At 36.6% G+C, this 70,185-nt stretch overlaps 11 protein-coding genes across 13 annotated transcripts; 7 read left to right on the top strand and 4 right to left on the bottom strand.

The window, feature by feature from the left end:
* Window positions 1-8,749: 8,749 nt before the first annotated feature.
* Window positions 8,750-9,566, top strand: BDCG_17479 (uncharacterized protein; the record flags this gene model as incomplete). Its single annotated transcript, XM_045426597.1, has 3 exons — window positions 8,750-9,078; window positions 9,230-9,266; window positions 9,501-9,566. Coding segments are annotated over 3 exons (431 nt in total), but the record flags the coding sequence as incomplete, so codon positions are not given.
* A 17,971-nt stretch (window positions 9,567-27,537) lies between these two features.
* On the bottom strand, window positions 27,538-28,218 carry BDCG_17478 (uncharacterized protein; the record flags this gene model as incomplete). The annotated part of the gene is made up of 2 exons (XM_045426596.1): window positions 28,188-28,218; window positions 27,538-28,032 (listed from the first exon to the last, which is right to left on the bottom strand). The coding sequence occupies exon 2, from the start codon at window positions 28,003-28,005 to the stop codon at window positions 27,538-27,540; it is 468 nt and encodes a 155-aa protein (XP_045282005.1). The 5' UTR covers window positions 28,006-28,032; window positions 28,188-28,218.
* An 8,027-nt stretch (window positions 28,219-36,245) lies between these two features.
* Window positions 36,246-39,123, top strand: BDCG_07142 (CMGC/CDK protein kinase). Its single transcript, XM_045422913.1, has 3 exons — window positions 36,246-36,924; window positions 37,027-37,441; window positions 37,522-39,123. The coding sequence occupies exons 1-3, from the start codon at window positions 36,356-36,358 to the stop codon at window positions 37,981-37,983; spliced, it is 1,446 nt and encodes a 481-aa protein (XP_045278439.1). The 5' UTR covers window positions 36,246-36,355; the 3' UTR covers window positions 37,984-39,123.
* A 3,969-nt stretch (window positions 39,124-43,092) lies between these two features.
* BDCG_17477 (uncharacterized protein) lies at window positions 43,093-44,706 on the bottom strand. Its single transcript, XM_045426595.1, has one exon. The coding sequence runs from the start codon at window positions 43,497-43,499 to the stop codon at window positions 43,131-43,133; it is 369 nt and encodes a 122-aa protein (XP_045282004.1). The 5' UTR covers window positions 43,500-44,706; the 3' UTR covers window positions 43,093-43,130.
* Window positions 44,707-44,989: 283 nt separating this feature from the next.
* Window positions 44,990-47,707, top strand: BDCG_07140 (uncharacterized protein). Its single transcript, XM_045422912.1, has one exon. It carries the CDS (start codon window positions 45,862-45,864, stop codon window positions 46,777-46,779), a length of 918 nt encoding a protein of 305 aa, XP_045278438.1. The 5' UTR covers window positions 44,990-45,861; the 3' UTR covers window positions 46,780-47,707.
* A 592-nt stretch (window positions 47,708-48,299) lies between these two features.
* On the top strand, window positions 48,300-52,300 carry BDCG_07138. Of its 2 annotated transcripts, XM_045422910.1 has the most exons (4): window positions 48,931-49,582; window positions 49,770-50,361; window positions 50,751-51,138; window positions 51,199-52,300. In XM_045422910.1, exons 2-4 carry the CDS (start codon window positions 50,087-50,089, stop codon window positions 51,952-51,954), a joined length of 1,419 nt encoding a protein of 472 aa, XP_045282003.1. In that variant the 5' UTR covers window positions 48,931-49,582; window positions 49,770-50,086; the 3' UTR covers window positions 51,955-52,300. The 2 variants fall into 2 exon arrangements, with proteins under 2 accessions (XP_045278437.1, XP_045282003.1); XM_045422911.1 differs by having other exon boundaries at window positions 48,300-49,582; window positions 49,770-51,138.
* Window positions 52,301-52,672: 372 nt separating this feature from the next.
* On the top strand, window positions 52,673-53,398 carry BDCG_17476 (uncharacterized protein). Its single transcript, XM_045426594.1, has one exon. The coding sequence runs from the start codon at window positions 52,750-52,752 to the stop codon at window positions 53,302-53,304; it is 555 nt and encodes a 184-aa protein (XP_045282002.1). The 5' UTR covers window positions 52,673-52,749; the 3' UTR covers window positions 53,305-53,398.
* A 1,209-nt stretch (window positions 53,399-54,607) lies between these two features.
* BDCG_07137 (uncharacterized protein) lies at window positions 54,608-57,073 on the top strand. The gene is made up of 2 exons (XM_045422909.1): window positions 54,608-54,959; window positions 55,103-57,073. The coding sequence occupies exon 2, from the start codon at window positions 55,743-55,745 to the stop codon at window positions 56,388-56,390; it is 648 nt and encodes a 215-aa protein (XP_045278436.1). The 5' UTR covers window positions 54,608-54,959; window positions 55,103-55,742; the 3' UTR covers window positions 56,391-57,073.
* A 503-nt stretch (window positions 57,074-57,576) lies between these two features.
* On the top strand, window positions 57,577-60,511 carry BDCG_07136. 2 transcript variants are annotated; one of them, XM_045422908.1, is made up of 4 exons: window positions 57,600-58,242; window positions 58,328-58,400; window positions 58,509-58,978; window positions 59,098-60,454. In XM_045422908.1, the coding sequence occupies exons 1-4, from the start codon at window positions 58,039-58,041 to the stop codon at window positions 59,263-59,265; spliced, it is 915 nt and encodes a 304-aa protein (XP_045282001.1). In that variant the 5' UTR covers window positions 57,600-58,038; the 3' UTR covers window positions 59,266-60,454. The 2 variants fall into 2 exon arrangements, with proteins under 2 accessions (XP_045278435.1, XP_045282001.1); XM_045422907.1 differs by having other exon boundaries at window positions 57,577-58,242; window positions 58,328-58,978; window positions 59,098-60,511.
* On the bottom strand, window positions 60,030-62,644 carry BDCG_07135 (uncharacterized protein). The gene is made up of 3 exons (XM_045422906.1): window positions 61,800-62,644; window positions 61,153-61,719; window positions 60,030-61,045 (listed from the first exon to the last, which is right to left on the bottom strand). The coding sequence occupies exons 1-3, from the start codon at window positions 61,927-61,929 to the stop codon at window positions 60,912-60,914; spliced, it is 831 nt and encodes a 276-aa protein (XP_045278434.1). The 5' UTR covers window positions 61,930-62,644; the 3' UTR covers window positions 60,030-60,911.
* Window positions 62,645-62,672: 28 nt separating this feature from the next.
* On the bottom strand, window positions 62,673-67,346 carry BDCG_07134 (DNA excision repair protein ERCC-6). The gene is made up of 3 exons (XM_045422905.1): window positions 66,870-67,346; window positions 66,707-66,780; window positions 62,673-66,642 (listed from the first exon to the last, which is right to left on the bottom strand). The coding sequence occupies exons 1-3, from the start codon at window positions 67,077-67,079 to the stop codon at window positions 63,144-63,146; spliced, it is 3,783 nt and encodes a 1,260-aa protein (XP_045278433.1). The 5' UTR covers window positions 67,080-67,346; the 3' UTR covers window positions 62,673-63,143.
* Window positions 67,347-70,185: the final 2,839 nt, after the last annotated feature.

Below are 70,185 nucleotides of genomic sequence, written 5' to 3'. Positions count from 1 at the left end.
TTTACAGTTGTTATGAAGACCTCTGCTCAATTACAGATATTTTAGAGCTTTGTTACTATATTATCAGTAATCTGAATCAGACTGCAGAGGTCTGATATAAACTGTGTGATCTCTAGAAGATTCAACACCTTTATATAATAACTGTGTATAAGAAAGAACAGGCTTATATCTGTTAAAATAGTATCTTATTCATTAATAGTGATCTCTGCATGTAGAAGCAGATCATATTAATCATCTTATAAGTGATTGTAGAACTTATAGAGATAGTTCTTTATAATCTGAATTATCTGTTCTGATGCATTATTAGTCTCAGAGTGATAGATAGTTAATAGACAGTATATAACCTTGAAAACTTGACAGATTCTTATTCAGAGAGTACTTATAAATTAACAGCTCTGATTCAATACTATTAATCTCAGTAACTCATATATTTAATAGAATGAACTCTGTAAGAAGACTTCAGTGACTTATTCAGTATTCATCTTATAACCTGATGATGTAGTGATTAACTATGCTATCATAGAGTCTCAATTAGCGGCCTTTTCTCTGAGAAATGAATGTCAAGAGAGAGCAGATTTGAACTCTGTAAGAGCTATCTTAATCACAGCTTTCACTGTTAAGTTATAAAACAGTATCAGAGATCTCTGTGTACACTATAGTGAATCATTGTTAAGCTTAAAATATTCATCTCAGAGGTTTCTGAGTGCTAATTCTCACTGATCTTAGAATTAACAGCTCTTCAGACACTTTAAGTTAGATCAGTACTAGAGTGATTAAGATCTAGAGTATCTGCAGAATAGTAAATTATTATCAAGCTTAACTAGTCAGATCTTATCTCTCTCACTCTAGACATTTACTTCTGAGAAATAGATTTAAAAACTATCTGATTAGAATACTCTGAGTCTAGTAAGAATTTAGATGAGATAAGATCTAGATATTTTTAATAGATAATTAGTGTAAGCAAGACTATAACAGTAAATTGATAGACTGAAATACTGAGATTGACAGCTGAAAGATTAGAGACTTAACTAGAATTAAGTAGCTCTGATATTATTCTTAGTGAGAATCTCACTTATGAGTAAGCTAGTTATAGAAGCTAGTTGAGTGACAGCTCTTTAGAGAAAATGATAATCTCTGAAACAGGCCTGAGAGAACAGAGACAGCAGTCAGTTATATAGAGTATTAAAATATATATATAGCTTAAGATGTAAACTGCAGAGATCTTATTCTGTAGAATTTTATTTTATTATAGTCTCTCTTTACTGTACTTATTTCTTTCTGTTCTTTTCTATCTATCTATTTAATGTGTCTATCTTTAAGACTATGTTCTGTTCTCTTTTTCTTTGTCATGATATTTTCAAATGATTTCAAAGTATCAGAAGATGTTGAAATACTGTAATTTATAAACAGTTTTTATATTCTGAGCTGGAATTTTCTGATTTTGCATATCTGAAATTGATAAGTGTATAATAGTTGACTCTATAGATATAGGAAAAACTCTGAGAACTAAAGATTCTCAGATAGATATCATAGTCTCTAACTATATACATCTATAATTGAAGAATAATAATAATAATAATAGTATTCATCTTATTATAAGATTTCAATATTATATCTTTACTTAGTCAGTTAATAATGATCAGAATGTTTCTATAACTCTTACTTTTAAATAGATTAATAGTAAAGTCAATTACTACATCTTATCAGATTCTATTAGAAATATTAAGTAATTTCAGTAAATCTTTTCTACAGTTCTTTTATAAAATAATAGAAGAATAGTAGTTACAGTTTTGAATGAAGTATCTAATACTGTTTAATATCTCAGGTTAATAGAACTCTTAGAAGACTATTCTATACAGTTATTCACAGTCTGAATAATCAGTTATATATAAATTATGCATCTCTTATATTATCTGAGTATGTAAGAGTTTAAAGTAGAAGACTCAACATTGCTTACAGAACTATAGAGTATTATTATCATTAATTGAGCATTCTGAGATATTAGTTCTTATATATAGTTCTGAAGAGAATCAGAGTGCTTCTTAATATACTGCTTCAGTGAGTGCTTAAAGAAGTTTATCAGTTTAAGCTGTTACATGTCATAATTCATTCAGTGTAGATTTGAGAGAAGTTAAGATATCAGTATCAGTGTCAGTGACAGTTCAGAGAGAGAGTATTCTAATCAGAGAAGTATGTATAGTGTCATAAGTCATTTTATCTTAATTAACTAATATCTTCAGATCTAGAAGTCAGTGTTCTCAGTTTATTCAATAAGTATCTATTATATTAGAAGACATATCTTACTCTTATTATAAGAGAGTATCTATCATCAAGTTCTGACTGTCAGAATGATAGTGTATTGTAAAATGAAAGCAGTTTAAGAACTCACATTATCATATCTATTATTCAGTGAGTTTACAGATAGTTATGAAGTATTTGAGATTCTTATAATCTATGACTATCTCAAATTCAGAGATACTTCAGAGTTCGGAGTCTTATTCTTCTAAACAGTGTATAATTGTGAGAAGTTTCTTATCATAGATCTTATAATTGCATTCAGCAGAACTCAGTTTCTTAGATATGAAAACATATAATTATAGAATATTTTTATCATCATATTATAATATCACTTCTTCTATTACATAGTTAGAGAAATCAGCTTTAATAACTATCTTACAATCAGAATTAAATATTATCAGTAGAGAGATATTAATAAATATTTTCTTTATCTATGTAAATACAGCTTCAGTATCTGCTGATTATTGAAATACTGAGTCTTTCTTAGTGAGTTCTGTAAGTGATTTTATAATATCTGAGAAGTTTTGTATAAATCACTGATAGAAGTTAGTAAATTCAATGAAGCTTTATACATCTTTACAGTCCACAGAATCTCTTATTCAAGAATAGCAGAGATCTTTTCAGAATTCATTCAGATTTTCTTATCAGCTTCTATGATGAAATCTAAGTATTTAGTACTCTTGACTTTGAAATCACACTTGTTAATATTAATTAATAGTCTTACTTCTTATAGTTATTATAATATTCTTTATACATACTCTTGATATTTCTTTCTGAATTCATCAGTGAAGATGAGAATGTCATCAAAACTGTCATATTATCTGATTTACTATCAATTGATATCATACTTTTCCTCACTGTATCCCAAGAAAGAGATTGTAAAGATTTTATTGATTTATCTTAAAAATCAATTTTAGTTTATTAGATTCTCTTCAAAAATCTAACCTAGTTACTGAACTAGTGTGAAAAAAATCAGGTGTTTTATACACAAAAGTCTGCTATTCTTCTTTTGAAATAGTCTGACCAACTTTTCAATTGAAAACAGACTTAGAAACCTCTTAATTGAAACAGTCTGACCAACTTTTCAATTCAAAAGAGTTTAATAAATATCTTAATTGAATTAGTCTGATCAACTTTTCATTGAGTAAGAATAATGAGTTCAAAAGTACACTCAGTTGATGTGAAAAAAGATGCTTTCTCAAATGCTATTCCTGAGATTGAAATTCTGAAGAGAAGAAAGAAAGAAGAAATAGAGAAACAACAAGTTCTTGAAATACAGGAACTTGAAAAAGCAAGTAAAATTCTTGAAAAGCAGTGTCTGAGTGAGATGAATGAAGAAGTTCTGTTAATTCTTCATGCTCAGACTAGACAACTACAGAAAGTGATCAAGTTCAAACTTGAAATTTCAAACACAGTTCAAAAAACTTTGAAAATTTTTAATACAATCACTGACTCTTCAGTTTACTCTTCTTTCTTTTCTACTTCTTCTTCTTCTTCTTCTTTAAATCAGAAGAAAACATATGCTCAAGCAGCTGAATCTGCTGCCTCTAAACCTGCTGTCTCTAAATCTGCTATCTCAAAATCTGCTCAAAATTCTGAGAAAACTGAGAAGAATACTGCTCATACTTCTAGTGATAGAAGAGTGGAGAAAAAAATGCAAAAAGAGAAAAATCTTCAAATCTTCAGAAATAGAAGACTTATTCTCAAAGTCTCAAATCAGGACATATTGCAGAGAAATAAGCTAAACTCAAACCTCATTTTCAGAATTAGAAATGAAATCAATCAGCAGTTCTTTTCTCAGTTAATAACTGATATTGAAGTTCAAAAACCAGTTATAGCTTCAATTGAGTCATTCTTCTTTGAAAACTTCATCATTCTGACTACAATGTCTGAATTCAGTGCTGAATTCCTTATTCAGAATGAGAATCTCTGAAAATCAGCAGTAGAATCTTTGTTAAACATAATAATTCTATCTGAGAGAGATGAAAAGTGAGATAAATTCATTCTTCATGATATTTCAGTTGAAATTTTTGACTGTGAAGAAGGAATGCTACTTCTCAAAAATGAATTAGAAGAATACAACTCTATTCAACTGAGAAAGAAGCCTGTATGACTAAATTCAATTGAGTTCAGACAAAGCAGAAGAAATGCCTCTGTTCTAGTATATACAAAGACAATGAAACAGTCAAAGATCTCTGAAGTAAGAGTAGCAGGTTTGAAAATAAGAGTTTATAAATACAAAGACTCAAGAATGAATCTCAAAGCTTAAACACAGTGTTCAAACTGTCAAAGATATAAACACTTTGTAATCTCCTGTTTCAGAGACTCAAAATGTGCATTCTATGCCAGAGATTATAAAACTAGTGAGCATAAATATGAAACATGCTCAAAAAGAGATGAAATATGTCAACACACTCTGCTTAAATGCTCTAATTGCAAAGAAAAACATGCATCTAGCTCAAAAGAATGTATATTTACTTCAAGAACTCAAAAGAACTGAAGAAAAGATGAAGCTCAGAGTAAATCTAGAACTGAAGAGAATAGTCAAGTCAGTAAACTCACAACTGTAAGCTTAAAAAGAAGAAACTCTCAACTGTCTAAGTCTTTAAACTTCAATTCTCCAGCTAAATGTAAACAGAATTTGAATTCTCAAACTTCTGTTAAGATTAGAGAATTGAGAAATGACTCTGATGATAAACTAGATATAATGCAAGCAGTTAAGATTTCTACTTTTCAGAACAGTTATAATCTACTATCTAATAATAGTGATTAGATTCTACTCTACTCTCTTTTAGTATGAATATACAACAAAAACAACAAAAAAAGTTTAAAAACTCTTCAAAAATCATATTTATTCAAAATAATGAATAGAAACTCAAATTGCATTTATTCTTATCTTCAAATTGCATTTGAATAAAAAGTTGATTTTGTACTGCTTCAGGAGCTGAATTTTAATACTGAGCAAAAATATGTCATTTCTCATTCAAGCTACTACTGCTTTTTATCTCAAAAGTCTGAGATAAAGTCAAGAGTAGTGATCTATGAAAGAAAGAGATCAAGATATTAATTTAATCTAAGATTTGATATCATGTCTGACCCTGATATTCTGATGAGTGACATTATAGATAGAGAAAATGAGTTTGATACTATACAGCTCATAAATATCTATAATGAAAAGTCATTGAAGAAATATAACAATATCTGGACAATTGATAGAGAATTTCTGAATATAACTTCATCAAGAAACTCTATAATTGCAGGAGACTTCAATGCACATCATCTCTGATGAAATTCAGAATGCAAGAGAGTAGTGAGAGCTGATAATCTGATTGAATGAATCTTTGAGCATTCAATAGATTTGATTAATAAGTCTGATCAACAAACATTCTTTAGAAAAGGCATGAAACAGAAGTCTATTATAGATCTAATCTTCATATCACAAAATCTAATAGAAAGAAGACTTATAAACTGATTTATTAATTCAAATGAGACATCAGAATCAGATCATGAGATTATTCAATTTGATATTAAACTGAGTGAAAAACAAATGAGTGAAAATCCTCTTCTCTCTAATCAGTATAACTTTGAAAAAGCTGATTGAAAAGCAGTTGAAGAAAGCATAAAACTGTTAAAATCTGAAAGACAGAATGAGCTATATTGAAATTCTGATCAAGATATCTCAAATGAAATGCTTGAGAATAGAGTGAAGCTTATTACATCTATTATTCTAACAAGTGTTAGAGATAATATTTCAAAGAGAAAATCTTCTGAGTATTCAAAACCTTGATGAAATGAGAATATCTCATCTAAAAGAAAAGAATTAGCTACTGCTAGAAGAGATTGAAAGAATGATATAATATCTGATGAAGAGTTCAAAGCTATCAGAAATGAATATTTTTCAGATATTAAAAGAGCTAAAACAGACTGCTGAAATAAATTTCTTGAAGAAGCACAAGAGAAGAAAGTTTTTAAAGCTTTTAACTATACTAAAACAAGAAGTGTAGCAAAACTTCCAGTCTTAGAATATGAGTTTCAGAATGAATCATATACAGCAAACTCTTTTGAGAAAAAATGTCAAGCTTTCATGAGAATTCTTTTTCAGAACTCACCAGATTCAGATTCAGATTCAGAGAAAGAGAATATATTACTTCTCAATTACATTGATGAAAATGACTGAAAATGACCTGATCTTACACAAGATAAATTAGAGTCAGCTATCTTCTCAAGTTCTGTTAAAACTGCTGCAGATTCTGATTCAATTAAGTACTTAATTATTCAAAATACATATTTCTACTTAAAGAATGAATATTTTGAGCTCTTTTTCAATCTCTTGAAAAATAGATATCATTCTGAATGCTGGAGAGAAGCCACTGAAGTGATTCTTATAAAACTTAATAGAAAAACTTCAATTTCTAAGTTATATGAAGTAATATCTCTATTGAACTGCCTAGGAAAGGTTTTAGAAAAGATAATAGCTACTTAACTATCTTTTATAAGCTCTATAGATGATTCTCTTTTATTCAGTGAATAAATGAGAGATAGAAAACAGTGTTCTGCAATTGACACTGTTCTCTCAGTTGTTCATGATATTCAAATAGCAAAGCATGAGAGTCTGGTCTCAACTGCAGTTTTTATTGATATAAAAGAAGCATTTGATCATGTTTCAAAGTCAAAGTTAATTCAGATATTGAAGATATTAAAACTGCCACTTTCTCTAATAAAATGAGTTAACTGTTTTATATTTAAAAGAAGTATACAACTCTTCTTTGATGAAATGAAATAAGACAAGACTGAGATAAAAATAGAAGTATCACAGAGATCTTCAATCTCATTCATTTTATTTGCAATATACACTGCATATCTATTTAAAAATAGAAATATGAGAATAGTACAATCTCTGAGTTATATGAATGATATTGGTCTAGTCTACAGCTCAAAAACTATCAAAGAGAATTTGAAAGTAATTGACGAAGCTGTAAAGAAAATCTTTGTTAGAGCAGATATCAATCAAATTCAATTTGATATGAATAAAACTGAGTTAATTCACTTCTTTCTGAGATTCAATGAGAAAGAACTATCTCTAACTCTTTTAAATAGACAGATTAAACCCAGTGTAAATGTTAAATGATTAGAAGTATGATTAAACTTCAAGTTGAATTTTAAATATCACATTCAACAAAGAACTGTCAAGACAGAAAGACTATTGAATAACATAATCAGACTATTAAATACAGAGAGAGGTCTATTCTTCCAGGCTATCAGACAGTTATATATAGCCTGTATTACATCAGTAGCTGATTATGAAGTTCAAGTTTGATGAAATAATCAAGGGAATTTCACTGAACTCTTTCAAAGTCTGTAAAACAGAGTCTTGAGAAGAATTCTGAGAGCATTCAAATCATCTTCTATTAAAGCAATGGAAATTGAAGCTTCAATTTCTTCTTCTACTATTAGATTTGAAAAGGCCTGTATAAACTATGCTCTGAGAGTTGTAAAGATAAGCTTAAATCATATAATCAGAGAAAGAGTCTCTTCTTCATTTTCATTAATTAACTCTGGAAATGAACTGGATTGAAATAGATTTCTTGATTGAAATGAAAATAATTCTTCAAAGAAAATGCCTTCTCAACTGTACAGACTATGCTCTCTGATTAAAAATCAATTTTCTTCTTTATGTGATTCAAAGGTTGCTTAAGCCAGCGTATGATTACAGGCGTACACCGGCTTCTTATATATTGAATCTTGTACGCTAAATTAATTAGCGGCCGCTATGGCCCCTTTACATTCATACGCGTACACTAGTAGTTCGGAAGCAGCTGTGTTATTATTCAACAGTTGTATGTTCTTCTGAATCACATTCTCTCTCATCAGATTCAGTTACACTCATGTGATCATATCATACACCCTAGCTTCATGTGGATTAGCTCGCTACTAGTGTTTCACAATCATGTAACCTATTTCTGATTCAGCTAGCATTCTGTATACACTCTCACAAAGAAACTTTCACTATATTACATCACTCATTCACTAACTTTTCTCATTCTTCAATCATCTTCTTCATCATTATCATCATTAAACACTACTATCTCATTCAAGATTTCTGTCTCTTCTTCTGTTTAACTCTTTTCATCTGTTCATCTATCACATCATACGCGTTTCTGACAATGACTTCTCATTCTCATAACAAGCATTATCATAGTGCTCACACTGAGCAGTTCATTAGCAGTAAGTGTAATACATTGTGAAACATACATAGTCAGGACTTATTTATCTTCTAACAATTGTCAGAACATACTATCATGAATGACATATCTTCTTCATCTTCTTATACACTCTCTTCATCTTCTTATACATTCTTGACTGTTTCTCTTCTCAGTGAGTTTCTGATCATGTTTTCTGACACAATTTTATATGAACACAGATGCTGATATGTTTGTTTTTATTTGTATAGAATCTTCACATGTTGACAGATCTGCATTCACTAATAATAGTGAACTCAATGTTGAATCATTGATTGAGAACTTGAAGAATACAATAATGAAGAAATTGCTTATATCATGTGTGATCAGATCTCTTACATCTCTCTCTATCTTCTCTGTTTCTTTCTCTGCTGCTCTCTCTCAATCTTCTACATCTGTCTCTGTGTCTGATTCCTCTCTCACTACCTCTGTTCCCGCGACCCTCACTTCTGCTACTTCTGATTTTACTATCTCTGCTTTCATTACCAGCTCTCCCCATTTCAGAAAGATATTGTATAGACTTAATAAATCACCTCTCTCAGTGTATACACTCTCACTCTTCTTACTGACTCTCAGAATAATTTATTGTATGAAGACTGCATATAACATAACTATCTGAAGCTCAGTCATGAACACTGATTATTACATTCATTTTAAATATTTATGATAAAGCAATTGTTCATTTATATCAGAGAGTCATTCTCTCTCTCAACAGTGTCAAGATTATAAGTCTTTTTCTTTTTCATCTTTTCTTTCTAACACTGATTTTTCTGTTCTTAGGAAAAATTATTATAAGTTTTACTATGCATAAAGTTGTGATGTTCACAGATATCAAGAAACTTTTTACAACTGTAAAGTTCAATATTACAGAGACATCTGCTCTGATGAATTTCTTCAAGATAATAAATCTATATCAGCCTATTCTCTGACATCTGTCATCTGACTTTGTAATGCAGATGAAAGATATCTGTGTTTTCAGAAACAGAAACACAGATGTTGTACTCTTTTATACTCACAGATGTGAGACTTGTACATCTTATCTGAAATGTTGTCATGAAAATGAGTTATTTATATACTGTGTTCTACTTTCTGTATTCTCTCATGTTTCTCTCTCTCTTTCTGAGAAGCCTTGTGTGTGTTGTAATTATGTATACAACTCTAAGATCAGTGATTGTTTATTCAGTAACTGTTTTCATCTCTGATTTTTTGATTTTCATATGCTAACAATAGTTCTTAGTTGTTTCAGTGTCAGAGATCATTCTAATTGAAGATGATAACACTGCAGAAACTACTCTCTCTCACTCTCAAGCTTCTTCTGTTGCTTTCTCTCCCTTCTCTGTGAGAAAGGTTGTGCACATATCAAGTCATAAGCATTCAGTTCTGAGTGACTCTCACTGTTATTCATCTGATTCTGCATCTTCTTCTTCTTCTATTTCTTTCATCTTCATTCTCTCTGTTCTGACTTCTGGTTCTGCAGATCCCGCACTCTTCTTCAATTTCTCTACACATACACATGCATATTTCTATATTAGCATTTCAGTCAATCTTGCAATAAATGACATTAATATTGTACACAGAGCAGTAGAGAAATCAGAGATATATACAGCATTATTGCAAGAGTAGCTTGCAGCCCTCAAATCTCTTACAGATCTTGAGTTTTGAGATTTTCTTTGTTTTTGATATTTTTTCAGATGATGTGATGTTGGAAATAGATTAAATATATGATGTATGAAAATGAATGAAGTGTGTATAATAACATTTGTCTTTTGCAGCTGATTCTTACAGTTAATGATTAATTCATTATCTCTTTTCTTACACTTTTTCTTTATCTGCTAGTCATTACTCTTACACAATCTCTATATAATACAGTGTTCAGTGACTAGATTCAGTAGCTTTCATCTTTTATAATTCTGTCTCATGCATTATACTGTCTCTCTTCACTCACTCAGACTACTACAGTGAACAGCTCATTAAAACTAATCTCATCTGATCTCTGAGCATTCTCAGAAATTGAGATGACTTAGTCTCACATATCTGTGAATGTTTCAGATAGTTCATTCTCTGTGATCTTCATAATTGAACTGATATAAACAGTTGAATTCAACTCTGAATTCCTTTTTCTTCTGCAATCTGATTCATATGCAAGTCTGTCACTTTGAGACTGCTCTTTACTGTGTTGCACTCACTGTCTGCAGCATATTATCATATGATCAGCTACAGTCTCATCACTTATTAAAGTGTGATATTTATCTGATTTCTTCATTTCTTCTTATTCTTTTCTTATAATCATGAAAAGATCAGAATAAGTGAGATCATCTGATTCATAAGTGTCTATGATTTCTCTTACTTCATGAGACTTTTCAATTATAAGTCTCTTCTTTTTCAACACTGATGATAGTGCTATGAATGACTATAATTCACTCAGATCATACATCTTTGCTTTCATAAGTTATGAATTATTGATTAAGTTGTGTAAGATCTGTCTCTCTGATTCTTTCAATGTGTACATTCTCAGAGAATGTGATTTGAGTATTTTATATGACTCAAACCATCTAAATTGAAACTTCTTAGAACTCTCATTGCATACAAGAACTCATGTTCTCATCTTGAGACTTGATTTCTTAACAAGTGAGTCTCATATTCTTTTCAATTGAATTGCTTGATTCAGAAGTAACTCATTAGCTTTTGCATATGTGTGGCTGATCTCTTTCAATCTTGATTCTGCATTCATAACTGTTGCATCTGCAACTGCTACTGCTGTGTTCATAACTGCTGTTTCTACTGCATCTGCAACTGCTGTTTCTGCTGCATCTGCAACTGCTCTCTCTCTCACCTTTTCCAAAGCATTCTCCAGGATGCGCGGATGCAATCCATACAACAGGTAGAATGATGAATACTTGATGACTGCATACTGTCAAATCTGCATGGCTAACAGCACCTGCCCGAGATATTCATTCCATAGTCTCATAGACTTGCTCACTAGATATTTCATCAGCATGTTGCTCAAGATTTCATTCAAGTGTTCCATCTTTTCATTTGTCTGTGAATAATATGATGTTGTTCTACAATGTCTTGTCTGTAACTGACTCATGAAATGCCTCACTGCTTCTTCTACAAGATTCACACTGTTATCAGTTAGAATCTTGTGCGGTATTCCATAGTTGATATAGATCTTATCATGTAGGAACTTCGCTATCATCTTCTCTGTCATCTCTGAAACTGCTTTTATAACTGGCCAGTCAGTAGCATAATCAATAGCAGTGATTATTCATCAATTTCCATTTGATGTTCATGACAATATGTCTATGAGATTCACCTCTCATTATTCAAATGATTGTATTATACACTTCATCTAATGTTGCACTTTCTCATATTCTAACCCTTTCTTAGATTCTTTTGCAATCTGACAATTCAGGCACTCATGAGTATACATCTGAATGTCCTCAGCCATGCTTGGCCAGTATACTCTTGATTTGAGTATACTCATGAGTTCAGAGCTTTCTAAGTGACTGAATTCCTTGTGCATGTGAGTCACTAAGTCATGTCTAAATAAAGGTTTTAGATAGAGAGCTTCTGCATATTCTAGATCATAGTAAAGCATAACATCATTTTCATTTCTCAATTTCCTCAGCTTGAAGTTCAGAAGCATCTCTTCTACTACTCTTATGAGATACTTATCATCTGACATCTTGTCATTCTTCAAGTGAGAGATTATAATATTCACTCATTCTGATTCCTTGCATTTTCTCAGCATATTTAACATAAATGTCTCTTATACCTGATTCATAGAACTCTCACTCATGAAATCAGATCTGTGATTGATTGTATCTGACATCACTGCATCTGATCTCTTTCAGTATTTGATATGAAGATTGTATACTTAGAACTCTGAGATTCAACATACTAAATGTTTGAAAGATTTTATCATTGATTGTAGATAGACAAGACTTTTATAATCTGTGATCACTGTTGTTATATACTCATTGTCAATATATCTATCTCACAACACCAGTGCATGCTTAATTACTAGCAATTTCTTTTCATACACTGAGTAATTGAGCTCAATGCCTGATAGTTTTCTATCATTGTATGCTATCAGATGCAGCTTGTCATTCTTACTCATCTGTAGAAGAGCATCTCTGATAGCTTATTCAGATGTGTCTATCTCAATGTAGAAAGGTTTATTACAATCTGATTGAATAAGTACTGAGAATATTATTACATATTCTCTCAGTGTGAGAAAAGCCTCTTCACATGCAGTATTTCAGATGATTGAATAAAACTTCTTCTTTCACAGATTTGTATTCATTTCTCTTAAGAGATCTGAGAGTGATGCAGATATTCATGTGAAATTCTTGATGAATCTGCAGTAGTATGAGATCAACTCAAGAAACTGTCATATATGATGTATGTTTCTCAGCCATGATCAATTCACTATAACATTCAATTTCTTCAGAATGAGATGTATACAGTCATCATTCACTATATGTTCTATGAACTTCAACTCTTCTGTTTCAAACACACACTTGATTGATTTGACATAGAGCTTATACTCTGTCAGAGTTATAAGCACTTTATCAAGATGCTTCAGATATTCATTGTATAAGTTTGAAAAGACTAAAATGTCATTGAGATATACAAGGCATGAGATTTCATTCTGTTTATAAAGAATTGTATTCATTATCATTTGAAAGATGACAGATGCATTTATCAGACTGAATGACATTATCAGAAATTCAAACTTTTCTCATTATGTATTAAATGCAGTTCACAGAACTGACAGTTTGTCTACACAGATCTGTCAGTATTCTGAGAGAAGATTGATCTTTGATAGATATCAGGTGTTTCTGACTGTATTCAACTATTATTGAATTCATGGCAGTGAATATTCATTCTTGATTGTAAGCTTGTTAAGTGCTTGATAATCAATACACATTCATCACTTCTCATCTGCCTTTTTCATGAATAGAACTGAAAAGCCTCACACACTTGATGAGAGTTGTATAAGATCACATTCTAGAAGGTTGATAATCTGACACTTCTGTTCTTCAAGATGCATTTGTGACAGAGAGTATGCATTCTGATTGACTGGTTTTGCATTCTCTGTGTCAATCTCATATACAAATCCTTGTTTCAGCAGTAATTTCAGTGAAAGATCTGTTTGAAAGATCTTTTCATACTTCTTCAGAAGCTTCTTCATACACTTATTCTTCTGTATATTCTTTATCTTGGTTTTCTCTGCTTCTGAGTCCTGTATGATATACAGAATGCTTTTGAATGAGATCTTGCAAATCATTCTCTTTACTTATTGATATATAAGCAGATTTAACTCTTCTATATCAGAGATATGAAATGTCCTTCTCATATCAGTTGATAGAATCATATGAACTATTTTCTTTCTATCAGTCAACTGCATATGACATGTACATCATTGAATCTGCAGATTGAACCTTTGAAATCAGTTGAGTCTGAGAATAAGATCATATTTCATGTTCTGCAGCTCTCATGCTCAAATATAGCAAGATTATTCTCTGAAGTGCAAGGAAACTCTTACTCTTGCAGATAATATCAAATATCAGTTATCAGATAATCTTATATATCAGAGATTCTTCACTCAGCAGATCTCTTTCAATCTTCAGATTATATAATTATTAATATATTGTATAGAAGCTTCTGTATCTGCTAACACTTTTGCAGCCATCTCTCAATTCTTACTCAAGTGCTCTCTATACATTAATATTTCAGGTCTCAAGACATTGAGATGAGTGTTCACTTCATCATTCTCATCTGTATCTTATTCAGAAGCCTGCTTCTTCTTTACATTCACAGAATTCAGAGAGTCATTCAACACAGGCATCTCTTTCACTTTGAAGACTTTTTATAGAATATCAGTGAGTGTCTCTGAGCTCACTGATTCTGCTAGTTTTTTAACTCTCTTGCTTCTCTTAACTGTACACACTGAGTGCAATCTTTTACATCATGATTTTAACATTCACAGTTGAAGCAAGCTCAATGCTCATAATATCAAGATTTTCACTCAGAGAATCTCTTTTTCAGAGAATTCAGCACTTTAATAATAGCATTCAGATCTAGATTTATCATGTTCAAGTGTGTGACTTATATTATAGAAGTCTGATTATCTGTTCTTCACTAAGATATACTCAATTGCAGTATTTTCTATTATAATTAACTTACTTATTCTCATATAATGAGAATGTTATATGCTTTCTTCACTGTATCTGATTATGAGGTTAAGTATTTTCATTTCACTCTCAACTCAGATGTAAGATCATGAATGAAGATCTGTAAATAGAAAGATATTGAAAGCTCTTCATTCAATGTGAGATAGTATAAGCTGAAGTGTGTGAAGTATAATATAAGATTATTCACTTGTCTACACTCAGTAAAGCATTCATAATACTTATCTTATATATTCACTTTCTCAAAGTTATACAAGATTCACTTGAAAAACTTATTTCATATTTATGAAAATGAATATCACTTCAGATCTGTAAGATTCATCTTTTTATTAATTATTTATAATAACTTCACTTTTCTGTGTAGAAATGTGACAGATCTTAAGACTTGTTAAAATTCTGTTAACTGTCTGTCTATGAGTTCATGTTCAATTCAATAATATAATCATATCTAACTTAGTCAGCTGATTGCAGCATTATTTTTTCAGTTATTATTAAAGCTTAGTAACTCTGACAGATCTCTCAGCTTGATGTATTTCATACTCAGATTCTTATTCTGCACAGTGATCTCTGATGATGTGTACACTTCTGAAGAGATTATGAATAATTGTAGTGAGATCTTCAGATTCAGTGTAGTTATCTATCTGTATAAATGTTCAATCTTCTGCTGCAGATCTAAGATCTGGTTTTCTCTATTTTTATTAATGATGACAATTGTGTTGATGAAGCTCTTCATAGTGAATGCTTGATCTGCAGTGAATGTCAATTATTGTTTGACTTTTATCTCAGTCTGTCACTGTGTACACAAGATCTCAATCTTGTTTAGAATTCTCATATATATACAGAGCTTCAATTCTGATTCAGCAGTCTCAGTCACTTTTCTTACTACTTTGAGTAAACTCTCTGAGAGGTTCTACATATCTTTCAGTTCAGATAGCAGAGAAGAGTATTGTTCATATCAGCTAGAGAAGATATTCATTTCAGTGATTGATTTCTGATTGATTGTATAATATCTATCATTATATCACTATATCACTGTATCATTATATCACTATATCATTCTATCACTATATTATTATATGATTTCTGTTATCATCATACAACTCCGGTGGTGATCACTCTCTCTTTTATTCTTCTTTTGAGTAGAGAGCAGACTTCTTTGAATCTGGTTCACTGCTCTCATTTCCTTTCTCACATCTCATCTATTCGCATACATGGCATTCGCCTGGGTGTGAAGTTTTCCCTCAATAAGTGAAGCAGTATCAATCAGATGCTCTTTCACTCACTACTCTTTATACACTATCTTTTGAGACATTCTAGAATCACACTGGCATGATAACTATGAATCACTTCATAGATAGAATTATCACACCCTGGAGGAGTCTGCACTTCTCACTGGTTTTTAGACATGCTATCAGATGTGATTCAAAGGTTGCTTAAGCCAGTGTATGATTACAGGCATACGCCGGCTTCTTATATATTGAATCTCATATGCTAAATTAATTAGCGGCCGCTATGGCCCCTTTACATTTGTACGCGTACGCTAGTAGTTCGGAAGCGGCCGCGTTATTATCCGACGGTCGTACGTTCTTCCGAACCACATTTAAATGTTGAAAAAGTTGATTATGAGAAGTTATCTCTCTGAAGAGAAAAGCTTGAATCTCTTATAGACTTATAAATAAGTGAACTATTAAAAGAGAAAGAATATGAACAGCATTTGAAGAGAATTTCTACAATCAATATAAAAGACTCTATTCTGATTTATTCAGATGACTTAAAAAATGAGAACTTGAATAGATTAGGCACAGGCATTGCTTATACTGAAGATAATATCAATTTTATCTTAGATTTCTGAAATCTAGACTCTGAATGTGAAGTCTTTGATGCTGAACTATTTACAATAGTGAAAGCTTTCAAACTCATTAAAATAAAATCTTATAAAAGAGAAAATTGTTTGAAAGAGATATGAATATTCTCTGATAGTCAAGCTGCTTTAAAAAGACTTAGAAATAGTTAGATTCATAATGATCAAATGAATCTTGAACTGATCTTAAACTCTATTTTGAAAATTCAAAAGAGAAGAATATCAAAGCTGATAATTCATCTGCACTGAGTTCCTGCTCATATGAATATTCATGGCAATGAATTGACTGATTCAGCTGTAAAAAAGAGTGCAGAATTAAGCAGATCTATTCAAAAAATTATGTTCTGATCTTTTATAAAGAGAAAAATAAAAGAATCTTGTTTAGACAAGTGAAATGAAAGCTGGCAGAAACAAAAGAAGAGTATACATTATTCAAGATTTGAAACAAAACCCAAGTGAAAATCTTGTTTAATTAAATGTAAAAAGAAAATATTCTCATCTATAATACAGCTGAAACTAGGACATGACTATTTCAAATCTTATATACAAAGATTTGATGATAGATTTAACTCAATAGAATGCTCATTCTGTAATACAAATGAGAATTCTGAGCATATTGTAATGCACTGTGTATTATACAATAGTCTCAGAGCCAGATTGAAAGAGAAGTATGATCTAAATCAATTAAATATGAGATTCTTATTCTCAACTGAGACAGGAATTAAATACTTAATAGACTTTCTATCAGAAACTCAAGCAGCTACAAGAAAATGACTAAATTCAGAATTATCTGAATATGAAGAGAAGGAAATCAACCAGATATAGTCTGTTCAAACAGCTATATACTATCTTTTAATAATTTGTTTTGTTACAGTCTTTCTTTATTTTATCTTTTTCTTTCAATTTCTTTCTGTCTATCTATTTAATGTGTTTATCTTTAAGACTGTGTTCTCTTTTCCTTTGTCATGACATTGTCAAATGGTTTCAAAGTATGAGATGATGTTAAAACACTGTAATTTGTAAACAGTTTTTGTATTCTGAGCTGAAATTTTCTGATTTTGCATATCTGAAATTGATGAATGTATAATAGTTAACTTTACAGATATAGGAAAAACCCTGAGAACTAAAAGTTCTCAGGTAGATGTCATAGTCTCTGACTGCATACATCTATAATTGAAGAATAATAATAATAATAATAATAATGAGAATGTCATCTAAATAAACAGATATAAATTTATCAAGAAAGTCTCAGAGTGCTTAATTAATATACTTCTGAAATATACTGAGAATATTGATCAGTTCAAAGAGTGTGACTACTCATTCAAAGAGATTATATCATATTCAGAATGCTGTAAGTCACTCATCTTCTTCAGTAATGTGAATCTTATGAAATGCAGTGATAACATCTAACTTTATAAATTATTAAGCTTATTCAATATAAGCTAGAGTTTTATTAATAAGAGATAAAGAATAATAATCTTTCTTTATTATTATTATTATTATTCTTCAATTATAGATGTATGCAGTCAGAGACTATGACATCTACCTGAGAACTTTTAGTTCTCAGGGTTTTTTCTATGTCTGTAAAGTTAACTATTATACATTCATCAATTTCAGATATGCAAAATCAGAAAATTCCAGCTCAGAATATAAAAACTGTTTACAAATTACAGTGTTTTAACATCTTTTAATACTTTGAAATCATTTGACAATATCATGACAAAGGAAAAGAGAAAAAGAACACAGTCTCAAAGATAGACACATTAAATAGATAGATAGAAAGAAATTGAAAGGAAAAGATAAAGAAAAAGATAAAGTAAAGAGAGACTATAATAAAACAAATTATTAAATAATCTTTCTTTATTAATCTGTTCAATTCTTGATAATTCACATAAAATCAGAGTTCTTTATCTGATTTCTTTGCAAAGAGAATAGAGGCTGCAGTAAAAGAGTTACTAATATATATAAATTCTTTATTCAACAGATCATTAAGTGTCTTTTAAAGAAGAAGAAGTTTATCTTGAAACATGTTATAAAAAGAGTCTTATAATGATTCAGAGTTCTTATCATTCTTTTTCTCTAACTTGATACTGTGATTCACTTCAGAATCTTATAAGAAGAGTATATTTATAATATTATCTTATCAGAAGACATCTAGATATTTATAATATTATTAAAAGAGTTTTGTACAAGAATCTATTATTGTAACACAGAATAACTTTTCTAGAGTCTTTTTAATATTAATCAGACTGATGAAATAGATTGATATATAATTCTGCTATCAGTGAACTTGTTAATAACTCTGTTAGTAATTTTAATAATGACTTCTTTTTCAGAGTATTTTATAAGCATTGACAGAAATCTGTGTAAGATTCATAGTCTTGTAAATATCATCTTCATGAATTCTATTATTGTTAGAGAATATCAAGCTTCTGTTTCAAGTATTTAATAAGATGTCTTATTCAGATAGTCAGATAAGTTCTAATATAAGATTGTAATCAAGATTATTAACTTTATATATATAGATATCTTAATATTGATATTCTTTCACATCTATAGTCAGCTTTATTATATAATAGATACAAATGTCTTTTGAATCATCAAATTCTGTGAGAAGTTGAGATTTTGATAAGAAAATATACTGAAGATTTTATTATTATATAGTGATATAGATCACTGTCTATCATGACTTTCATATTATATATGTTATTAATTATAGTAGATATAAGAATCACATTCATTATTATTTTCTCTTTAAATTATTGTTATCTGACCTCTTCAAGCTTCTGTTTGTGAATTTGAACAGAAGCTAATCTTTTTTCTATTTCATTGAAGTATTTTTATAGTTATCTTCTGAATCTTTCTTCACTGTAATGTGATTGATGCAGACAGATACTAATTCATTCTTTAAATGAGAAGACACTGATCTTTCTCTTGATTGAGAAGATGTCAGTCTTTCTCTTAAGTGTGAAGATATATAGATTAATTAACAGTTGAAAGTAATATGTTCTAATCAGTTACAGTTAATGTATACTTCATATTAACATTGATCAGTGACTTTCTCAGAAGTGATCTCAGAGACTCAGAAGTCTGTTCAAACAGTGAAAACTCTTACTTATATATAGACATTTGAATCTATTCAGTTTATAACATCTACATTATTGCTGTTCTTCAGTGTGAGTGTATAAATCACTGAGATGTAATATCTTCTATCACTGTTCTGTATACTCTTGAGCTGAATAAGACAGTTATTCAATATTCAGAGCTGTGTGCAGAAGTCTTTATAAGTCTGATCTTCATCTATACTTATAAGAATCTGTAAGAGTTCAAAAGTTAATATCTTCTTAAGTATACTAATCTTTATTTGATTCTCTCAAGATTAATCACCTGCTTCTAGAATCTTGATGTTGAAGTCAGAGATAAATGTTATAAGAGAAGTGTTTCTCTGTTAAGTACTCTATAATTAATCTAATACTTTCTGTTGTATGACAGTGTCTCAGAACAGAATATTAAAATGTTTGATAATATTATCAGATGTTTGTAATACTGATTCACATGCTTTCATTTATGAGTGAAACTTCTATTTCATATAATTCTTCAATTGTCTATTGATATACTAATCTTGATTAATTAATGAATCAATAACATCTTCATCTACACTCAGTTTTATAAGCACTTTCATTCTCTATGATGAGTAAAGAGTAGACTGACTATCAGAATTATGAATTTCATATTTAATCTTATTTGATCTGATCTCATACATTTCTTGACATGAATTCTGCTGAAACTAATCATTAAAAAAACATGCAAAGTAACTATATATCAGATCTCAAAATGAGACTATAACTTAGAAAAAATAAGAAAGTAATTTCATTTAATTTCATTTAGTCTCATTCTTGACATAAAGTTACTATTTTTAGACATTTTAAGGTTTTTTTTAGACTATTTTTAATTTTTTAAAAAGTAACACTTTTTGATAACACTCAAATGAGATTTAAAGTCATTTAAAGCAATAAAAATAATTTAAATTGAGAAGTGAAAATCATGATCTCATTTGAAAAATATGATAAGAGTAGACAGTAAGTCTCACAGAGACAGTATAAAACTACTATCTAATGTTAAAACAGTGTAATGAGATCAGTTGAATTAATAATGAAATCATTAAATATTCTGATTCTAATCTCAGACACGGTTACACAGTCAGTCTAGTAGAGAGTGAGATCAGAAGTATTAAAATATGTGAGAGTATCTAAGTGTTCTTTCATCACTTTTATATTCAATTCTATAGATGTTGAAATTGCATGAGTTAGTTGTTAAATCTCTTTATATTGAAGTTGTTGAGTTGCATGCATGTCAGCTATTTATTACTGTTATAATTTCAACATTGCTCAGAGTCACTGTGACATTGTATCTATGCTTACATTCAAGAGTTTCATATTATTATTAGACATGATTGTATCAATCATTGAATGTGTAATTATATGAATATCTTATACATCTGAGTGTCAGAACTCTTAAGTTTTTCACTAACATTCTCTTGTAAAATCTTATTACAGAGTCAGAATAACTGATAAGTAAGCTTTTATCTGAGAACTCAGTATCTGCTTAACTGTTTAACTGTTTCTCTACTTCTTATATATTATTATGTGTTCAGATATCTCTTGATAGATAATTATTTCTGATAAGAAGATAATATGTGAATAATTATTTTCTAATAAGAAAATAATGAATATTTTTTTAGTGTAAGAGGCCTACACTGAATAGATCAGTATAATATTGATAGGTCTTATATAATAAAGAGAAAAATGTTAGAGAAGAAAAGAAAGAGAAAGTGTAGAAATCAGTGATTGAAGTGAATATTTATACATATATATAGTAATGTATATAATGAAGCTTCAGAGTGAAAGAATCTATACATGTTTGTAGCAGCTGAGAATCAGTGATTGAGAATGACTGAGAATCAGAGTGTATGTATTTAAAAGTGAAGTGAAAGAATCTATGAAGTGAAGTGAAAGAATCTATAGAGTGTAACAGAATAGTCTATATAATTAATCAAACACAGCCTATCACAGTTGAATATATATATATATATTATTTCTGACATTGATAATTGATTACAACTTGTATAATAATTTTTAAAAACTCAAAATTAATTTCAATTATTAACTAATAGTTATGAACTTATAATTAACTAATATAAAAAGAAAAAAACTTTTTCTACTTATTATCTTTCTTCTCTTTCTCATTCTTCTCATTATTCTTTATAATTCACTTCTTATTCTTATTCTTCTTCTTCTTCTTCTCATCTGAGATGATAATTATCTTAAAATCTCTCTCTGCTATTTTCTTAGAGAAGAGTTCTCACTGCTCTCTTTCAGTCAGATTAATCTATATCTTAAAATCCTGCATTTTCTGATCTACTGTCTTGAGTTTCATCTCAGTGATAAGCAGATTGACATACTCAGAGAGTAGAGCTGTCTTCTTAATATTCTGAATTATGAAGTGTATTCAAGATCTGAATAAGATCTTAATTCTCTTCTTCTTTATCAGCTTCTGCTAATTAATTAGAGAATAGAAGTGTTATCAAAAATCATTATCTTTTAATAAAAAACTTATCAGTTTTAACTTCTTTATCTTCTACTCTAATATCTTCTTAATCTTCTTCTGTTACTGCTTATTTATAGTAATACTCTTCTTCTTTCTCTCTCTCTTTATTTTAATCTTAAATTATTCTCAGAACTTCTTCTAATCTTACTACTACTATATAAGACTCTTCACTGTCTTCTTTTTCAATCTCTTATAAGTGATATTATTCATATTATTTCTATACTTAGTTCAGTCTAAATCTATCAGAAGTATTACTTAAAATTGTTATTATTCTACTCTCTTACAGAGTCTCTTCAAGATATTATAATATGTCTTACAATCTGTCTTCTTATACTTAAATATCTTCTTCTTCTCTTTCTTCAATCTGTGACAGCACTCATGTGTCTTGATAATTCACAGAACTGCAGAATATTTAAAGAGAAATAACATAATTAATTTTAATAAGTGTTGAGAGAGAGTGAAGACAGAGAAGACAGCTAGTAATTATATAATAATAATAATAATAATAATGATAATGATGATAGTAGTGATGATAATAATAATAATAATAATAATAATAATAATAATGAAAGAGAGAGTGCATTGAAATATATTATTAACTTATCAAATATAAAGGCCTCGGTGGCTGAATGGTTAATGCGGCCACCCGGTAGTGCCTTGGTGTGGGAAACCAGAGCATGTGGGTTCGAAACCCGCAGAGGATACATTAAATCCGGAACTCAAGCACCTCAGGTTTCTAATAAATACAGAGGTGTACAAATCACTCTGATAAAAATTGCTCTATGTTTCTGAGCTGGGAAGTTATTATTGCATGTATCTAATTGTCACTTCTTTGTATTTTCTATGTTCTTGTTATCTTGATGTGGTCTCAACACCTGTATTTCCTCCTGTATAATCAACACTTAGTCTGTATTTAACATCACACAAGGACTCATCATAAGCTCCGCTTGTATATGAGTATAATGAAAGAATAATAATAATAATAATATCAAATATAAAGAGATAAAGAAACTATTAATAGCTTTCAGAGATATATAGAAATAACTACAGTGTTATATAGTAATATTATCTTCATTTAATATATACACTATTGATATTCTTTATATGTATTTATTATATAATCTATATCAGAGATACATGCAGAAAACAGATCTTTATTACTAGAGAGAATAATTACAGTAATTCTCTATTTTTATATTATAAAGATAAGTTATTTCTATTTCTTTCTTCTCTTTTTTCTCTTCTTCTTCAACTCATCACTAAGTTCAAGCTGATATGAAAACTATTAAAACACTTTTAGAAACTTTTAAATTAAAGAGTATAGACTAATCAAATTTTAAATACAGATAAATTAAATTATATTTAATAATATTAATTATTTATTCTTCTCTTAATAAAATAATAGTTGTATCTTTCTTTTCTTCTCTTAAATAAAACATGATCTGTGAAAAGTAAGTATTATATCAGATTATAATAATTAACATAGTCTCAGTATATAGAGCTGTATATATACAGTATATACTGAACTGAGAGACTGTAAATTATAAACTGATAACAGTATCTTAGAGAGAGCTGTACAGTGTGAGAAAGCTACAACTCTCAGTTATATATATAGAGAGTAAATTACTGCAGTAAGTATATATATATTATATGAAAGTAATACTTTTTAATAATACTCAGTCTCTGATATCATGAAAATAGAGTCTCTCTGTAAGATTTGTTTTTATCAGAAGTTAAGAAATTTTATATTCTTTAAGATTATCTTTATATATCTTATCTATGAAATTGATAAGAGAAATCATTGATTTCAGTATTCTACTCTTAATATTATTTAAATAACAGTAGAGTTTACTCTGATCATACTTTTTAAGTATATATTTTCTAATTATTTATATTTATACAGATATATACTGATTATTTATTAGATAATATTAAGATAATAGCTTATTACAGCTGTATTACTCTCACTATAAGAAATACACAGTTAATAATAAATATTATAAAGACTTTAAGAAGTAAGTATTTTAAAGATACTATAGCTCTATAATCTTAATTTTTTTCATTTTTATTTTTTATTTTTTTCTTTTTCTTTTATTTTTTTTTCTTTTTCTTTTTTTTTTATTGTGATTTTTTATTGTTTTTATTTTATTTTTTATTTTTTATTTTTATTTTTTTTTATATTTTATATTTTTTTTATAATTAAAATTATATGAATTATAATCTATGTTTAGAAAAGTAATAATATTTAATAATACTCTTTATTAAATTTTTAATAAATGAGTACTATATTATAATATTATGTAAGTGAGAAATAATTTTATAATCTTATTTAATACTATTCTCAATAATGAAATTAGAATAAAAATGTAACTAAGAATTTAAATATATTCTTTATCTAAGACTAGATTTTTATTTGAAAAGTGAATCTGAGATCTTTAATATTTAAAATAATATAATTTGAAATTAATGTAATAAATATAAATTATAATTAGAAGTAATACTTTTAAATAATATAATAACTGTAAAGTTTAATTCTAGTCTCAGACATGGTCACATGATCAGTCTACTTACACAGATGTTTTTAAATAAAAGTAAAAATAAAAATAAAAATAATGTAATTCTTTGTAAAAAAACATATTATCTGAGCTATAATCTGTGAGATAATTAATCTGTTGTATTCATGTGAGAAGAGCTAGTTATATTTATATTATATATAAGATCACGTGTAGATGAAGTAATTGCTATAGCAATATCACTGAGACAGACACTGTTACAGATTAATTATATCATACTTACTTACTCTCTGTAGTGAGTGTGTCACAGTGTATAGAAAATCACACTGTAAAGAAAATATTTTCAATATCTTCATTCTTCATCTTTAAATAATTATTATTAATTATAATCATGCCTAAATCTTCTAATTACACTGAGAAGCAGTTGCAAAAAGCTGTTAATATATATAAAAGTAATTTAAAATTAAAAATCACATCTCTGTTATAAGAATTCAAAGTCTTATATACTATTTTATATAAGAGAATCAATGAGAAGAAATCAAGAACTATGAGAGTTTCACTGAATTAAGCATTGAATAACAGTCAGAAAGAGACAATTAAGATATGAATTTATCAGTTAAATATTAATTTTTACTTATTCACTATTAAGTATATTGAAGCTGTTATAAACTGTATATTAAGACAGTATTATACAGATTCAGAGACTGCATCTCTTACAGTAAGTAAGATATAAATATATTAATTTATTAAATATCTATCAGATTACAAATGAGTTAAGTAAAAACTTATAAATTTAAAATAAGTATTTTATGAGAATATAAGCTTCATTATTAACTGATTTAATTGATATAAAGCTGTTTTCAATTAATATTAATTTTTTTACTATGATATCTATAACTTTGATAAGATTAAATTTCAAGAAGAAGAAGAATATAAATAGTGAGTTATAATTATCTTTAAAGACATGAATTCTATTATACAGTTATTATACTCTTATGAATTAATAACAGTAATGAAGTGTATCAGTATAGATAATATAGTATTAAATTCATTAATTATAATAAAATTGAAGATTTATCTAGAGAATTAATATATACACTTTAATTTATCTGATAACTACATTATCACTGTATTTAAGTCTGACTTTATAAATGATAAGATTGAATTTGAATAAATCAAGCAATTCAATAAGATAATAAAAAAGTGTTAAATGAACAGTATTATTATTATTATTATTCTTCAATTATAGATGTATACAGTCAGAGACTATAACATCTACCTGAGAACTTTTAGTTCTCAGAGTTTTTCCTATATCTGTAAAGTTAACTATTATACATTCATCAATTTCAGATATACAAAATCAGAAAATTCCAGCTTAGAATATAAAAACTGTTTACAAATTGCAGTGTTTTAACATCTTCTGATACTTTGAAATCATTTGACAATATCATGACAAAGAAAAAGAGAAAAAGAACACAGTCTTAAAGATAGATACATTAAATAGATAGATAGAAAGAAATTGAAAGAAAAAGATAAAGTAAAGAGAGACTGTAATAAAACAAATTATTAAAAAATAGTATAAAGCTGTTTTAACAGACTATATCTGATTGATTTTCTTCTCTTCATATTCAGATAATTCTGAATTTAGTTATTTTCTTATAGCTGCTTAAGTTTCTGATAGAAAGTCTATTAAGTATTTAATTTCTGTCTCAGTTGAGAATAAGAATCTTATATTTAATTAATTTAAATCATACTTCTCTTTCAATCTGACTCTGAGACTATTGTATAATACACAGTGTATTACAATATGCTCAGAATTCTCATTTACATTGCAGAATAAGCATTCTATTGAGTCAAATCTATCATCAAATCTTTGTATATAAGATTTGAAATAGTCATGTTCTAGTTTCAGCTGTATTATAGATGAGAATATTTTCTTTTTACATTTAATTAAACAAGATTTTCACTTGAGTTTTGTTTCAAATCTTGAATAATGTATACTCTTCTTTTGTTTCTACCAGCTTTCATTTCACTTATTTAAACAAGATTCTTTTATTTTTCTCTTTATAAAAGATCAGAACATAATTTTTTAAATAGAACTGCTTAATTCTGCACTCTTTTTTACAGCTGAATCAGTCAATTCATTGTCATGAATATTCATATGAGCAGAAACTCAGTGCAGATTAAATGAACAGTTATCAACTACTATTAATAAATAATTATAATTCTTATCTTATAGAAGAATTTATTCAATACTGTAATCTTTATAAGATTATTCTATTTAGATTTTCATCTTATATAAGTTATATTTTATAATCTCTTAATAATGTATCTTTTCAGCAGTATAAGTATTATTATATAAAGATAGTTAATAAGACTACTTGCTATGAATATAAGTAGTATAATAATAGATAATTTCTTACTAATCTGAAGAGTATCTGACTGTAAGTATTTAAATTTAATACTATAAGAGCTGACTTTACTGACTGTGAAATATATTCAGTTAATTATAATATAATTCTTAATTAATTAAGATCTCTTATTATTGATGATACTATGAATCTCAATATATATAATAATAATAGTGATATATGTGATTACTTTATTCTGCTGCCCCGGTGGCCGAATGATTAATGCAGCCACCTGGTAGTGCCTTGGCATGGGAAACCAAGGCGTGTGAGTTCGAAACCCGCAGGGGATACATTAAATCCGGAACTCAAGCACCTCAGGTTCCTAATAAATACAGAGGTGTACAAATCGCTTCAATAAATCGCTCTATGTTCCTGGGCTGGGAAGTTATTATCGCATGTATCTAATTGTCACTCCTTTGTATTTCCTATGTTCTTGTTATCTTGGCATGGTCTCAACACCTGTATTTCCAACCGCTCCACCACGAACTCGCTCGATTTTTCGAATAAGAACCCGCCGATAGATCCATCGAAAAGCCCTCGATCATACGAGCATTCTGACCCCATCGCCGACCGCATACCCTGTGTGGTGGTGGAGTTATCCAGCCAAACGTGAACCGGACGTTGTTCGAAGCTCCTGTGTGGGATTATCCCCCGTTCTCCCCTACCACACCACAACCCCGGGCCAGAGTGCCATACAAATTGTAAGGTGAAGTGACCTAGCCATATGCACCAATCTTCTCGATTTTGGAAGATCCCCGACCTGTAGTTGTGAAGATATCTGAGGAGCGACCTCCGCGAAAACCCTGTCCATCTTTGATGTTCCAAAACACCAACACCAAGTCTCACCCTCGTACCGCCCTTCCCAATCTGGCCCATCCCCGGCAGAAAAATACAAAAAGATACCTCGGTGATAATATCAAGCACATAATCAACAGACTCTTCTGAAGTGCAACCTCCACGGTCCGCCGCCAGTGTACCTAGACTTCAACACCAAGTCTCACCCCTGTACTACCCCTCTCAATCTGGCCCATCCCCAGCAGAATGATACAAAAAGATACCTCAGCAACAGCATTCAATACATAATCAGTGAACAATGAGTCAACAGCACATCAACAACTATAAAATCAGTATACTTCAAGATCTGACTGAGCCTTTGATCCCTGCACAGTGAGATATATTAAATCTAGTTTTAATACCTCAATATTCAATAGATTCTGTAAGAGATTGAGAACAGCAACACTAGGTTTCTATTGAATTTGAGAATTAACTCTATATTGATATAATCATTGACAAAGTCTTCTATTTTGAGATATAAATAATCAGTTCCTCTACATCTCACTGATAATATTTATATTATCATATAGAAACAGACTTATATTCTCTATAATATCAAGACTCTGAAGAGAGAAAGTCTTGATAGAGAATATACAGTAGTGCATATCTTAGCAGTTTCTATCTCATTCTTCTACAGCAGTTAATGTAAAAAAAAGATCTTAGAAATAGTTTTTTACTTCTCTTGAAAAAGTAAGGTGTTTTTCTCTGAGTTTTACACAATATTCTTACAAAGAATTAAAAACAGAGTTGTTTTCTGTCATAATTTCATATTCTTTTAAGTAAGAATTACTTTTTCAGTGACTGAAGAGCTTTTATTAATACTTAATTCTTTTTTACACTCTTTATTAACTGATTTGAGTTGCACACTTGTTGTGTGAGGATAATTGAATGATTTAGAATAAAATTGAATAGTTTTAATCAATTTCTCTGCAAAAAATTGATTTATTTTTTGTCAGTTTTTCTCTCAAAAACTGTCATATCATCTGATTTATTATCAATTGATATCATACTTTTCCTCACTATATCCCAAGAAAGAGATTGTAAAGATTTTATTGATTTATCTTAAAAATCAATTTTAGTTTATTAGATTCTCTTCAAAAATCTAACCTAGTTACTGAACTAGTGTGAAAAAAATCAGATGTTTTATACACAAAAGTCTTTTATTCTTCTTTTGAAACAGTCTGATCAACTTTTCAATTGAAAATAGACTTAGAAATATCTCAATTGAAACAGTCTGACCAACTTTTCATTAAGTGAAAACAATGAGTTCAAAAATACACTCAGTTGATGTGAAAAAAGATGCTTTCTCAAATGCTATTTCTGAGATTGAAGTTCTGAAGAGAAGAAAGAAAGAAGAAATAGAGAAATAACAAGTTCTTGAAATACAGAAACTTGAAAAAGTAAGCAAGATTCTTGGAAAGCAGTGTCTGAGTGAGATGAATGAAGAAGTTCTGTTAATTCTTCATGCTCAGACTAGATAACTACAGAAGATGATCAAGTTCAAACTTGAAATCTCAAACACAGTTCAAAAAATCTTGAAAATTCCTAGTACAATCACTGACTCTTTATCTTGCTCTTCTTTTTTCTTTCTTTCTACTTCTTCTTCTTCTTTGAATCAGAAGAAAACATATGCTCAAGCAGCTGAATCTGCTGTCTCTAAACCTGCTGTCTCAAAACCTGCTCAAAATCCTGAGAAAACTGAGAAGAATACTGCTCATGCCTCTATTCATAGAAAAGTGAAAAAGAAAATGCAAAAAGAGAAAAACTTTCAAATCTTCAGAAATAGAAGACTTATTTTCAAAGTCTCAAACCAGGACATTCTGCAAAGAAACAAGGTAAACTCAAATCTCATTTTCAGAATCAGAAATAAAATTAATCAGCAGTTCTTTTCTCAGTTGATGACTGATATTGAAGTTCAAAAATCAGTTATAGCTTCAATTAAGTCATCATTTTTTGAAAACTTCATCATTCTGACTACAATGCCTGAATTCAGTGCTGAATTTCTTATTCAGAATGAGAATCTCTGAAAGTCAGCAGTAGAATCTTTGTTAAACACAACAATTCTATCTGAAAGAGATGAAAAGTGAGACAAATTCATTCTTCATGATATTTCAGTTGAAATTTTTGACTGTGAAGAAGGAATGCTACTTCTCAAAAATGAATTGAAAGAATACAACTTCATTCAACTGAGAAAGAAGCCTGTATGACTAAATTCAACTGAGTTCAGACAAAGCAGAAGAAATGCCTCTGTTCTAGTATATACAAAAACACTTGAACAGTCAAAGATCTCTGAAGTAAGAGTAGCAGGTTTGAAAATGAGAGTTCATGAATACAAAGACTTAAGAATGAATCTCAAAGCTCAAACACAGTGTTCAAACTGTCAAAGATATGAACACTTTGCAATCTCATGTTTTAGAGACTCAAAATGTGCATTCTGTGCCAGAGATCATAAAACTAGTGAGCATAAATGTGAAACATGCTCAAAAAGAGGTGAAATTTGTCAATATACTCTGCTTAAGTGCTCTAATTGCAAAGAAAAACATGCATCTAGCTCAAAAGAATGTATGTTTACTCCTAGAACTCAAAAGAACTGAAGAAAAGATGAAGCTCAAAGTCAATCTAGAACTGAAGAGAAGAGTCAAGCCAGTAAACTCACAACTGCAAGCTCAAAAAGAAGAAACTCTCAATTATCTAAGTCTTCAAACTTCAATTCTTCAGTAAAATGTAAACAGAATTTGAATCCTCAAACTTCTGTTAAGATTAGAGAATTGAGAAATGACTCTGATGATAAACTAGATATAATGCAAGCAGTTGAGATTCCTACTTTTCAGAACAGTTATAATCTACTATCTGATGATAGTGATTAGACTCTACTCTACTCTCTTTTAGTATGAATATACAACAAAAACAACAAAAAAAGTTTAAAAACTCTTCAAAAATCACATTTATTCAAAATAATGTGAATAGAAACTCAAATTGCATTTATTCTTGTCTTCAAATTACATTTGAATAAAAAGTTGATTTTATACTGCTTCAGAAGCCGAATTTTGATGCTGAGCAAAAATATGTCATTTCTCATTCAAGCTACTACTGCTTTTTACCTCAAAAGTCTGAGATAAAGTCAAGAGTAGTGATCTATGGAAGAAAGAGATCAAGATATCAATTTAATCTAAGATTTGATATCATGTCTGACCCTGATATTCTGATGAGTGATATTATAGACAAAGAAAATGAGTTTGATACTATACAGCTCATAAATATCTATAATGAAAAGTCATTGAAGAAAAATAACAATATCTGAACAATTGATAGAGGATTTCTGAACATAACTTCATCAAGAAACTCTATAATTGCAGGAGATTTCAATGCACATCATCTCTGATGAAATTCAGAATGCAAGAGAGCAGTGAGAGCTGATAATCTGATTAAATGAATCTTTGAGCATTCAATAGATTTAGTTAATAAGTCTGATTAACAAACATTCTTTAGAAAAGGCATGAAACAGAAGTCTATTATAGATCTAACATTCATGTCACAAAATCTAATGAAAAGAAGACTTGTAAACTGGTTTATTAATTCAAATGAGACATCAGAATCAGATCATGAGATTATTCAATTTAATATTGAACTGAGTGAAAAACAAATGAGTGAAAATCCTCTTCTCTCTAATCAGTATAACTTTGAAAAAGCTGATTGAAAAGCAGTTGAAGAAAGCATAAAACTGTTAAAATCTGAAAGACAGAATGAGCTATATTGAAATTCTGATCAAGATATCTCAAATGAAATGCTTGAGAATAGAGTGAAGCTTATTACATCTATTATTCTAACAAGTGTTAGAGATAATATTTCAAAAAGAAAATCTTCTGAGTATTCAAAATCTTGATGAAATGAGAATATCTCATCTAAAAGAAAAGAATTAGCTACTGCTAGAAGAGATTGAAAGAATGATGTAATATCTGATGAAGAGTTCAAAGCTGTCAGAAATGAATATTTTTCAGATATTAAAAGAGCTAAAACAGACTGCTGGAATAAATTTCTTGAAGAAGCACAAGAGAAAAAAGTTTTTAAAGCTTTTAACTATATTAAAACAAGAAGTGTAGCAAAACTTTCAGCTCTAGAATATGAGTTTCAGAATGAATCATATACAGCAAACTCTTTTGAGAAAAAATGTCAAGCTTTTATGAGAATTCTCTTTCAGAACTCACCAGATTCAGATTCAGATTCAGAGAAAGAGAATATATCACTTCTCAACTACATTGATGAAAATGACTGAGAATGACCTGATCTTACACAAGATGAATTAGAGTCAGCTATCTTCTCAAGTTCTGTTAAAACTGCTGCAGGTCCTGATTCAATTAATCACTTGATTATTCAAAATATATATTCCTACTTAAAGAATGAATATTTTGAGCTCTTTTTCAATCTCTTGAAAAATGAATATCATTCTGAATGCTGGAGAGAAGCCACTGAAGTGATTCTTGCAAAACCTAATAGAAAAACTTCAATTCCTAAGTCATATAGAGTAATATCTCTATTGAACTGTCTAGAAAAGATTTTAGAAAAGATAATAGCTACTTAACTATCTTTTATAAGCTCTATAGATGATTCTCTTTTATTCAGTGAATAAATGAGAGATAGAAAACAGTGTTCTGCAATTGACACTGTTCTCTCAGTTATTCATGATATTTAAATAGCAAAGCATAAGAGTCTGGTCTCAACTGCAGTGTTTATTGATATAAAAGAAGCATTTGATCATGTTTCAAAGTCAAAGTTAATTCAGACATTGAAGATATTAAAACTGCCACTTTCTCTAATAAAATGAGTTAACTGTTTTATGTCTAAAAGAATTATACAACTCTTCTTTGATGGAATGAAATAAGACAAGACTGAGATAAAAATAGAAGTATCACAGAGGTCTTCAATCTCACTCATTTTATTTGTAATATACACTGCATATCTATTCAAGAATAGAAATATGAGAATAGTGTGATCTCTGAGTTATATGAATGATATTGATCTAGTCTACAGCTCAAAAACTATCAAAGAGAATTTGAAAGTAATTGAAGAAGCTGTAAAGAAAATCTTTGTTAGAGCAGATATCAATCAAATTTAATTTAATTTGAATAAAACTGAGTTAATTCATTTCTTTTCTAGATTCAATGAGAAAGAACTATCTCTAACTCTTTTAAATAGAGAGATTAAACCCAGTGTAAATGTCAAATGATTAGAAGTATGATTAAACTTCAAGTTGAATTTTAAATATCACATTTAACAAAGAACTGTCAAGGCAGAAAGACTATTGAATAACATAATCAGACTATCAAATACAGAGAGAGGTCTATTCTTCCAGGCTATGAGACAGTTATATATAGTCTGTATTACATCAGTAGCTGATTATGAAGTTCAAGTTTGATGAAATAATCAAGACAATTTCACTGAACTCTTTCAAAGTCTGTAAAACAGAGTCTTGAGAAGAATTCTGAGAGCATTCAAATCATCTTCTATTAAAGCAATGGAAATTGAAGCTTCAATTTCTCCTTCTGCTATTAGATTTGAAAAGGCCTGTATGAACTATGCTCTGAGAGTTGTAAAGATGAGCTCAAATCATATAATCAGAGAAAGAGTCTCTTCTTCATTTTCACTAATTAACTCTGAAAATGAACTGGATTGAAATAGATTTCTTGATTGAAATGAAAATAATTCTTTAAAGAAAATGTCTTCTCAACTGTACAGACTATACTCTCTGATTAAAAATCAATTTTCTTCTTTAAATGTTGAAAAAGTTGATTATGAGAAGTTATCTCTCTGAAGAAAAAAGCTTGAATCTCTTATAGACTTACAAATAAGTGAACTATTAAAAGAGAAAGAATATGAACAGCATTTGAAGAGAATTTCTACAATTAATATAAAAGACTCTATTCTGATTTATTCAGATAACTCAAAAAATGAGAACTTGAATAGATTAGACACAGACATTGCTTATACTGAAGATAATATTAATTTTATCTCAGATTTCTGAAATCTAGGCTCTGAATATGAAGTTTTTGATGCTGAACTATTTGTAATAGTGAAAGCTTTCAAACTCATTGAAATAAAATCTCATAAAAGAGGAAATTGTTTGAAAGAGACATGAATATTCTCTGATAGTCAAGCTGCTTTAAAAAGACTTAGAAATAGTCAGATTTATAATAATCAAATAAATCTTGAACTGATCTTAAACTCTGTTTTAAAAATTCAAAAGAGAAGAATATCAAAGCTGAGAATTCATCTACACTGAGTTCCTGCTCATATGAATATTTATGATAATGAATTGGCTGATTCAGCTGTAAAAAAGGGTGCAGAATTAAGCAGATCTATTCAAAAAATTATATTCTAGTCTTTTATAAAGAGAAAAATAAAAGAATCTTGTTTAGATAAGTGAAATGAAAGCTGGTAGAAACAAAAGAAGAGTATATATTATTCAAGATTTGAAATAAAACCCAAGTGAAAATCTTGTTCAATTAAATGTAAAAAGAAAATATTCTCATCTATAATATAGCTGAAACTAGAACATGGCTATTTCAAATCTTATATACAAAGATTTGATGATAGATTTGACTCAATAGAATACTCATTCTGTAATACAAATGAGAATTCTGAGTATATTATAATACACTGTGTATTATACAATAGTCTCAGAGCCAGATTGAAAGAGAAGTATAATCTAAATCAATTAAATATGAGATTCTTATTCTCAACTGAGATAGGAATTAAATACTTAATAGACTTTCTATCAGAAACTCAAGCAGCTATAAGAAAATGACTAAATTCAGAATTATCTGAATATGAAGAGGAGGAAATCAATCAGATATAGTCTGTTAAAACAGCTATATACTCTCTTTTAATAATTTGTTTTGTTATAATCTCTCTTTACTTTATCTTTTTTCTGTATCTTTTTCTTTCAGTTTCTTTCTATCTATCTATTTAATGTGTCTATCTTTGAGACTGTGTTCTTTCTCTCTTTTCTTTTGTCATGATATTATCAAATGATTTCAAAGTATCAAAAGATGTTAAAACACTGCAATTTGTGAACAGTTTTTGTATTCTGAGCTGGAATTTTCTGATTTTACATATCTGAAATTGATGAACGTACAATAGGTAACTTTACAGACATAGAAAAAACCCTGAGAACTAAAGTTCTCAGGTAGATATCATAGTCTCTGACTGCATACATCTATAATTGAAGAATAATAATAATAATAATAACACCTGTATTTCCTCCTGTATAATCAACACTTGACCTGTATTTAACATCATGCAAGAACTCATCATAAGCTCCGCTTGCATATGAGTATAATGAAAGAATAATAATAATAATAATAACTTTATTCTGCTATCTGCAGATTAATTATTAACTGTCTTCTTATAATTAATCTCTTCAGAGATAGTTATAAAACTATATTATTAAATTAATACAGTAGTTAAGATCTTAGAAGATATAAAGAATATTCTTATATCTGATTTAATAAGACAGTTGAATAAGATCTTCAAGAGTAGTATAATTCAGATAGAATTAAATATACACTATAAGAGTAAACTTACAGATTATTATTAAATAAATAGATATTAAGTTATTAAATTCTTTCACAGATAGATGTAAGTAGATAAAGTTCTTACTATTAAGAATATTAATTATAAGATTGCAATCTATAGAGTAGATAAGATGAAAAAGATATTTAATAAAACTCTTTAATTAATTGAAATTAAATTTATAAAATCTACAGTTACTTAATTATAATAAGATAATTCTATAGAATCTTAACTTACAGTGAATTCTACATCTTCTAATAAGTATATAGATAATCTTTATATTATAGATAGATATGATGATGATTATTAATTAATTTTTGAAGATTACTATATTCAAAATATTTTCTTTACAGTGTGGTTTTCTGTACACTGTGGCGCACTCACTACAGAGAGTGAGTAAGCATGGCACGGTTAATACCTAGGTACGGAGTACACCTACCCTAATCACGTGCGACCTATCTTATATACCTAGGTAGTCTCACACCTTAGATTACAGCGTTATTCTCCAAGATATTTTTAAAGAAATTAATAGTTAATAGATTAAACTAATATTGACTAGGTAAATAAAAAAAGTGTTGATAATTATTTCAGTGATTACAATTACATGTTTTATATATTTTATAGAGGATTTTCCTCACTAGATTATAATACATGTGTATTTCAGAGTGATAAAGTTCAATTTGATGTTCAGAAAAGTGAGTCAAAGGTTGGCACTCCAATCAATAACTAGGCTGAGGATGCTGAGATAATCCAGTTCCATCCACAACACAGAACACAAGATAGATAGTTAAGACTAATCCTCACATTGCCATCGGGCCACACAATGTCGACCGCGCCGAAATCAAGATGGGCAGAGGATAATGCCGAAACAGAGGCTCTTCTTGCGCAGAAAAGACGAGAAAAGGAGGAGCGGAAACGGATAAAGGCAGAGAAACAGCGCCAACAAGCGGAGGCTCAGAAACTGCTTGCACAAAAACATGTGAACCAGAGGCCAAATGGCTCTTTGCAAGCTCTAGAGGAAGGCATGAATGGCGATGCAGGGAGGCCAACCAAGCGGCGCAGGTTGTCGAATGAACCAGAATCACAGCCCGGAATTACTGTTGATCAGAAACCTATTCGCCTGCTACGATTTCCTGCCCCAGAATGGGGACCGTGCAGGCATGTGGACAATTTCGAACGGCTAAATCGCATCGAAGAAGGGTCGTATGGTCTGGTATCGAGGGCGAAGGAGCTGGCAACTGGCGAGATTGTCGCGCTGAAGCGACTGAAGATGGAACACTGCAACGACGGTTTTCCAATCACTGGACTGCGAGAGATCCAGACCCTGCTGGAGTCCAGGCATACAAATGTTGTCCATCTACGCGAAGTTGTGATGGGCAATGACATGGATGAGTAAGTCCGCGCGTTTATTTATATGCAAGTTCTTCTGAAAAGCCCGGATACCGGAAATCATTAACCAGCTCGTCTCCTCATGTACTTCCCTCCCTCTTATAGCGTCTACCTCGTCATGGATTTCGTCGAACATGACCTCAAGACGCTCCTCGAGGATATGCGCGAGCCGTTCCTACCATCAGAGACGAAGACGTTACTTCTACAGATCATTTCCGCAACGGAATTCTTACACTCTCATTGGATTATCCACCGCGATTTGAAGACATCAAATTTACTGATGAATAATCGAGGGGAAATCAAACTTGCGGACTTCGGAATGGCGAGATATTACGGTGACCCGCCACCAAAATTGACCCAGCTAGTGGTCACCTTATGGTATCGCTCTCCGGAGCTTCTACTTGGAGCAGATAAATACGGACCGGAGATCGACATGTGGAGTATAGGATGTATATTCGGTGAGCTTTTGACGAAAGAGCCGTTATTCCAAGGGAAGAATGAAGTAGAGCAACTATCCAAGGTACGACCGACCTCTCCTACAAAGCTCCATCTCATCTATCACAAGTTGAAACCACCGCTGTTAACGCTCAAACCATACAGATCTTCGCCCTCACGGGACCGCCGACAACCCAAACCTGGCCCTCCTTCCGTTCCCTGCCCAACGCCAAATCCCTCCGTCTCCCCACCAGCGGTGCTCCACCCACCACAACCTCAGACGCCAGCATTCCCCTCCTCCCCCGCTCGAAATTCCCCTACCTCACCACTGCCGGCCTAACCCTCCTCTCTCACCTTCTCGTGCTCAATCCGGCTTCCCGCCCGGACGCTGCAACATGCCTCTCACACCCGTACTTCGGCGAAGATCCCAAGCCCAAAGCGAAAGAGATGTTCCCCACGTTTCCGTCTAAGGCGGGTATGGAAAAGAGACGGAGGCGGGAGACGCCGGAGGCGCCGAAGAGAGGGGAGGAGGCGCCTCGGTTGGATTTTGCGAATGTCTTTGGAGCAGGCGGTGGTGATGGGAACGGGTCTGAGGCGGGGGCGGGTTTCGCGTTGCGATTGGGATGATTGGGATTGTTTCCCTGGAGTAGGTGCCTGGCTTGGACTTCTGGGCTTCAAAAATTTGAAGGGAGCGATATTTAGAATGGATTGCGGGAGTAACTGTGACATAGTGAGAGTTGGGAATATCATTTTGTTTTTTAGGTGGTTCAGATCTGTGAATGTATGCATGTTTTATTATACACACTACTACTGTATAGCACATATATTATCTAACAAACAAGTTAGATATTTGCATTCAAATTTATACTTCAGATGTCTGTGTCTGTGCTGGAAAATATGACCTTCCTCACTCATTCATCATCATCAATTCACTTTACAGGAAACAACATCCATTCACTCTGCACATATGTATCAAAAAGAAAATCAAAAATGGGGAAGACGTAGAACATCTCTCATTATTTCCAACATGATGCTTCCCCTGCCCTCTTTGCACGATCTCCCGTCATCAATACAGGATGGAAAAGAAAGGCCTGACAGATACATATCGTGCAACTTTGATTCGTCCTATCGATGACTTGGCTCCTGTTCTTCTTCGCTTTCTCTCTCTTCCCCTGATTATCTCCCACGCGCGCACACGAGAAGAATGACCCGGGGATCGAACATAGTCGAACATAGAAGGAATAAAATCCCATCAAGAAGCATCTTGAACATATCCACTCAACCCCTCTAGAGAAAACAACTGACATATGGGGTATTGTTATTCATAAACCTTCTATTTCGACTTGAATTGAAAAGGCATGTCATTACGTCATCTTGAGACCACAGACGGTGTAAGGTTATTCAGAAGCGACGGAAATGGTTTTTTTTTGCTTCCATTCCCCAATTTCAGAACCAGCGTCATGTTTCCGATGCAGCTGTTGGCTGGCTGGACTGGATAGGTAGGAGTGCTCCTTTTGCATGGCAATAATATGTTCAAGGTGCTGCGCAGTGTTGAGACTCCGAGGAGAAGACTGCATAAAAATGATTCTCTATCGTTGATACAACAAAATAAATAAATAACAAAATTAGCAATGAAAATTTACAACAATGGGGGATAGAATCCTGATGGATACTCAAGCTCATGGAATTTTTTCTTTATTTTGTTTTTATGGATTATAAAAGCCATCCATCCATCCTTTTTTCAAAACAATCTCATTTGAAGCGATGTTGTGCTCAATTCTGCTCGCGTCCCGAATCTTCCGATCTTCCCGTTTCTGCCAGAACAATGGGAAAGAAAGGAAAATGTGGACGGGATAGCGGAACGACGACTGTCCGGCAACCGATGCCGGATATGACAGTTTTCATACCCTCCGACTGGCTTTCCACTTTCTTATTATTGCCGGGTCAGCAGAATAAGAATAACAATAATTGCGAGACAAGTGTTAAGGTTGCTAATCTCCGTTGGTTTTTTTTATATCCGAATCCGAGGTTTTTCGTGCAAAATTTCGAATCACCTGGAAATTATGAGTACCGGATTATTGTCATAATTGTTATTCCCATTTTTATTCCCTCGGAAACATCAGCGTCTGAGGAAGAATTTTCAGAATAGAATGATAGCGAGATGGATGCGAGAAATTCTGCCCCAGGTTTGATTCAGCCGTATTAAATTATTTAGCCTCTGTCCCCTCTTCTCAGGCAGCAGCATAAACACATCTCCTTTTCGCAACACCGATCCCTGCACAACGTAGACAACAATCTTGTACACTCCACATGCTTTTCCTGTGACATGACGGGTGCAAGACTGGTCAACTGATGCAGTTATCTGTTAGCAGTTGATACCTCTGCTGAAACAAGTATCATTGATGCACAAACACCTGTCCTTCCAGCTCCCAAGCGACCCGGAGCAAGAATCCACCCGAGGCCGGTGCCGAGAAGACCAGATCAGATAAGATAATGGTCTCATCACGCCCTCAATCAGTCCAGCGAGCTCAAGGATTGCTGGAGCTTCCCGCCGCAGTTGTGTTGTAAACTTGTGGTGAGCTCTTCGCTTTCACGTTTCGCATCCCAAGCTTCTAGCTGGGCTCCAGTAAGTGAGCTGAAAATGCGGGCAGAACGCGAGATCCACAAGGCAATCGCCATCACGCCGTGTGACCAGGGAGAAAAAAAAAAGAAAAAAAAACACTTGGCCAGATAGGAATATGCTACCACAGAGAAGCGTAAATATAAAGTATAAATAACATTAAGTCGATCACTCTCACAAAACCAAAGACATCTGCTACTATTCCTAATGTCTTGCCCTGTCTAGATGGTTTTTTCTACCGCTTTCTGACTCAGAAATCGGCGCTAAAGGTGTAACTTATATAGCTAGGAGATGGGTGCTTTTCACAGCCCAGTCCTACCCATGTTGGAGCGTTTGTTTTATTAAAAAGAATTTCTTGGAGCTGAAGGGGATGAATGACGATGAATCAGTAATGCGCGATGCAAACGGCCCCTGGATTTTCACGAGAAGGGTTTAACCATTGAACGGAGAGATATTTAGTTATTCAGCATTGCCTCTTCAATAAGTAGTTATGGATCAGGCAAAAAAGTCGCATGGTATAGTTAGGTGCTTCAGGGGCTCAAGGGCTCAAGGGCCCTAACACTAACACGCAGCTGAAAATCCTGCAGAGTCGATGACAAGTTGTTGAGATTATTTTCTGCTAATTTTCTGCCACTCTGCTCTGAAAGTCTAGACTCCAACTCAACCTCTCTTTGGTGAGGTGGGGTCCGCAAGGGGAGGAGGCAAAATGGAACCCACAACACAGGAGTTGGGCGGATTCGGCTTGGGCGTTGTTGTGTTGAATACAATACATGACCAAGCCAGGAACTTGAAAGGAAAAAATCGCGGTGGGTTTGAGTCGGTGCAGTGACTCATGAGCGAGGGTTGGGGGTAATCTGCGGATGATGGATGAAAGAGAAGGTGAGACAAGGAAATAATTACGGGTTGAGATCATGAAAAGATATTTCCTGTTGAAGGAGAAGGGGTGTTCCCCGAGTTTTCGCCTTTTGATTCAAGAGGAGAGAAAAGAGAAAAAGGGAAAAAATCCAAGATTCTTGATAGAAAATAAAGCTATGCGTCTGACAAAAAGAGAGAAGAGAATGGCAGAGAGACCTTTCATCCCCTCATTAATATTGTTTAACAACAGCATGGAAGCTGCCCAACCATAATAACACCCGCACTTCTGAAACATGGTGGGAAATCCTTCACTCTTCTCAATCATGAAACCTGTTTTGCTTTACCATTTCATTTATGCATGCGGCATTCTGTGAACATTTGCAAGCAATACACTTCACTGGCAGGCATGCCCCTCTTGTTCCTCCCACGATTTTACTTTTGATTTACATCCATACATTAACTTACATTATACAAGAGATGAAAAATTGCTACTGTTCTCTGCTATTGAATTGTTGAATGCAGCAAAATATGTTAGCTAACAACTCTTTACCTTTGAAAACACAAAAGTTGGTGCCTGGAACCAGAAGGTATGCGGAATACCGGCGCATGATTGGCGGGTTTCGAAAGGATTTCCCGAGGTGTCATTCATGGTCGAGTGGCCGTGGTTGATTGGCTGCCAGTCGAGTCGGCAACACAATAAATAGGCTAGCGAGCTGGAATAAACACCTTGGATGAAACATACATCGCTAATTATTATTTTGATGTTGAAAATCCATTAATCTTCCCTTGGGGCAATTTTTATTGCTATGAAGTAGCCCATCTCATTTCCCCTGAATTTGTGTGTTTTCAGCCTCAGTGAAGGGTGTACGTGTCCAGCAATGCGCTGTACCAATCACAAGTTAGCTTCGGAGGTTCTTGAAGAAGAGGCTGAAAATATTCAAAATCGGAAATCCTTCTTCTATGTATGTACTCCGTAATGATCTTTGATTTGACATAGTCTCTATATTACAGTACTGTTCAGAAGCTAATGGTTTTGTGAAATCCTCTCATAGCTAGTACTTGTATACCACCTGATTCCATTGGTGTGCAACTTCGCCGGAGATGCTGTACGCATTCTTATTCTCGTAGTTGTTTGTTCATAGACCATCTGGGTTGAACGCATCTCTTCCTGACTTGAAGGGAGGGAGGTACAGCAGTTTATTTCCATTGATACCACCACATCTCTTGATTCAGATCCAGAAATCCAATATCAAAAAGTTATTAAAGTAAATGAACTAATATTCATCAGAAATGAAAGTATGATAGCATTGATATCTGTTAGAATAAACGGATGATTAACATTTCAAAGTTTAACCACTGCCCATCCTTGAAAGTGAGATTCTTCAAAAGGCAACTTGCCACAGCTGACTGCTAACTTACTCAACACACCACTATTCTTAGGATTTTTCACCGCTTAATCTAGCGAGGGCCCTTTCGAGATCGAAGGAATGATCCATTGCGATGGCGGTGTGACAGATCTCTTTATGAGTACGCAGTAACTAGGTTGGGAGGTTACCCTGCTCGCGAATACGACTCTTCTTCTAAGTTTGAACCAAACCTACGCTATAGGGCTGGATATTTATTTCCTGAGTAGGAAATAGGTGTGGGCTGGGCAGCTTTCAAGGTTCCGAGAAAGGCAATAAATAATGCAAGGGCCACGTTTTTCTTCCTCCTCCTCCTCCCCCCCCCCCCAAAAAAAAAGAGAGAGAGAGAGAAGAGGGCAAAGCTTTCTGCCACGTGGAAAAAAGCCCCCATTCTGAAGAAATTTTAGGCAGCGGAATTTTTTCGTGTTTGTAATTTTTGTCCCACTCAAAACAACCCTCGGAGGAAGTATACAACATGTTTTATGTTTTATTGTTGTATTATTCCACGTTCAAGAATAGAGAAAATCATGGCCTGGAGGCTAGCGATTCCACTCTCTCTCGCTGATGCGCGGAAGCTCAGTTCCGCCCGTTGTGAATATTCCAGTCATTGTTACACAACAAACTAGTTCCTGTTCTCTCAATTGATGCCTCATTTTTTTGCCATGTGCGGAAATGATTCAACGCAATTCATTGCATTTCTGAGTCCTCCTACTCATATACATACTATAGATATGTATACATACTCATTTGATGCTGTAAGGTAATCAAACACCTGGAGAAGCATCAAACCTTTAACCCAACAAGAGCCATTCAGAGAAAGAAAAGTAATGATAATAATAATAATAATAATAATAATGGTAAAAATAACATAAAATAATTGGCATTGTCTATTCAGGTCAGTCCATCAGTTCATGTTCATTCCGTTCGCTTTGCTGTCCTCGCTTCAACACCTGATCTTCTTGCAAGATACCTAATGATTCCTGTTCCGCGGCCCACGTTCTTCGGTGGCTGAGTAACGTTAACCCCGAACTCACCTCAAATTTTCTCACAGCCGCCCGGGGGTCCGTTTCGAAAACGAAAAAATAAAAGGTTTTAAACAGTTTGAGGAATCGGGTCTGCATTCGCGAAACCCTTTTTTGTATGTTTTTCGTTGCCGCCCCCCGTCTTATAGCTGTGTTTTGAATGCATATATACATATCTGTGTGTGCTATTGATAGAAACAGGAGAATGATCTTGGATAGACCCTGCACAGCATTTTCTTCCATAACCAGGGTGGGTGTGTTTCGACTCGCCGAATAATTTATCCATCCATCAAATCAATTGAGGAATTGAGTAGTCGATTCCTGATGTTTTTAGCGTCTCCTTATAACAACGTTCAAGGTACAATATAGCATCTATATCCTTAACAATTTTTCCCTCTTGGAAGGGAGAAGAAGATTGTTCGGTCGTTGACTGCCGAACGAGGGATAAGTGGATGACGTTAAGCAAGTTGAGTTAGGCGGGGAGATTGCGCCTGCATAGATTACTCAATTATGCAGCAAGGTTATTAACTAAGTTATGTCATTTTGCTGTCAATTCATCCGCGAAGTGATCTCTGAGATGGGGGGGGGGGTTTGTTTTCATATACGCGCTTGAACAGGGGTTTTAAGAAAATCAATGATTAAGGAATGTAGAGAAGGCGGTCGATGTGCGAAGATGTTGGTAGATTCTTCTAGGTCATAGTATTACTTGTTATTCTTCCCATCCCCTCCTAGGATTTAAGGCGCAAAAAAAAGATAGCATTTTTTACCAGGTGGGGGGTGCATAACTCCATAACTCCACTCCGGCGATCACGGGAAGGGAAAGGGTTAGCAATGTGATTCTTGCTACAGATTCTCTTTTTTGATCTCGAGAGATTGAATGAAATATGAAATGAAGCACTGATGTTTAGAGAAGAGCGGGGTCGTTTACTTTTATTTTAGTGATGATAATTAATTGGAAGAAAAATGAGCATGTTTCGCGTGCATGGGTTGGTTTTTGCGTCCTTGTTGATTATTCATCATGAGAACACACGCTGTATGGTTATCTCCGTCACAGCCTCACAGGGCGAAATGGAATATGTCATCACTTTCGCTGAATAATAATGGCCATCTTATTCATAAGCGGAGTTATTTGAACAGTCAACAATAACGAGGGGAAATCATTAAGCAGTAATCACGCAATTGAAGTGTGAAGTCGCAGTAATGGGATTACTCAGTTCTTGACAGATCAACTATTCGGGCAACCAAGGGATGGGGAGAGGAGATAGAAGTCCGTGGTTGTTGAATCGAACCGAAGTTCGAACCGCAAAATTTGCATAAGTCGTAGTAGGCGTCGTCCTGGCAGGTTATGGGCGACTTTGACATGCGTTGTGCGGAGTAGTTACATGCGGGTGAATAAGAGTCGGAAAAGTAAACAGTGCGAATACGCTTGAAATTAGAATTTAATACAGAGAGTAACGTACACTACACTACACTGGTAGTTATTATTATTCCGCAAGGTGCCCGGTGACAAGTCATATCGCAGGCGGGTTCCAGGCCTTGGCAAGTACCGAACATGTTACGGCCGTTCGGCTCGGAGTACATGGAGTAGTTACGCGTAACTTAATTCCTGTCCAGGTAACCGGTAGTTATTAGTATGGATTGAAACAGGGCCTCGTGGGGTGGCTGATATACGCGGACAGTCGATGATTCGCATACCATACCTACCCGGAGTCTCTTTTGACAGGCAGACAGATAATAATAATAATAATAATAATAATCCATCAGATCATTACTGCGGACACCGGAGCACCGCCAACGAGGCCTCAGCCCTGGCCACGGCAGCAGCGGATTCCAGTGGCTGACACAGCGAGCTCCCGTGGATGGGATCCATGTCAAGCCAAGCATACTCGGGTTTAGAGTTATTATATTTTATTGCTTGAGTAAAAAACGCTAGAGACAGATACCCAGGCAACATTATTAGTAACAGATGGATTACACAGCCAAATACGGCCGTTAATGAGTAATCCAAGGCATGTGCATGTTTTTCTCCGGCAGCCGGTGTTTACGCAGCATTAATGCCGTACGTACGGACAACTAACTAGCTCTGAAGATGATTCCAAGCGCTCAGACTCTCAGGCAACCATCTGCATAAAGATAGCCGATTCTCCCTGTTTTGTTGATTGTTTGTTTGGTTTTCGCTTCCAAAGAAACCTGCTTCATATCATTTCATTTGAATCAATTACCAGAGTTGGGGTTGGTCCATTAATTATTATTTTATTATATCCCCCTGCTTTCCCCTTCTCCACGAGAACAACAACAAAAGATAAAAAACAAGAATAATCATCACAATACCATACCACTCGCCGCGACGCAGCCAACCCACCCACCTACCTCGCACCGCACTTTCTCACCGCCTTGGCTCTAATTGGACAATCGGCATTGAGCCTGGCCAGACCCAGACTTCCAAGGTTCGGCAGACTTTTTTGCACGCAACCACTGAGTCATCGCAGCCAACCCTTCAAAAGTGAAGCAAATCCCAACCAACAGCTGGTGCTGCCGCTGCCATCACCACCACATTCCTATCACACACACACAACAAGCCAATTCTCTGCCGCTAGAATTCGCCATGTCAACTCTGTCCTCCCCTTTTCCCTCCTCTCCCGCCGCCTCTCTCTTCTCTCCTTTCTCAATACATCCACCTCCAGCAAAGAAGCAACGAAAAATGAGCCTCACCCAGACATACTTCCTCGCCCACACCGCCAGAGCTAAGCTTTCCAGAGAAGCTTCTCGGCCAGACCACGACCTGCGAATCCTCGTAGGCCATGCCAACATGCTTGATTCTCTCATGCTCGAGCTCGCAGACGCAGAAAGGGAACAAGAGAAATGGTTTAATCGCTCTGTTCAAGGTGCTACGGAAAGGCTATCACAGGAGGAGCTGCAACAGCAACGCAGACACATCAAATGGGCTGATGCACTAGTGGAGGAGCCTGAGGACGACTGGGACCCAGAAGACCTATCTTCTGATTCTGATTCAGATAGCGACGACTCAGATGGCTACGATGAAGAAGACATTTTCTCTTCCTCCTTACTCTCCCGATCCTATCAACAGCCTCAACAGCAACAGCTACAAATGGAGTTACGAATCCCCTCAACCCCGTTAATCACAACCCGGGAAATACTACGATACGCAGACGAAGAAGAAGCTATAGAGGAAGACGACGAAGGAGACTCTGACGAACTCGCTCTTACACGAACACACTCCCGCTCCCAACAACAACCGCCCGAACTCCTCGATGATTCCGACTACTCTTCGTCAGAAGACGAATCGGTGCCCAGCACACCTCCACAGCCCACACTCGACTCCTTTAGCGAGAAGGCAGCCGTGGTCACAACCGAGCTATACGCTACAGAAAAACAATCAGAGCCGCCGAAGTTCGCTACTCTATCGTCGTCACCAGCATCAGAACAAACGGCAGCGCTTTTCGAGGACGGGTTTTTCCTCCCTCACCAGCAAGAGGGTCGGACTATGATTGAAGCTTTCTAAATTAATCTAGAATCTCCTCCATAGCCATGAATACTTGAATATCGGCCTTACGACTTTACGATTCTCCTTCTGACTGATTTCCGATTCTGATTCTGAGCGACGTCTTTTTTGATTTTGCCTTTTTCTTAGAGCATTTGCATCAACCGCCATATCTTTTCTTTTGTAAACACGTCGAGCAAGCCGACGACGATGAAATGAGACTTTGGACGGGTTTTGGGTTTTTTCCTTATATCAAAAAGTTCTTTGTTCTCCCGATATACTATCAGTTACCCCTCTTGGCGGCGTTTCAACATCTCCTTTTTATCTAACACAACACCACATCCCCTTTGTCCTCCCACCCTTCTCGCCGTTTCTCATCAGCCAGTGCTTCAACCATAAAACGCATAACCAAACCACCCACTCTCCTCTTCCGCTTCGCTACACTACACTACAAATTTCCGCAAAGACACACATTACATCTATTTTCCACACCTCCTTTTCAAAGCATTAAAGCCAAAACCAACAGATTCTCCCGTCCATTTCACATTCCCATTCCACTCCACCACGTCTCCCTTCCCCTTCTTTCCCGCTCTCTCGTTTTTCCCCTGTGTGTTTCCCCGCGCTCTCCATCCCACCGTATAAATCCGGTCGATGGTCGAAAGGAGGCGGAGAGAAACGGGCGGGGGTTTCAAAGAGATCGGATTTGAGATTGGCCTCGGACCGTGGTTTGGATATTTGGAATTTGGAATTAGGAATTAGGACTGGTTGAGAGCTGGGTTTTCTGACCTTTTTATATATTTCTTCAACATATACATTGATATCTTATATATAGCTATATATTTGAAAAAAAAAAAAAAAAAAATCTACAATTTTGGATAATTGATTTAGTTTTCTCGATCACACTCTTTATCTAAATAAGTGAAATATTTTACCAGATGAGTACGAAATTACCCAAACGATGTGTTTTTCACCACTTACGTCTAAGGATCTTTTCCAACAATTTTTTCTTTCGCAAATTCCAATCTACCCAGACAAGGTCGCCACCAAGCTTCGGCCTCGGTACTCCCGGTTCTAGGCGGGAAGATCCTGCTCTAACAATTCCCGCCCCGCCCCGGGTCTGTAGGGTGGGATCCACCCTGGTACATGTACAGTGTACAGTAAGAACAACGAGATAGATCATAAAGGACGGGACGAGAGGAGACTCAGGAGAGGAGGTGAAGAATTTGCCCGAAACCGAACAAATCCCCCTCCCCTCTCCTGGGGCAAAGTTCAAAGCGCCTTCAGCCAAAATCGCTCAATTGTGAAAGTGAAATGGGATGAGATAGCAGGAGAGTCAAGTCAAACCTAGAAAGGAGAAAGAAAAAGAATAAAGAATGGGATGGGGTTGGACAGTGTTATCGATAAGAGGTAGAATATAAGTCTCGTTCAGGTGTAATATCTATGTAGTGCATACAATAATAGCTACTCAGGTGGCCTGCGCCCAATTAATTAATATTATTAATTATTTTATTAGTTAGGTACAAGAAAGTTCTCCCACCGGCTGTCATATCAGGCGGGGCCTTTCTTTTTTCTTTTTCAGTTTGATTTGCTTGGGAACCATTCTAGACCGCCTGTCTGACTGCCTGCCTGACTGGCCTGCCTGCCTGCCTATATTCAAATTGCTACACTTCTACAGAGCGAGTAACTTAGGTACTTTCTTGTCAACTTTATGATCCGCTGGTCGCCGAGATATCTCCGCTTCACCACATCGGGCGGATACAAGTACATGTACATGTACATATATTGCAGGGAGCTCATAAAGAGAAGAAAAAAATTATTTTGGAAGTTGCTGCCAGCATTATTTACTACATGTAGGCAACACAGGTGCGGCTCATGTCTGCATTCTTCTTCTCATAACCACGTCCCGCTTATTCTCTCATTTTTACTCGCGGGTTGGTTCTGAGAGGCGGTGTGTGTCTGTGTGTGTCTGTGTGTGTCTGTGTGATTGTGTCAGGGTGTCTTAAGGGTGTTCAGGAGTGGTCTTTCGGGCAGGGGATCCCTTTATTAATGTTGTTCTGGCATCTGCAGGGTTGGCGGCTGACTAAAGACGGGTAAAGGTACGGAGTAGACACACGTAGCTTGGCATCTTGGCAAACCTAGGCCCTGTCCTGGGGGGGAAGAAAACCCCAGGTCTTGGCAGGTGTGGCTGGCCGTTTGTTTGTCTCCCCCCCCCGGCTACGCTACTTGTTGCTGCAGGCTTTGGGGGTTGGTTCAGCCTCAACATTCAACTTCCATCCATCTTCTATCGTCTATCGTCTATCGTCTATCTTCGCTTGTTTTTTTTTTATCTTGCCCTCCCCTTCCACCTTCACCTCCATCAAACCCATCCATTTTGCACTAGTGCCAGTTGGACAGCTCACGATGCTTTCGTGTTGATCCCCTCCTCCAACCTCCCTGAAGAGAGCTGATACGTCTCGGTTTCTGCTTCGCTCTCTATTATTCATTCTTCCTCCTCCTCGCCCTTGCCTATCAGCTTTTTATTTTTTTATGTTTTATTTGTTTTTAAGTTGTCCCTTTAGTACAATCTGCCTGCCACACAGTACATTAAATATATATCCCCACCGGTCATCACTCTGAACAATGACAGCCTGTGCCTCAATCATCCTGCTCCAAGTCTTAAAGGAGCTTCATGGTGCCTGACACACCCAAACTGTCTTGTGCGCCCTAATCTTGATTTTCCCACCCTCTGACCTTTTGTCCAAATCCGAGGTTTGCCGCCAATCCTGTAGTCATACCATACCTGCAAGACTCAGACGCTCAGACGCGGAAACTATTATCCTGAGCGGTGAGTTATCCATATACAATCACCACCCCTTTTCGAGTTTCTTGCCTCTCTCTATGCTCCGGATGTGTTTACGCAGCTAGACTTACTAGCAGTTGACAAGGGGGATTCTGGATTGTGCTTGGGAATAATCCGTTTGGGTCACTTTGCACTCTGGAGGCCCTGTTAAGCTGACATTTTTTTCTCTCAGACTTTTATATCCATACTCGTCTTAACCCCCCAATCAAGTATTGGCCACCGGAATTATTTCTGCGCGAAAGATAAAAAAAAAATCCCCATCTCTTCTGATGGTGGATATCTCTTATCGGAGAAGAAACCAAAAGAAGCATTTCGACTGGGTTAGGCTGTAGGATTTGGGATTTCTTTTGTTCACCCGTTTTCCCGTTTCTATCCATATATATATATATCATTACTAAACGCCCCGATTTACACCTTTCTGTGGCTATATCTATCCCATTGACAGGGCATTGAAAAACCGTTTCTCAGGAGTTTGGTACCTATATTCAAATGTCCGAGTCGACGCCTACAAAAAACATTTGGCCTGACACTAGTTCGTCCGCTTTGGGATCAGATGGTACCGCACCATCCCACATAGATGATGCGAGTGTCTCTACTTTAGGTGGCTCAACTGCCATGCCGACCGACGTTTCACCACGGCGGCCATCGGTCCAGTTCAATGTCGAGACCTCTGCGGCTCAAATATCGAAAAAACGGACCGATGGCACAAGGGGAACTTTGAACAGCCGCAGCATCGGCAGATTTCCATCTCCTCCCCCACCAAGGTTAGTTTTCGTCCATTCGTCACTTCAGCGTCTGTTCGTAGTTCGTCACAAAGGAATCGTTCCATTTTCCCCGCGTAAATGACGTTTTGATTTCTCCTCGTGGCTTGGCGGTGTGGCTGGAAGAGAGTTTTTGTGATTATTCATCCCACCAATTCGCATACTTTGCACCTTGCCCCTGCGCACTGCGCCTCGGCGTCTGTGGTTTGCCTCCAAGGAGTCCAGGGTCATCCAGTCATAAACCCCAGAAGCAGCTGCAGAGTACAACCAGTGCGACGGTCCATTCACCATTTACAAGCACCAAATAATATTTGCAATATGAATGCATCCCACTCTGACAGCCATGATGAATATCATCCTGATACTACGCTAACACCTTCTCACGATGCCAGTGCTTATAATCGCGGGGTTTCGTTCGACACATTTGACAACCGTGACGCCACCGATTTCTCATTAACGCTCAACTACAAACACAGAGACTACCACCCCACGCGGCGCAGTCGGACATTCCTCTGTGGCACTGATCAGAATGATTATTCCGATTTCGCACTTGAATGGTTAATTGACGAACTCGTTGACGATGGCGATGAAATCGTCTGTTTAAGAGTTGTTGAGAAAGATTCGAAGGTCGCCAGTGACGCAAGCGTGGAAGAAAGAAGATACAGGCAAGAGGCCCAAAAACTGCTTGATCAAGTCATTGCGAAAAATTCGGATGAGAAAGCGATCAGTTTGGTACTGGAATATGCTGCGGGAAAAGTGCAGGAGATTATACAACGAATGGTATGTGGTCGCTTTGTATTTTCCAACTGGTCCTTTTTCTAACCCGACACTATATTTAAGATCCAAATCTACGAACCTGCGGTGCTCATTGTCGGAACTCGCGGACGCAGCCTGGGTGGAATGCAAGGCCTTCTTCCGGGCTCAGTGTCTAAATATTGTCTCCAACAATCGCCCATCCCCGTTATTGTCGTCCGCCCCTCAACAAAGCGCGAGAAAAAGAAACAGAAACGTCTTGCAAATCCGACGCGGCAAAGGTACAACCATGTCCTTCGATTGAATGATATGAAGAGCGGCCGATTATTTGACAAGTCACGAAGCACTGATAGCATTGTCACAAAGTTACCAGAAGAGGAAGCCGCGGTTGCTCACGCTATAGGGGTGCAGGATATAGGAGGAGGTCCCGCGGGCGCTCATACAGGCCGCGGCCCACGGCTATCCTTTTCCAGAGACACCGCATTTAGGACAATTACAGACGACAATGATTATGACATGGACGGGGATAGACGCAGCTCGAGCATTCCTAACTCAGAGTCAACTGCATCCGGCTTGTCGTCCGCCTTGAGGAATCAACGTATCGAAAGCCCGGCTATGACGGACGACGAAGGTGACGAAGACGAGAGAGATACTGGTGGTGATGATAATGATGACAACGAACCTCGCGAACGGGCACATGTCTCGAGCGCTCCTAATGGTAGGCGCCAGCGCAGTTCAGAGGATGCGACAACGACCTCAACACCTCCCAAAAAACCCCCCCTCGTACCCATTACCAATGTAACAGTTACAGAATATACGCCCAATGTTGATGAGCCTCACTGATGGGAACTAATAAACATGTCTGCGGCCACCACGGATGCACGGGAGTGGCAGATATTTTGCTTCGTTCTTAACCTTTAGTTTCGGTTTTTTATTTTTTGCCTACGTTGTCGTAACCAACGTCTTATATAGGTATTTTTCTGGCGTATCTAATCTTTTAAATAATGATCCCTGCTCAACAGCCAGGTTTCAACCTACGTGACGCGCAGGGGATGTATACATGTGTGCTTGTTTTGCAGTCTTGATATGATACCTCGATGATAAAAACTCCACGCTTGTGTAGTCTATTTCTCCCACATACCTATCTAGGGGATCGCGATGTTTCGCTAGGTTCTCCAAGTATATGGACTGTGGGAGCCCTAGGCTTCCTAGTACGGACTAGCGCCCCGCACCAAGCATATATCGCCCACTAGATAGCTATCAATACAACCACTCAGACGTCCAACAGGTTATGGCCTGGATTGCTTGTTTTTTTTTTTTTTTAAACCTTCCGCTACTACTACTTTTTCATTTATCTGAGGTATAAAATGTCTCACGAGCTGCATCGCTGAACTGCAGAAGGATCCTGACATAAGGTGACTGTTTGAAAGCCTTGATCGCGGGGAAAAGGAGTGGCATCTCCTATATCAACTGCTGGATCCTGATGAGAAGCCAGGGGAGCTTCGATCGCGGGGAAAACAGAATCCTGATGAGAGGTCAAGGATGCTTTGATCGCGAAAAAAAAAAAGGATTCTGACAAAAAGCAACTGTTTTGAAAGCTTTGATCACAGGAAAAGATTGATTCAAGGGGGTAAACAAATGCCTCCAAGAATGCGAGCTACTGCAGGATTGTTGGATACACCTGCAAGCAACATGGATATGAATGAAGAATATGAGCAAGATACACCTACAAGCGACGCGGATATGAATGAAAACAATGAATACCCTGGGCCTAGGGGTGAACCAGGTCAAATGAATGAATACACCTTGATGATGAGAATGATGGCATACATGGAGAAACAGGACAGATTGATGGAAATACTCATACAAAAACTAGGTGGAGACTCCGATTCTTTGTCAATATGGAATCAAATGGATATCTTTGAACAGAGGGATGATTTGATGGATCAACTGGCTACGCGTGCCACTGCCACTCCTACAACTACTACACCTACCACTGCCATTGCTCCTAGCCATCCTCCATTCACTGTGAGAACCACTGTGAGAACCATTGCAAGAATAACTGCAAGAACTGTCATGGGAACCACCGCGAGAACCACCATGAGAATCACTACAAGAGCCACCGCAAGAATCACTCATCCACACTACTACTACAAGCTGAGACCTCACAACCGCCGAAAGGGGGAGGGATAAATGAATATGATGGATACAACAAATACAGACGAATACAAATGAATACAATGAATGTGATGGATTTGAAGGATTTGAGCACTACTGTGCGGTAATTTCGTGTTAATTTGGCTGCCACCGACACTACTACTACCAGGGGGCGGTTTGGTGGTGTGTGAGTGATTGTCCATACATATATATGTAAGGTACATACATAAAACTGCAGCATATAGCTATCTATGTAGCTGGAAACGTTTGTTTTTTTTCCTTCCCTCCCCCTTCGACGATCCCTCTTCCCCGTCACACCCGCCGTACTTATCAGCATGGGGATTCCACGAATATAGTAAATCTATACCATAGCATGGAAAATACCCGCCTGCCCGCGCACGCCACGGCATCATGAGTGAGTAAAAGTTAAAATAAATTATTGGAAGAGAAATAATAATCGAGGATGGGGGGTGAAGGGGGGCACCTAACAGCATCAGTTGCAAACGATTTTGCCCCCCTTCTCCGCGGCTGCTACTCTCTCCTTTTTTTTTTTTTGAGATTGTCAATGGGAAGAAAAGGCTATAGTAGCCTCGGACATGTTAGCCTCGGATGATGTGTAACTGTTGAATGATCGTTTGGGCTCTCATGCCGTTCGCAGCCGTTGGGCCTATGAGCGTGAGGGCTTTGGATGAGGAGGGTGAAAGGTGAAAGGGTTTCGGGAAGAGCATAAAATATGATATTAGGCGGAGATTGAAACTGTAGGGCAATCTTTTTTAATAAAAAAATTGTTTTAGCAGACAAGGGACGGAAAGCTTATGTACTACTACTACTCATCATTGTTGTGGATTCCTTTTTTGTTTTTATTTTAAAAAATAAAAATAAAAATAAAAATAACAGTTTATAATAGTTTACTTTAACAAAGAAACTCTCATAGTAGCAAAAATAAAAATAAAAATAAAAATAAAAATAAAAATAAAAATAAAATAAAATTTACACTCCGTTTGTATGGAGGGATCCACTGTTTGATTTCTTCGGTAGGGCTGTAGAAAGATCGACTGGGATTTTGAATGAGGTCTTGATTTCTCCCTCTTCAGAGGTTTGTCTCCGAAATGGAGCACTCTCTGATATGATACTCTTCTCAAAATAGAAATTGCAGGCATTGCCTGTGCGTGAATGTTTCAATTGAGAGCTTTTAAGTTAGGTTAGAAATCCGCTGCAGAGTTAAAATTATTCCCAGTCATCGATGTTCCAGCACCTATCTCAGCAACATGTGAAGTAGGATAGACGTTTCTTACTCATCACGAATCATGCAGGCTGAGAAGGTTTAGTAACTACAATGCAAACCTCCTTTGCTAATCCAGAGTTCCCAATTTTTTTTATACTTTTTTCTATCTTTTTTCTAGCTTGGCCGATCTCTCGGTGACAGCGGAAGGCTTGTTGCTCTCTCTTGCTTTAGCGTGTGTTTCGTTTTATTTCCCTTGCTCGTTTCCCCATCCCCGTCGTAAATAATAATATATAAGCCCAAGATACCTAGGTACATACCGTACTCCGAGATACGATAGCCAACAAAGTCCTCGGGCGGCCAGCTAATAGCTAACGCTTTTGCTTGCGTGAAGCATCGCCAACAGCTGCAGAGAACAGTTAACCATCTCCATGACTGGCATTGATTGACTGCGAGTCACAGGCACACGGTAGACTCCCCCCCGGCCCCCGGTTCATGCGAAACAGAAGAGAAACGTCAATGAGAATGAAGCCTGAAGGAAGAAGAGTTCGGGGGCTTCGGCAGATCTCCACACATGTCCAACAACTGACCTTCTCCGGGGTGGATCCATAGGGAGGCCGCTCGGTTACGAAGGGTCCATCAGCCTAGCAAATAATCTCCAAAACGGAGCCAATCTAGCGGGTTAGGAACGAATCCTCTCTTCCTGATCACGAATGCTCTCCACCTCAAGTCATGCTCCATCACTTCGTTTTCTTGTTGGTGGGCTGAGAACAAATACGGCAATCACCAGCAGGGAAACTCTGCCCGGGAACCTGTACTTGAACTCAGCCTGGATACTCCGTACATGAATTTGCGTGTTAATGAGCTTGTTGCGCTAATATCCTGTCTCGTGGATAGAAGGAGTGAAAGGGATGCCATCAAAGGTCCGAGGAATCACTATTTCGACTGGATGATATTTTCAAGCGAGCTCCTCTTGCTTTTTGTCCTGATCGCCGGAGAATTAATTCTTGGATTTTATTTATTACGTTGAAAGAAGGTCACAAATACACTTTTTCTCCTTCTCTGTTGCCGTGCTACCTGTGTCACTTTCAGTACTGTCTATCTGACCTCTTGCTCTTCCTCCAATTGCCAATGAAAATGAAGTCTTTAGACTCCTACCCTTCTCATTAAGAGGCCCTCTCCTCTCCTCTCCTCTCATTCCATATATAACCCTCAACCCGTCCAGCCCCATCTAGCGAAGCTCTTGGAGAGCATGCCCTTCGTCCCGGGCACCACAGCCCTTGTCGCTATTGAAAATGCCAATGGCCGCATCCTCACCAATCGCACGGGCGCCATTGATTTCCCCAACCAGTTCATACTCACATGTCCCAGCAGCCCGCAACCGTTGCTCTACCAGCGCTTCCTCACCATGCTCAACGCTGGCGACCAGCTTGAAGTTAACTTCAGCCTCCGTGAACCTACCACGACAGAAGAACACGACCCGGCCGGCGAGCTGATAGGCCACACCTGGGCCATCCTCAAACCCTCTAGGGGTAGCGAAAAGCTCCTGTTCGAGGTCGGCAGGAAGACGGAACCCACCTCAGACGCCGAGGCCGCAAAGGCCTTCAACGGTTACAGAAAGCTGCTTGCCACGTTCCAATACGGTGTGCAAGGATCCTGTTCTAGCATGTTGGTATCGGCGGCAGGAGCAACATGGCCACCCATGGATATCCCCTTGCCACCACCGCCTCGACAGCCGATGTCAACCGCCGCGCCCATCCGGTCGATCTCTTGCGCTCTATCCCCATCCAATCTCTACTTTGCCACGGGGGTTATGTTTTATTTCGTCGATTTGTCCATGGCGGCGCCGTCGCGGCCGGAGTTTTACGAAACGCCGTTACATCTCTCGGAGCCGATGTAGGCGGTGGATGCGCTAGTTCTGTCAGCCAGCGCTTGCGACGTTGGCGATCAGTGCGCCGCCGCTTGTCTTCGCGGTGGTGCAGGCTAATTCCAGCTTGGGGACCACGCCAGAAATGTATGGGCGGGCTGCTTATGCAATAATTGGCGCCGGACTGTAGTCCGGAGGCGGGTAAGATTATTATTGTTGGGTGAGAGGATATCTTGAAGCTTTGTTGTTTGCAGTATGTTTGTGAGGGGGAATAAGCGGCTTTAGCATGAGAATGATGCCAGGGAGTCTTTTGTCTTTTCGTCTTCCTCAGGATCTTCAAATACACACTAGTGTGGACTGTATGGCATATTATTTTCTTTTGTTTATCAGCCTGCATTTTTGGGTTGTTAAAAAGGCTTTTTCAGCATTTGTGGTTTTAATAATATGTCCTTTTTCCTCTCCTGCCCGAAATTTTAAAGTCTCTGTACAAGATCATTTTCTTTGACGTTTTGTAACCATATCCATGGGTTGCCTTTATGAATCAGTGTTTCGTTGCCGCAGCTCCAGGGGGGAGAGGGGTGTTGGTTCCCCTGTAGGCTGTAGGATTTAAATACATGAACAAGGCTGGCTGACATGGGTAGCTCTGCAGTAAGCACTAGCCAAATGCATAAGTTATATAAATTGTAATATATTCCATGATGCCTGCTTTAGTTGAATCCGATGAAGTTGTTTCTGGATGGAAATATTCCGAAATGGGGAAGCTATCTAGTTCTCCGTAGGCTTTCTCCATACATACATAGTGCTGTTGATTCTTGAAATCTTTTTCGGACCAATCTACAGAGTAACCACAGTTCCACCCCTTCCGGCCAATCGTTAAGCTATGGCCTAACGGGGAGGTTGGTTGTCAGAGCTAGGAACCTACCCCTGCACTCATTCTTGGTTTGGAAAAAAACTCGAACGCATGAAGTTGAACATGCAGAGAATGAATGACATTCAAGCCGGCCTTCCCGCTGCGAACTTAAAAAAAGTCAATAAATTGCAATTCTATGAAAAAGGCGCGGTTATTTTTAGACACAAACATCTCTAACCCGAATAAGCAGGCTTCTAGACCCATGCATGGACCCGAACTTAAAATGTATCACGTGATATGTGTTTTCTATAGTGACTATTCCTAAATAAGCTAGCATTTTAAATAAGCTTCCCTCACATGATCGATCCACTCTCTTCATCTCGCAGCTCCAACTACACTTCTCATACGTCAACAGCTGCCGAATTATTTTACCACCACTGGGCTCATTGTATTTAATTTGCGAATATTCCCTATAAACCTTTCTTATGCATTACCAGGCCCTCTTTATTCATAGCGTTTTCAACGCAGGATTGACCTCTAGCGGTCAAACTCTAGCGATCATCACATCTATCAGCCGGCGCTCTTGCCCCCTGGGTGTTTGAAGATCTCGCAGACTATCTATAATCGATTGACTATTATAAACACTCTTTCTCTTGGTGGACTTGCTTGCTATATATCCCTGCCTAGCTGGGAGGTCCGCCTCCGCAGGAAGTGACAGCTTTGGATTTTGTGTTCATCTACTCAAAAATTCGGAGATAGGCTGCTTACTATCTATCTATATATACCTCTATACCGTCGCATGAAGTCGTTTTAAGTTTCAATCATAACGACATGGATACGCACATGGGCTTAGGTGGTAATGGCGCACCACCCAGCTCCTTGTCAGCACCTGTTCCCGCCGGGCCTGCTGCTATTGGTGTTGACAACAGTTCCAGTGGCCAGGAGAAGGGCGTTTTACTTTCGTCAAATGAGGATTGGGATTCAGAGAGCAAACTGGTAACAGCCTTGTCAATGTTACAACAGATGGAAGCAAAGGTCTGTGGGCATTTTCAATCGACGTACTATCACACGTCTTTCGGCGCAAATAGCCACGTGTGACTCAATGCTAACGTTCATGCAGATTCATGGGCTCCGAACTCTCGTCCCAAACCGCTTGCTTTCTCCATTGATTCCCATTGTTAATCCTGATATACGTACGCCAATCCCAAAGTCACCCCAAGAGATGTTTGAACAACTCTCACAAACTGCTCGTGATGGAGTAGCTGAAGTGGAAAATTTCAAATCTGAATGGCGGAGTCCAGACATGATGGCGATCTGGGATCGAATAGACCAGATATTAGCCGAAAGCGGAGGCGAGCATCCGCCCCTGACGGGGATGTGGGAGCGGGACTACGATGATATCTTAAAAACACTCAACAGGGAAGAGCAAGGAGAGAAAGAGCGCAAAAATCGGCTAGAAGAGGAGGAGGAAAAACGCCGAGTGGCGTCCAGTGAAAGTGGATGGAAAGATGTCGTTGAAGAGTACAAGAAGAAAGATATTCCAATAACCATTAATGTCCCACGGCCGGCTGATAATAATGGCCGCTTCTCCGTCGCGATCCAGAAACTTTCGCGACAGTTCTATGTCCTCCAGGGTCCGTCCTATGACAGCAAGAGCCCCAGAGAATGGCAGGTGATGATAGTGCCTCGAGGGAACACGTCCAAAATGGAGACGGAAATATTGGATTGCATCAGGTCTAGAGAGAGGAAATGGGACCTCCGCTATCTTCTGGTGAGTGTTTTTACGTCTTTATGATATGGATCTTAGTGAATAAGTGTTTGCCTGCCTAAATTTCCGTTGTATCCCCAACTGTATTGATCTACGCTAACAAAATTCCCATTCTCATTCAGGACATGCTCTGTTCCTATGCGGACGTTAAAAGGACAAGGTGTTTAAATTGCCACAAGCTAGCGAATATCAACGCCCAACTACCAACCGTCCGAAAACCAACTCAAATAGAGTCAGCCGACAATAAAACGACCTTCGCCTGGAATGCATACCATTCAGGTTGTCTCTGAGACCAAAATTCCGCTGGTATACCTTCACCATTTTCAGTGAATTGAATTCAACCGGTTTGAAGAAAATCATGGCCATGGTCATCCCAACCCAATGGGTACCAAGCCTCGTCCATCTACTCTCTCCCTCTGAACCATCCCACACACCTAGCAGCATCACCGAAGGTTCGCATCCGGCGCAGGCCTAATTTACGATATCCCATCCAACTCCACGTCGCCTGGCTCGGCTCGGTATCAAGGTTATTCCATTTCCTCCCTCATCTTGAAAAGCGTACCTTCTTGGCCGGAAGCCCCCTAAAACAAGATGATGGAAACGATAATTAATTCTCAGAACTTAATACCCCCACCCACATTGCCAATAGTCCTCTCCCTTGTTGCTTGAAACATATTCATCCGACCCGGGCCTATTCTCTTTTCCTCCATGCCATTTTCGTTTTGGTGGTGAAATGAACAACGATTTCCCTTAACTTATTCCACAAAAACAAAAGTATAGAAATGAATTTTTATTTTTTTTTATTTTTTATTTTTATTTTTTTTTCCGAGGAGGGAGGCTTCCCCGGATCCTTCGCTTCCCAATTAAGATTTTTAGGCTTGAACGAATTTGGTGCTTGGAATGACCATCATACTCCCCGCCCGCTATCTCCTGACATACATTATTTGCGCGTCTCCAAAAACAAAGATAAGCGGGGCAAATTTATTTCTGCATATTTCCCAATTCTGTGTGTTTAGAAAATTATGACAACTCTGTGCTTTACATTATGAACATTTATATATAGCCTGTCTATGAGCTATGAGATACTAATCATCATTCATCTTCTGTCCTTTTCGCTGCTAGTGTATGTTGCTTGAGAGTTTTTGGAAGTCTTTTGACTCGGATGGGAATGAATGTTATTAAAACAGGGAAGAAGTAAAAGAGGAGAGGGAGAAAATATCCCTGTGATCTATCTTGGAACATTTTCTTTTGCTTTTTTCTTTTCGTTTTCTTTCATGCTTTTACTTATGTGCTATGAAAGGGGAGACAACGGGAAAATATTTGAAATAAAATACTAATAAGAAAGAAATTGAGTGGGTGGCTACTATGAGTTTGTTTTAACGACCTGGAAATTATGAAAGGATTAGGGACCTTGGACGTAAGATTTCAGTATCAAAGACTCCTTGAGGGACACTGTGAACACAAAATATACATTCGAATTAAATTATGTACGATAAGTTTCCCCTGCACCCAAAAAAAAATAAAAAAATAACCTAAGCACCCAACAGACACAAATGAACAAAGCAATAAACCACAACTTTAGTGGGAAAAGTTATTGCTTGTTACAAATCAGATCATAGTAGAACGAGAAAGAAAAAAGAAACGAGAAAGGCAACCCAGGAAACAGGAAAACCAACGAAAATATGAAAAATGACGACGTCACTAAGATGAGATACAATGATGGTAGTACCTATATGCTAGATGGGAGAATAAGGTCGAATATCAAAGTTGGGTTAATTTGCGAAAAATTAAATTTGAGACGAGAGAGATCCGGAAATTTGGAAGTAGAAGAATATGGTGAGAGAAGAAGAATAGATTCTCTCTAGAAGGAGGAAACTGGGAATAAGGAAGTAAGGCCTTTCTTTTGCCTCTCTTGCTTTTTTGTATTGCAGCATCTTTAAAGAAGTCCAACAACGCCCGTAACGAACCATGTGAAAGAGAGAACTGTGACTGCGGACATGCCAACAATGAACTTAAGAGCTTGTCGTTCCATATCTGAGACAGCACTGTTGCAACCGGGACAGACGAAATCTGAAGGGAAAACAGTTAGAATTGCCAATGCATACTACTGCTAGAAAACGGGCTTGGTCGAACAGGGCCCGGGGAGCTTAGGGGGCAAAAGCCATAAATAAAAATACCTTGACGTGGAGTATATGGTTGAGGGTAATACATTCCAAAGACAAACTGGTTTTGGGAACCCAATTCACCTGGCCCAGGGATAGTAGAGGGATCTTTAGAATTGTCATACACCATGAGCGTGTAGTCTTCCGTGAGTAACGGCACGTCGCTTGTTCTGTAGGCACCCGTATCCCACTCGATCTCTACGGTTGGTGCAACGGTCATGTTCCCAGAAATGGTGTATGAATGGTCGTTTTTGCTACAGTATGCGACCGCATCGACGGCGGTCGGGGAGACGAGGAGGGATGTGTAGTTCCATTTGAATGTTGCTGTCGTCCCGATTTTGATGTAGGTTGGTCCATCGGTTATGGCTGGTTCGATAAGCTTTATACCGCCTGCGGGGGCATCAAAGGGGACACTTGTGGGCCTCGGATTTGTCGTTCTGGTACCCGTATCTTTTGTTCCAGCAGTTGTATCGGTATTTCCGTCGGTATTTCTTCCGGTTTCTTCCGAGTCCCCGGTCTCCGTCGGGGCTTCAGTGATTGTGGGATCCTCTGTCCTCGAAGGTCCATCCGCCGTAGTGTCTTCTGTGAGGTATTAGCCGAGTGTGAGACATAAAAAAAGACCTCTCCTTTTATTTTCAAGAAAATAGAAATAAAAAGCTCACCTCTATTTTGCCGTCTTGCAAGCGCGATTGGCTGTGCTAAATGAACCTTGCCATCCCCCAACGAGGCTTTCACAAACGACACCAGCAGGAGTAGCGAACAAAGAATGAAAATGTGGCTGGTGGGCCGCATATTGACTCGACTACCCTCGGTCCCTCTCTAGAGCACTGAAGGCCAACAAGTGCAAGACCCAACAAGAAAAAGAGAGGGTAAAAAAAGGTTGGCACAGTCGGGCTTTCAACACCCAAGATTTTATATCCCAAGCAATAAACCAAAAAAAAAGGGGGCGGGAATGCAACGTCTTTCTTGTACAGCACGATATTCTCCCAAGTAGATGATGACCGAGTAATTTCGCCTTTTTCAAGTCATAGCAAATAGACTTTTGAGTCAGATGGTAGGTTGGTAGCGAATGGGCTGGCTGGCGTCCGGCTTAAAAGCGAACGTCCGTGTGTTGTCGACGGTACGGACAAAGATTCGACTGCCACGGACGAACAGGGCTGATAGGTATGGTAATAATGAATTATTCTAAACGTTCTAATAGAGAGAACTAGAAAGAGCAACAAAAACGAAAGTTTGGCGAAACAATGCTGCGTTATTAACGATATAGCGATGCTGAGCGGGATGTGATGGTTTGATATCCAATAACCAGAGAAAGCAAAGCGCGAACCGCCGCGGTTAGCGAGAGACGATGATATCGAATAGCGAGAGGACAGGAGATAGCGAGGAGGGCAGGGTAAAAGGGGTAAGAGGGGTAAGAGGAGGAGGTAGAAGAGGAAGAGGAGGAGGTGGAAGAGGAAGAGGAGGAGGGGCAAAAAAGATGAAGACGACAACTTGAAGTTTGACGACGATGATGAGATGTTTGTCGTGGACGATGGCCGAAAAAGGGAAAATGTCTGAGACCCGCCCCATCCACGTGACAGTTCGGCGAAACAGCCCGCTAAATGGGGCTAGACCGAGCCTATTTTTAGCATCAGCCTCTGGCCCGATTGTTGTCAGCCGCAGGTGGAGTAAGGATTAGAAATATGTCAGGTTCTATTATTATTTGTGCCGTACCCCCTCCGTACACAGCTGTCAACTGCATTTCTTTGTTTTGAGGCTCATTCCATGGTTTGCGTGGCAGTCAGTCCCTTGGTTTCTCCATACTCAAAAGGTTGCACAAGAAGACAGATATCTACCAAGGAACCAATTCGATCACACATGGATGGAGCTACCTGTTCCCAAAAACAGATTACATACGATTTTTATTATAGTTATCATTATCATCTTGTCTTATGCCAAAACATGAACAGATCGTTCCAAACAGCCAGAATTAAGGGTGGGTATATAAAAGCCGTCAATGATGATTTTCACCCCGCATACTCCGGCCGAAGTACCCACTTCCCCCTTGCCCTTCCCCCAGTCTTCTCCAACACAGCAATAGTCCGCAACATCTCCTTAAATTCCATCGTGGCGCGCGGCGTGTCACAGAAACGATTAAAATGATCAATGAGGTTCTGCGTGTGCACAGACCCGCCATGCGCCATGATATAATCACGGATCAGCTTCAGAAAATCTTTGCCGCGCGGCTTGTCGCTGCGGCTAATACTGTCGGTAAGCCCTCCTGGGGTACCAGAGCGGGGCGTATTAGTGCCCGATGCATTGCTGCTACTACTACCGCCGACGCCACCTCGGCCGCTCCCACCACTTCCCACTGTACGGTTTGTGAGATTGGCAAGGAGGCTGGTGGAGGATGGGCCGCCTGTGACTCTGCGTATGGTGCTGCCACCACCGGATGAGAGTGGAGACGAAATGGTCCCACGTGGCTGCATGGTGCTTTCAGGCCTACCTGCAACACCGAACTGACCAGTCCAGGTGGGTGTGCCAACCGGGATGGATTTGGCAAGTTCGCCTGCCTTGAGAAGCTCCCTGGCCGCTTCAGCTGCTACCTTCTTAGCCTCGGCCTCGATTATTTTGGGGTCTGCTTTTATAATGCGTTTTCCATTGATGATTTGCTCATGCTCGAGCGCGGAGTACACGCCAGATCGGGCAAATATGCCTTCCATCAACCGCGCCTCCGAGTTCGGAGCTGTTTTATCCTCCGTTTTAGAAGCACTTGGAGTTTCCGGGGGACCTTGGAAGCGCTCCAGAGAAGACACGCCTGTGACGCGGCTGATCTTTTCTTGTTCTTCACGGTCTGCACCCTTGGCAGCTTCTCCGGCTGTTGGATTTTGCGATATTCTAGCGCTTGCGGTTTGGGCACCCTTGGGTTCTTGAAACGTAACTTCTGCGTCTTTAAATAGCCCACTCGTTTCAGTCGGCCCATCGTTCCCAAGGGTAAACAAATCATGCAAATCGCTCATCTGGAACGTCTGCCGCTGTTTCGGGTCCTTCAGAATCTTATTGGTCAAAAATTGCTTGAAGATTTGGCGATGGTAAATTTTCTCCTCAATGGTCCCTGCTGTCATAAGTCTATATATCGTAACCTCGCGTTTTTGGCCTAACCTCCAAGATCTCTCGCGGGCTTGAACATCTGTCGAAGGATTCCAATCCGGGTCGTAAATGATGACCCGATCTGCACCAGTCAAATTCACTCCGAGACCACCAACTTTGGTGGTTAGTAGGAAAACATGTATATCTGGATTGTTGTTAAACTCATCAACCATGCTTTGTCGAAGTTTAATCGGTGTGTTTCCATCCATCCTCTGGTATTTGAACCCAGACAGCGATTTTATGAACCGTTCAAGGATATCCAACATGATTCGATGCTGAGCGAAAAGGAGAGTTTTGTGACCTGTATCCCTCCACAGTTCCAACAGCGACTTGACGATTTGCATTTTTCCAGACTTGGATGCACTGCCGTAGTTATAACTTGATTTTTTAGACAACGTTTTGTGTTCTGGGAGGTCGGGGTGATTGCAAATCTTGCGGAGCATGTCAATGCCATACAGCGCCTCTCTCCGACCTCTGAGTATCGATGACATCTCATTAGATCCCAAAAAAGCTTCGTACGCTGATCTTTGTATTTTCGTCAATTTACAGAAAAGCACCTGTTCACTTTTCTTAGGAAGGTCGGCAGCCACGTCAATTTTAAACCGCTGAAGTAGGTAAGGGCTGATGGCATCTTTGAGCGTTTCTGCACATTTTGCCGCAGTTTGCACCTGCAGATTTGATGCATTTGCATATCCACCTTGACGAATTGGGAATTCGAACTGGTTTCGGAAATTGACCAGCGTCCCCAATCTCATAGGAAAGACGAAGTCAAACAGGGACCAAAGCTCAGTTAGGCTATTCTGCATAGGCGTTCCGGACAGAATGAGACGATGCGCAGTGCGCAATTCCTTGCAGTGGATCGTAATCGCGGTATCCGGATTCCGAATCTTGTGCCCTTCGTCAAGAATAGCGCAGCCCCAGTCAACTGGGATTAGCAAGGAACAGTACGTCTGGAGGCCGGAGTAAGTAGTCACGAGTACATGGCCCTCCTCCAAGACACGTTTTAAAATCCGTTTCGCAGCCTTCTGTTCTTTGGTGAGTCCGCGTGGCTGGTCTGGCTCCCATAGTTGGGATTCTAGTCGTGCATCCGCATAGCTCTCCCTTCGTAGATTTACCATACCACTCCCTGAAGTGTGTAAAATTGATACCCGAAACGGGGCCCACCACCGATGGAATTCGTTTACCCACTGCTTCATCACGGTTGGGGGACAAACCACAATGACAGGCTTGGTCAAGATCCTGCTATGGTGAAGCCCAGCCAGGAAAGCAATGACTTGGATTGTTTTACCAAGTCCCATTTCATCACCGATTATTCCCCCTACTTTCTGTTGGTAGAGCTCCCAAAGCCATTGGACTCCTGTTTTCTGGTAATCAAAAAGGTATGGATATATGTCTCCAGGGACGCAATAACCACCATCCAATATTTTGTCAGGAACTTTTGGATGCGGTAAAACCCATTCCTCCTCGTCTTCCGCGAAAGGACTATGTCTTTCACCAGCTCCACGTATAGCATCAGCCGCATCTGCCGTTTGAGGATCACCCTCATTCTGGGCTCGTTTCCGCGCTGCTGACCTCCTATGTACCCAATCTTCCAGTCTAGCTCGATATACCCTCTCATCACCGTCGTCCACCCCTTCGAAACTTTCCACAACCTTCTCGACGCTCTTCTTTCCCACTATTTTTGGCCGCCTCTTTCGTGATTTCCCCTCAGATGAAATAGAAGCCAAATCCAACTCGTCCGACGAGCCTTCTTCTCCAGACGCGACGAATATTGCAGAGTCCACATACTCCGCATCAGACGTCGGGGTTGATAATCTAGATGAAAATGGATGAGATGCGCCTGCACCCTTGTCTCCTTTCTCGGGCCCTGGCACTGGATGGGGCCCTGTCTTCCGACGCTTTTGTGGCCGCGAAAGCAAGAGATCAGCGGATTCTCTCTCTGCGCTCGACTCATCGTAATCAAATCCTGGACGTAGAAGGTGGCGATGGGACTGTTCAAGATGTGACGAAGATTCCCGCAATGCTAATTCCTGCTCTCGCTCATCCTCCGCGTCGATCAACGCTTCCCTTAGTGTTGCAGTACTGGACCCATCAGCCCCTCCTCCAATCTTCGAGAAGGGTGTAATTTTTCCAGTCCGTATCAGATAATCTCTTCGAGACTCATTTGGCAGTCTTCCGGACTCAGACACCTGGTCTGCCTCCTCAAGTCCTTGGTGCCTCTCATCGATGCGTTGCTGGATCTGCTCAACATCAACGTCGAGGGATGATATCCGCGATTCTAGGTTCTCTATTTCTGTAGTTATGCAAACACGTGCAGCGGTGCCTACAGGTTGGGAGAGTCGCTGGTGTAATCTTAAGATCTGCGATTCTAGTTTCCTATAGCAAGGATCCCTATAGTTAGTCGCAATTTTTTCAAGTTGCGAAAGGTGGGTTTACGTACGATTTCTCTACCCTTGTACGTTCCAGTCGTTTGTGGTCTCTTTCATCTGCTTGCTCTACAAGAACCCTGTCCGCCTGGTTGTGGTTGTCCAAAAGTAAGAATAATTCTCCCATTTGATATGCCCATCACCAAGAAACAGAGCAAGTTAAATTATAGAACGCACCTGGCGGCCAATATCCCTTTCCAGATCATCTTGATCTCGAACGTCCGCATGTAGCTCCCGTAACCGCCCTAATTCCGCATCTGACACCGAAGTTGATGGTGAGCTTTCGGGCATGGGTTGTTTAACATGGTGCACATCTTTCTCGCCAGTCGGAGCTTCTTCCGCCACTTGTGCCGTGCCCGGCGTGGCTGCATTCTGGCTTTCGTCCATCTTATAATCCAAGGGTATTGATGCTTCCAGAGGCGGAGCTTTAAGTGAGCGGATTAAAAGCTGAACAAGCCTCGTTGGAAAAAGCGAGGGCACCTATGTAAAAACCACTTCTAGTTCATCCATGTGTTCTAGCCAACCATTTGCTCAGCAACGTCGGTGATAGCTCATGGGAGCGGGCAAGGCGTTTACGATAATTGTTTCCTTGAAAAGGAATGAAAAGCGAACGGATCAGAGACCGCAGACTTGTTCTCAGTTCTTGATCTCGCTGCCTGGGTTGAAGGTGTATAGCTTCAAGTGTTTGTCAATGGTATGAACCTACCATAATCACGTGCCACCTAACCTATTTAGTGTAACATAATCAACCACTTAACTATAAGGATCTTAGGGCATAGGGCATGGTCAGGTGACCCACACAAGCCTCGCCATCTCATATCCACCTGCTCACCTCTAGCTTAGATAGCTTCTTCTTCTTCTTCTTCAAGATTCAGTTTCAATATAATCTAGTCTACTGCTGCTATTCACTCTGATAAAGTTAATCTTTATTCTGTAATATTACTGAATCTTCTCATCTCACTATCAGTTATAGATCTGCAGTATTTTTTTTTTCTACATCTTCATATGCAGTGTTCTGCAGTAAAAAATGATACTCAGTCAAATTACACAAATTTAAACTCTTACAGATTAAGTCAATGAACTAATCACTCAGAACTGTTAAATAACTGATGTCAATGTATAACTCATCTAATGTTTGAAAACACTGAAAGTTATTATTTATATAAAAGATATGCTCTTAGCTCTGATTCATTATTAACTCATGATTACTATCACTAAGATAAAATTGTGTAAATCAGATATCTTTGATAAGACTAGTAATATTCATTTCTGACTACTGAATATAAATAATAATATTTATAAACATTTCATTATTAATGAAGTCTTCAAAATCTCTTTCAGTATCAGCTATCTTAGCTCTAAGATTCATTAATATATTCAGTGAATGTAAATGAAATATAATATATATATTATTATCTGAGATATTCTGAAGATATAACTCTGTGATAATTATCAGAAGATTAACACAGCTCTTACTACAGAGTTATAAATGAACTTTCTTTATATACAATACAATCAATGTACTGTAAACTTCATTACTAACTTTGAGATTATTATAGCAGACTTAAAATGAAATAATTCTGCACTATATATTATATTTTATACTAAGTTGATAACACTAATTCTTCATTAGATTAATCAAGCCTACTTTAATACTTAATCAGCATTTTTCACTGAATGAAAGAAGGCTGTTATAATAATGAAAAGTTATATTTTTATATTATATTAACTCATCTCACAGAACTGTTAAGTTAAATTCAATTTTATATGAGATAATATAATCTCTAACACTACTATTAACAGAGATTGTTTCAGATCATCACATAATAGTAATAAGAATTCAGACATCATAGATAATAAATACTGAAAATATTAATATAAAGATATCTGCATCTGATATAAATAAATGAGACACTGAACAGCAGAATACTGCACTCATCTAATATCAGTCTCTATACACTTATCTGTAGAGACTTATAACTGCTAGAATATCTCTATATCTGTGATTATTAATAATCACTCACACACAGTCTTCTCAGATTATACTGTCACACACTCTTCATTCTTCTCTTCAAAATCAAAAAATGAATCAGCACATTGCTAGAGATAATTATATGTATAAACAAGTCTCAAGTCAATCTCTTCACTCAGCAGATTGATAAATACATCTTATTCATGAAGATCATTTACTATGATATATTAATTCTCAATACTGTCTCAGCTCTTAATAACATGATACATCTTATACATTACATCTTCAACACTCTTTTTAATATAAAATACCTCAGCTGTATCACTCTCTCAGCCTTAGTTGACTCTGATACAGAGTTAAATATCATAATCTCAAAAATGATAGAAGTATTAAATGCTGTTAAAATATCAGTAGCAGAGATCTCTCTGAAGAATCTACAGTACTACTTATATTAAACAGCTCTCTTTGTCTACAAACTTACTCTGCTGAACTCTGACAGACAGCTGATTACATACTACTTCTACTCTATGTCAATGATCTTATCTCTTATTCTAGGCATGCTCTGACTATATAACATGAACTCTGATATTCATTGAGACACAGGTCAGATATTCAACAGGTTTCAGATATACTAACAAGATATAGAAGATATTCTGTCATGAGAATCTCTCAGAGAGAAAATGATTCTCATCATAGTCTAGTTACAATTCTCTGAATTAATACAATCAGTATCAGACACTCTGTCATCTTAATTAGAGGATTTTCAGAATGTTTTTCATCTACTTACAGCAAACTCTCTTCCCTCACATTCAGATACAGACATGAAGATAATATTGATGAATAATAAGACTCTTAAGAAGAGTTCACTATATAATATAAGTGAGAAGAAACTACAGCTTCTGAAGAAGTATATTAATGAGAATTTGAAATGAGAATTCATTCAGTCTAGTAAAAGCTCTCATGCATTCTCAGTATTATTCACTCTTAAGAAGAATAGCTCTAAAAGATTTTATATTGACTACAGAAATCTAAATACAATCACAGTTAAAAATCAATATATAATATCTCTAATTTCAGAGCTTCTGAAAAGATTTAACAGAATTCAATGAGCTATAAAGTTAGACCTGATTCATATCTTTTATCTGCTATGAATTACAGAGAGTTACAAACATCTCACAGCTTTTAAAACATATTATAAAAATTATGAATATCTGGTTATTCTCTTCAGTCTCTGCAACTCTTTCAGCCACTTTCAACAGTATATTCAGACAGCTCTCCTCTCATATATAGATAAATTTGCCATGGTCTACATAGATAATGTTATTATATATATAAAAGATAACAGTTCAGAGACTCACTGACAACATGTCTGAAAGATACTTTAGAAATTCAGACAGACCTGGCTGATATATAATCTCTTCAAATACTGCTTTCTACAGAAAGAAATTGACTTTGTGAGCTATATAATCAGCTATCACAGCACAAGAATGAACTCAAAGTGTGTAGAAGCTATAGTATTAT

This window comes from Blastomyces dermatitidis (genome assembly GCF_000003525.1).
Source record: "Blastomyces dermatitidis ER-3 genomic scaffold supercont1.8, whole genome shotgun sequence".
Taxonomy (NCBI): Eukaryota; Fungi; Ascomycota; class Eurotiomycetes; order Onygenales; family Ajellomycetaceae; genus Blastomyces; species Blastomyces dermatitidis.
This window is presented reverse-complemented; position numbering and strand designations above follow the sequence as displayed.

Coding starts and splice junctions, on each gene's coding strand:
- BDCG_17476 (XM_045426594.1), top strand. CDS start 52,750: ATGCCTCCAAGAATGCGAGCTACTGCAGGATTGTTGGATACACCTGCA.
- BDCG_07135 (XM_045422906.1), bottom strand. CDS start 61,929: ATGCGGCCCACCAGCCACATTTTCATTCTTTGTTCGCTACTCCTGCTG. Junction 61,720..61,799: donor TGCAAGACGGCAAAATAGAG/GTGAGCTTTTTA, acceptor AATACCTCACAG/AAGACACTACGGCGGATGGA. Junction 61,046..61,152: donor ACCATATACTCCACGTCAAG/GTATTTTTATTT, acceptor TTTTCCCTTCAG/ATTTCGTCTGTCCCGGTTGC.
- BDCG_17477 (XM_045426595.1), bottom strand. CDS start 43,499: ATGGAAGAAAATGCTGTGCAGGGTCTATCCAAGATCATTCTCCTGTTT.
- BDCG_07137 (XM_045422909.1), top strand. CDS start 55,743: ATGCCCTTCGTCCCGGGCACCACAGCCCTTGTCGCTATTGAAAATGCC.
- BDCG_07138 (XM_045422910.1), top strand. CDS start 50,087: ATGTCCGAGTCGACGCCTACAAAAAACATTTGGCCTGACACTAGTTCG. Junction 50,362..50,750: donor CCATCTCCTCCCCCACCAAG/GTTAGTTTTCGT, acceptor TCACGATGCCAG/TGCTTATAATCGCGGGGTTT. Junction 51,139..51,198: donor AGGAGATTATACAACGAATG/GTATGTGGTCGC, acceptor ACTATATTTAAG/ATCCAAATCTACGAACCTGC.
- BDCG_07134 (XM_045422905.1), bottom strand. CDS start 67,079: ATGGACGAAAGCCAGAATGCAGCCACGCCGGGCACGGCACAAGTGGCG. Junction 66,781..66,869: donor AAAGGGATATTGGCCGCCAG/GTGCGTTCTATA, acceptor AACCACAACCAG/GCGGACAGGGTTCTTGTAGA. Junction 66,643..66,706: donor CGTACAAGGGTAGAGAAATC/GTACGTAAACCC, acceptor TCCTTGCTATAG/GAAACTAGAATCGCAGATCT.
- BDCG_07140 (XM_045422912.1), top strand. CDS start 45,862: ATGTCAACTCTGTCCTCCCCTTTTCCCTCCTCTCCCGCCGCCTCTCTC.
- BDCG_07142 (XM_045422913.1), top strand. CDS start 36,356: ATGTCGACCGCGCCGAAATCAAGATGGGCAGAGGATAATGCCGAAACA. Junction 36,925..37,026: donor ATGGGCAATGACATGGATGA/GTAAGTCCGCGC, acceptor TCCCTCTTATAG/CGTCTACCTCGTCATGGATT. Junction 37,442..37,521: donor AAGTAGAGCAACTATCCAAG/GTACGACCGACC, acceptor CAAACCATACAG/ATCTTCGCCCTCACGGGACC.
- BDCG_07136 (XM_045422907.1), top strand. CDS start 58,039: ATGGATACGCACATGGGCTTAGGTGGTAATGGCGCACCACCCAGCTCC. Junction 58,243..58,327: donor TACAACAGATGGAAGCAAAG/GTCTGTGGGCAT, acceptor ACGTTCATGCAG/ATTCATGGGCTCCGAACTCT. Junction 58,979..59,097: donor GGGACCTCCGCTATCTTCTG/GTGAGTGTTTTT, acceptor ATTCTCATTCAG/GACATGCTCTGTTCCTATGC.